A 72089-nucleotide genomic window follows, 5' to 3' on the forward strand; every position below is an offset into this window, starting at 1 on the left:
TTCCCTCTCGCTGCTCTGTCTCTCTGTACACACAAACATATGTTAGCGAGTTAGTTGTAGACATCATGTCACTTTATCTATAATTATGAATTTTTCTAACATATAAACAGAATTTAAAGGTATGCTTTTATGTAATTGCAGACATATAATTTATTCCTCACTCTTTTTTTCTCTCTCTTAGTCTTTTTTACTTTTTTCTCTCCTTGCTAAGTCAGTTCATAATTTTATGTAATTCATAATTTCTGTAGTTGTCTCAATAATGCTCTTTATGGCAAATTTTGCCTGATCTAGGATTGAATACAGCATCACAAATTGTACTTAGTTGTATTGTCTCATAATAAATGACAGTAAGAAAAAAATAATAATTGAAAAACTGAAAAAAGAATTTATGAGTACATATAGATAAAAAATAAGCAAGAAGGGGGAGATCTTTATTACATTATAATTCTCACAAATAAATATGAATATAAAACGGAGTTAGAACATCATTTTGCAACTGTGAAAGTAGTAATTGATTCAGGGAAGAATTTTCAATGGTTACTAAACATACTGGGTAAAAATTTGAAGAACATGATATTTAAACAGTCTATATTCCCTATATTTACATATTATTTACAAAGAGAAAAATGGTAATATTAGAGTGTAAAACTAGGTGAACATATTTAACAAAATTGAAACAAAATTAACACCACCAATAAAGGGGCAAACTGACAAGATGTGCATTTTGAATGTGAGGAAGCTAAGAACACGTCACCATGGTTTATTCCTATCAAATATACATAAAATCAGACTCCATTAATGAGAAAATACACGTACGTATTGAGCTAGGGGGTAAAAAAAAATCCAAACAACACAGTCAAAATCTTAGCTCTAATGGAGCCCACATTCTGGTGACTGCGGGGAAAATGGAGAGAAGTTGCTTGAGGAAAATAAAAATGGAATTAAAAATTTAAAAATCAAAGTATGGTATTACAGAGTCAAGTCCAGAAGGTTGAATACGATACTAACAACAACCACAACAAACAACAACAGCAAAACAGAAATGAGAGTTACGCTTTATTGGAGTACAAGTGACTGCTGATGATAATGAACTTGACAGACCCAAAGTGAAGAGCAGTCTTCAAAATCATGGCATACAATCTTAAAAAATGTCAGTGTCATGGAGAAGGACAAAGGCTGAGGGCTTCCCTCCTTGAAATATCAAATTTAGTTATAACCACAATGCTCAAAAAGTTAAAGTAGAAATAAATTCGTAATGAGTAAAACTTTCTTAAATAACCATTTAATAGCAAATTTTGATTGAAGTAGATGTACCCTGAGTATACAATTCAGTATTAAGGTTTTGATATCGTTATAAATATGTTCACAGTCTGTTCTGTTTTGTAATAATATTTTATGAACCCTTTAGTGGATTATAATACTGGTGATCTTAGCTTGCCTAATAAAATTTTCAGTAAAAATGTATTAATTTTCAGATTCTATTTATAAAAATATCCTAATAGTAAATTGTAATAGGTGAGAAAAGATGGGATGTTTATTAGAGTTTATTTATGTTTAAGATCTGAAATACAAATATTTGCATCTGTTAGGAATATAGCTATATTTGTAAAAATTAGATTAATACCCACATAATAAAATGGGGTTTTAATTCAGAATGCTAGTCAATAACATAAAGTAATATATATGTTTACAAATTTGTACAATTGCCAAGCACCACATAAGTCAAACTTAAAGGACTATGTGAGTCAAAGTGTTTTATAAGCCCTTTTTTCTAGTGTTAAAATTTTTAAATATTACAAACTAATTTTCAGCTCAAAGAATGGATAAATAGTCCATATATTTTATGTTACCAAAGCATAATAACAAAATACTATTTACATTTTGATACAAAGTTTCCACTTCCAAGAATTTAACCAAAAATAATGTTACATGGAGGTGGTATCAGTATTGAGGAAGCCTTTTGGAAATTTTTAGAATCAATTTTGCTTGACACGTAACTGGTATGACTATAGAAATTTCAAATAATCTTACCAAATATTCATGTGAGTGTAAAAGAAATCTATACAATTTGGACTTCAGAAATTTATTCAGTGTCATTTACAATTTTGGAAAATCATGTCACCAACAACATTGCTGCTCATAGTGCTAACATATTCACCCGAACACGCCTACAGATTTCTATCATTTTTTTCACTTAAAGTTATTGAATACACAATCATTTCACATATTCAGGCAAACATCTGATGATTCAATAACGTATTTAGCTCAGGGATTGGCAAACTGAGACTCTGGACAAACTCATGCCTGTCGTTTGAATTTGTAAATTAAGTTTTATTGGAACAAAGCTATGCCCATTTATTGCCTATTGTCTATGACTTTCTTTTGTACTCTAATGCTAGAGGTGGGTACCTGCAACAGAGTCTATTACTGGCAAAGCCAAAAATATTTAATATCTGGAACTTTACATAAAAAGTTGTATACCCATCTTTCAGTGCATCATTCTCAAGCATATATTACACTTAGGTAAATTTAAGTAAAGCTTGTATTCACTTTATTTTTTCATTACAGTGTGATATTATATTAACTTGTTAAAAACTATAATTTGCTTACAGTATGTGTGATTTTTTATTTTAGGATGAGAAGGAAGGCATTACAAAATACATGCTACATAAGGAAGTTTGAGGACTTGCTAAAACTGGAAGCAAGTACCCTAAAAAAGTATCAGAGATAAGCCTTTCACTCAGTTGATTGTTTCCTTTGCTACACAGAAGTTTTTACGTTTGTTGTAGTTGGCATTAATTCTTCTTTAAATGTTTAGTAGAATTCTGTAATGAAGCCATCTGTTCCTCAGCTTTTCTTTCTTGAGAGTTTTTTGATTATTGATTCAATATCCTCTCTATAGATCTGCATATATTTTCTATTTTTTCATAATTCTGTCTTGGTAGGTTGAATATTTCTAGGAATTTATCACTTCTAGGTTACCTACTTTGTAAGCATTTAGCACTATAAACTTTCCCATTGGTATAGCTTCTGCTGCATTCCATATGTTTTGATATGTTGTGTTTTCTTTTCATTTATGTCTAGATATTTTTAAATTTATCTTGTAATTTATTATTTAAACTGTTGGACATTTAAGAAGGTCTTGTTATTAAATATCCATGCATTTGTGATCCTTAAGTTTTTCCTGCTACAATCAATTTCTAGTTTCATTCTTTTGTAGTTGGAAAAGATATTTTGTATTCTTTTAATCTTCTTAAATGTGTTAAGACTTTTTTGTGAGCTAATATGAAACTATCCTGGAGAATGTTATGCGCACACTTGAGAATGTATATTCTTATGTCAAGTGTTCTACATATGTCCGTTCAGTCCAATTGGCCTAAAATATTGTTCATATCCTCTGATTCTTTATTGGTATTCTTGTTGTTATGCCCATTATTGAAACTGGGGTATTGAAGTCAGCTACTAAAATTGTATTGCTATCTATTTCTCCCTTCAATTTTGTCAGTATTTGCTTCATATATCTGGTACCTCTGATGTGAGGTGAATACATACACACACACACATATATATATATACACATTTATCCACACTAATGGTCAACTAACTAGGCTGATTTAACCATTTTATATATAAATATAGATAAAGTTGACCATTTCATCATTATATAACATCCTTTTTGTCTCTTTTGATAGTTTTTACTTAAAATCTATATAATGTCCTTTTTGTCTCTTTTGATAGTTTTTACTTAAAATCTATTTTATCTAAGTATAGCTTACCCCTGTTCCCTTTGGTTACCCCCTTTTTTTAAAATTTAACTTTTATTTTAAATTCAGGGGTACATGTGCAGGTTTGTTATACAGGAAAATGTGTGTCATGGAGGTTTGTTGTACAGATTATTTTATCCCCCAGGCATTAAGCCTAGTACCCATTAGTTATTTTTCTTCCTGGTCTGCTCCTTTCTCCCACCCTCCACCCTCTGATAGGCTCCAGTGTGTGTTGCTCCCCTCTATGTGTCCATGTGTTCTCATCATTTAACGCTCACTTTTAAGTGAGAACATGCAGTATTCACTTTCTGTTTCTGCATTAGTTTGCTAAGGATGATGGCCCTCAGCTCTATCGATGTTTCTGTGAAGGACATGATATTGTTCATTTTTATGGCTGCATAGCATTCCATATTGTATATGTGCCACATTTTCTTTATCTAGTCTGCCACTGATTGACATCTAGATTGATTCCATGTCTTTACTATTGCTAATAGTGCTACAATGAGCATATGCATGTATGTGTCTTTATGATAGAGCAATTTATATTCCTTTGGCTGTATACCCAGTAATGAGATAGCTGGGTCGAATGCTATTTCTGTTTTTAGGTCTTTGAGGAATTGCCATGCTGTCTTCCACAATAGTTGAACAAATTTATACTCCCACAACCAGTGTATGTGTTCCTTTTTCTCCACAACCTCACTAGCATCTATTATCTCTTGCCTTTTTCATAATAATCATTCTGACTGGTGTGAAATGATATCTCATTGTCGTTTTGATTTGCATTTCTCTAATGATCCGTGACATTGAGCTTTTTTATAAGATTGTTGCCTGCATATATGTCTTCTTTTGAAGAGTGTATTAGTCTGTTTTCACATTGCTGATAAAGACATACCCCAAACTAGGCAATTTACAAGAGAAAGGGGTTTAGTGGACTTACAGTTCCACATGGCTGGGGAGGCCTCACAATCATGACAGAAGGTGAAGTCATGTTTCACATGGCGGCAGACAAGAGAAGAGAGCTTGTGTGGGGAAACTCCTCTTAATAAGACCATCAGATCTCTGAGACTTATTCACTACCATGAGAACAGCATGGGAAAGACCTGCCCCCATGATTCAGTTGCCTCCCACCACCTACCTCCCACCACCCATGGGAATTCAAGATGAGATTTGGGTAAGGACACAGCCAAACCATATCAAAAAGTGTCTGTTCCTGTCTGATAAACAATTTCAGCAAAGTCTCAGGATGCAAAATCAAGGTGCAAAATCACTAGCACTGCTATGTACCAAAACACTCAAGCAAAAAGCCAAATCAGGAGTGTAATTTCGTTCATAATTGCCACAAATAAATAAAATACCTAGGAATAAAGCTAACCAGGGAGGCAATAGGTCTCTACATGGAGAACTACAAAACACTGCTCAGACAAATCAGAAATGACACAAACAAATGAAAAAAACATTTTATGCTCATGGACAGTAAGAATCAATATTATTAAATACTAAATACTATAATATTAAATACAATACTATAATGCCCAAAGCAATTTATAGATTTGATGCTGTTTCTATTAAGCTACCAATGTCATTCTTCACAGAACTAAAGAAAAAGGACATTTTAAAATTCATATAGAACCAAAAATTGTCCAAATTGCCAAGGCAATCCTAAGCAAAAAGAATAAAGCTGGAAACATGATGCTGCCCAACTTTAAACTATACTACAGTGCTACAGTAACCAAAGCAGCATGATACCGGTAAACAAACAAAAAAACTAGACATGTAGATCAATGACACAGAATAGAGAACTCAGAAACAAGGGCACATACCTACAACTAACTGATCTTCAACAAACCTGACAAAAACAAGCCATGGGGAAAGGACCCCCTGTTCAATAAATGATGCTGAGAGAACTGGCTAGCCATATGCCTAAGACTGAAACTCGACCCCTTCCTTACACCATATATAAAGATAAACTCAAGGTGGATTAAATACATAAATGTGAAACCCAAAACTACAAAAACCCTGGAAGACAACATAGGCAATACAATTCTGGACATAGGAATGGACAAAAATTTCATGACAAAGATGCCAAAAACAACTGCAACAAAACTAAAAATTGACAAATGGGATCTACTTAAACTGAAGAGCTTCTGCACAACAAAGAAACTATCAAGAGAGTAAACAGACAACCTACAGAAAGTAAGAACATTTTTGCAATCTATGCATCTGACAAAGCTCTAATATGTAGTATCTATAAGGAACTTAAACAAATTTATAAGAAAAAAATAACTCCATTAAGAAGTGGGCAAAGGACATGGTTACCATTTTTATGGAATATCTTTTTTCATCCTCTGACTTTCAGTCTATGCATGTCTTGTATCTATGTGTGAGTGTCTTGTTTTTTGTTTTTGTTTTTGTTTTTGTTTTTGTTTTCTTTTCTTGTGATGGAGCCTTGCTCTTGTCACTCAGGCTGGAGTGCAATGGTACAATCTTGGCAACCTCTGCCTCCCAGGTTCAAGCAATTCTCCTGCCTTAGCCTCCCAAGTAGCTGAGATTACAGGCACCAACCACCACAGCTAGATTTTTTTTTTTTTAATTTTTAGTAGAGATAGGGTTTCACCATGTTGGCCAGGCTGGTCTGAAACTGCTGACCTCTGGTGATCCACCTGCTTCAGCCCCCCAAAGTGTTGGCATTACACATGTGAGCCAATCCGCCTGACCTAAGGTGGGTATCTGGTAGATAGCATATAGTTGGAGCTTTTTTTTGTCATCCACTCAGTTACTCTAGTCTTTTGATTGAGAGTTTAATCAATTTACATTTAAAGTAACTACCAATTGAGAAAGACTTACTATTGCCCTTTTGTTAATTATTTCTGTGTGTCATATAAATATTGTGTGCTCTTTTCTCTCTCTCTCAACAGCCCCTTGCATTTTGTTGATTTTTGTTTTGACATATTGATTCTTTTTTCATTTTATCTTGTATATCATATTCCTGTATTTTCTTTGTTGTTACTATGGAGCTTACATAAAACATCTTATAGTTTCACTAATCTTATGTAATCTGATAACTTGAAACACATACAAAAAACTACTCCTTTATACTCCCCGCTTTGCCATTAGCATCACAAATTACAACTTTCTATGTTGTTTATCCGCTGTTACAGTTATTTTTAATGCTTTTTTCTTTTAAATATATGACTGAAATAAAAGTGTTTTATGCACCATTATTAAAGTATTGCAGTATTCTGTATTTATTTACAAACTTACTTTTACAACAAGAGTTTTACATTTTTGTATTGTTTTATGTTGCTATCTAGTGGCATTTTAACTTATAAGATTCTCCTCAGCATTTCATGTAAGTCAGAGCAAGTGAGGATGGATTCCTTCAGTTTTTGTTTATCTGAGAACGTCTTTTATTCCACTTAATTTTTTAGTAACAGTTTTGTCAGATACAGTATTCATGGTAGACTTTTTTTTTTTTATTTCAGCACTTTAAATATATGATAAAAGTCCTTTCTGGCCTATAATGTTTCTAGTGAGAAATCTGCTTATAATCTTATGGAAGCTCTTTTGCATGGAACAAGTTGCTTTTCTCTTCCTACTTTCAATATTTTCTCTTTGCCTTTAACTTTTGAAAGGTTGATTATAACGTGTCTCAGTATGGGTCGTTTTGGGTTTGTCTTGGTTACAATTATTCCAGCTTCTTGAATTTTGATGTCCATTTCCTTTTTCAGAGTTGGGAAAGTTTTGGCTATTATGTCTTCAAATAAGCTCTCTGTTAATTTATCTCTGAGCCTTTGTAATTACCATAGCACCTATAATGCTTGGCTTGATTGTGTCCCATGAGCCTTTTGACTTTCTTCAGTTTTCTTTGTTTTTGCACCTCTGACTCAATAATTTCAAAGTACCTGCCTTTGAGTTCACTAATTCTTTCTTCTGCTTGATCAAGTCTGCTGTTGATCTCTTCCAGTAAAAATTTCCATTTGATTATTATATTCTTCAGTTTTAGAATAGTTCTTTATTTAAAGTTTCTGATATCATCTGAATGTCTGTATATCCTCAAAATTTATGTATTTAAGTCCTGACCCCAATGTGATGGCATTGGAGGTGGGGGTGGTTTGGGAGGTGATCAGATAGCTCATGAAGGTAAAATCCTTGTCATTGGAATCATTGCCTCTATAAAAGAGACTATGGAGAGCTAGCTATCCCCTTTCACCATGTGAGAACACAGCTAGAGCGCATCATCTCTAAGGAAGTGAGCTCTCACCAGACACTACGGATACCTTGATCTAGGAATGTCCAGCCTCTAGAGTTATGAGAAATAAATTTATCTTGTTTATAGGATACTTAGTCAATGATATTTTGTTATAGAAGCCCACACATATTTAATACAGTTTTATCTCCTTGTTGACATTCACATTTTATTTGTGTATTGGTTCTCTGATATCATGTAGTTTTCCATCTGTATTCTCTTTTAGATCACTGAGACATTATTTTAAATATTTTGTCAGTTAATCTATTTCTCTGGGATTGGTTTTGGAATTTTGCTTTTTGCCTGTTTGATCATATTCCTCTGATTTTTATGTGTTGGTTGGTTGGTTGATTGCTGCTTTTTGTTTGTTTGTTTGCCTTGTGATTTTTATTTTTGCTGAATTTTATGCATTTGAAGATAACAGCCATATCTTCCAGTCTTTATGGATTGGCTTCATACAGCATAAAACCTTCAACAAGTATTTGGTTAGAGATTCTGGGGAGTTCTGAAAACTTTTTTGAGCGATGTGACTTCTCTGAGCTTGTACTTATAATTTTCTGCTTACAGAAAGAATCTTTTTCAAGGGCTCATAATCTCTTATTCCATCTGATGTCTGTCCGCAGCACTTTAATTCCTCTGGTGCTATGGTTCCAAGCTGCCCTCCTCTCCTTTGTTTTCAGAGCCCTACAGGTTTCCAAATTATGCTAGAATCTTAGCAGTACCCAAATCAGGTGAGACATACCAGTTCCTTGAGCAGCTCTCTAAAGTACTGGAACACCAAATGCATGTTCCACTCTTCTCTCTCCCTCTTGTGAGAGAGCCCAAGAGTCTCGAGCTTTCTCCCAATCATAACAAGCCATGCGGCCTCGCTCTGTGGAACTGCAGGCTTCCCTACAACTGCTCCCTCTTGCTGTAGCATCTCCCGCGCATCCAAACTATGTAGGTTCTAGTAGCATTCTGAGACAGTTGAGACAGACAGTAGTGCTTTGGGTAGGCTTTCTAAATGTGGGGATGTTGGATACACATTTCACTCTTCGTTTTTTCCAAGGGAAGAGCTGTTTGCTGAGCTGAGCAGTTCTGGCTTGGAAAAGGGGCAATCATCGGTAAAGGGAAAAGACTTTTCTTACCCATTTCAATGTGGCTGTTCTCAGCTTTGCGCTTGCCTGTGGTACTACAGTCTTTTAGGTGGTTTCTGGAGTTGTCATAAGATATTTTTGTCTGTATATGATTGTTAACTCAGTGTCTTTACAGGGAAATGTGTGCTGACACTTCCTAATTTGCCATCTTGGCTGATGTCACTCCTCCTACCTGATATCCTTTTAAACCTGCAAAACCATTGGTGACGCACCAGAGAACACACTTCCTCTCACTCATGATATGCTCTCCATTCTGATTCCTGGGTGATAGAAATATAGGGAAGTTTACTTTCTTCTCTGGTTTGTATTTTCTCTTGAGATTATTTGTTAATTTTGCAAACAAAAAACTATTATTTTCTATATCTAACATTATATCAGATGTCAAACTGAATTTCTGATCTTCCCCTTCCTCCCAACCAAAAAACAACAAACAAAACAAACCTCCTTCACTCACAGCATTCCTTTATCAGTTCACTTATATGTAATTTCATACTTCCAGTTCCACAATTCAGAAAGCTTAAAGCTATTCTTATAACATCTGCTTCATTTACACTCCATATCCTGTCTGTTGAGAAATTCTGCTAACTGTAGATTTAAAATATATCTAGAATACAACTAATTGACATCACCTCCACTGCTACCATCCTGGCCCAAACAGCATCACCTCTAGCTTAGATTTGGGGAATAGACACCAAACAGTATTCTCTGCAGCTATCCTTGCTCTCCTTTAGACAAGGAAGACATACAGAAAAATTTTATAAATGGGAAGAGGGTCTATAGCTTCTTTGCCCAAAATCTTCTATTGATTTGATTTACAGTAATTGTCAAAGTCTTTGCAAAGTTCTGCAAGCCCGACACGATTTAGACATTCTTCCTCTCTTAATTTTTATCTTCCTATACCCTGACCTTCTTCTTCTTCCTGTTCCTTGACCATGCCAGCACATATCCCCTGTCAAAAATTTTGTTCTATCTGTTCTCTCTGCTGAGCTGTTCTTCCATCAGATAACTCATTGGTTAGCTCTCTTACCTCCTTCAAATCTTTATGCACATCTCACCTTCTCAAGGAGTCTGATATATATCGTCCTGTGTCGTATGCAAACTCCTCTCTACTTAGGACTCCTAATCTGTATGAACTTGATCTGCATTTTCTTCATTTCACAGTTAAACATAATCAACTTATAATATTGGCACAAATGAAAAGATGAAGTAGCACATTTTATGTATAATCCTACAGTAAACTTTGGATTTAATTGCATTATTTTAAAATCAGATTGCAATTGTGAATGGTCTTTTCTTTTGATTAACAATACATTTGTTTTCAATAATTTTGTGCATCACACCTAATAATTAGAAGAATCGTACCTGCATCTGCTGCAGAGGAGCATGTGCAGGAGTCAATCAGAAAAGATATCATCTCTAAAAAAATCAAGTAACTGGCAGGGTGCGATGGCTCACACCTGTAATCCCAGCACTTTGGGAGGCCGAGGTGGGTGGATCACAAGACCAGCCTGGCCAATATGGTAAAACCCCATCTCTACTAAAAATACAAAAATTAGCCAGGCGTGATGACACGTGCCTGGAGTCCCAGCTACTCGAGAGGCTGAGGCAGAAGAGTTGCTTGAACCCGGGAGGCGGAGGTTGCAGTGAGCCGAGATTGCACCACTGTACTCCATCCTGGGTGACAGAGTGAGACTCTGTCTCAAGGAAAAAAAAAAAAATCAAGTAACTGACATAGTAGTGGCTACAGCGGAAAAAGGCTCCTGTTATAGAAAAATACCAGTGGATAGTTTACAACATTTTCTCTGTCAATCATTCATATATAAATATTTAAGGTTTTATGTATCTGATAAAATCTTCTAACCAATTATCTATAGCTTGATTAGCTGTACCTCACAGATACTCTCATTCTGATCCCTGTTATAAGGAATTGATGTGTGACATTTTCTAAGAGAAAAAAAGAGGTAGAAAGAAAAGAAAACATCTATAACATTCATTATTCTGATAATTCATCCAACAAATCCATCAAAGTACTTAGTAAGTGACAGATTGTGGGACTGGAACTGGAACTACTGAAACGGATGACATTACCTGTTCAATTAGGGAGCTCATGTGTGAGGAGGGGAGAGGCCTATGCAAAACTGGTCTTAAAGTAGGAAAGCATATTCTATGTCAAGAATATGACTAAAGAGGTAAGGGAGTCAAAAGTGGATAAATGATAGAAAAATGTTGTAGGCTTATAAGCATTTTAAATCTTCTCACAAGATCTCAGGTACAGCAATAATTATCAATATCTGTGTGTGTCCTCTATTATCATCATCTTTCTTTTTCCCCGTAGGTTAGAGTGTTTAAGTATATACTAGTTTATTTTTACTATCTCATAACTATTAAAGAGAATGAATGTCATTTACTCAACAAAAGAGGTATTGATCACAGTAGAAGAGGGTATTAATCCTACCAAGGAAGAAAATGCAGGATGAAATGTCCCGTGTTGTTAACTAAAAAATCAATAGAACTCTCATCTAGAGTTGTGGGACTTTGGCTATTTGTGTGACTGCATGTGGTTTCCATCGCCTGAATACTTTGCTGAACCCTGAGTGCCACACATTTAAGATGACAGCCCTGTGTTTACTCTGTCAAAAATTTCAGGTTCAATATCTGGCTCACTTAGTAGCTTCATATTACTTAGAGTGTGATATGATGGGTAACTCAAAATGGCATATGGTAGAATATTTATGCTTTCTTAGGAGTATCTGTGGAATATGATTTATAAGAGTATATTGTGGAAAGTATGGAAAGGGGGGATTTCATTTGATAGTTTATTTTAAAGAAACCAAATTTATTTATTTTGAACACTAACTATGGTTGATACTTTCTCATAATTGAACTTTCTCGTAACAGCAAAAACAAAAATATATCAAGTTAACTAGTAAAGAAAAAAATGAAACAAAATAATTTCTTTTGAAAGGCAGGCTGCTGTTACTTCAAAAATTTATCCTTGTAAAACAATAGAGGCAATAGTACCCTGTCTGTCCTCCAACTTTCAGAGTCAAATTCTCTAATATCTGATTTGAGTTTTCTCTCTCAAATTATCTGATCTCAAATAAACTTTCACATAGACCCCCCCAAAAAAAAGCTATTCTTCTTTTTCTTTTGTCTTTTTTTCATGACCTTTAAACTAAGAATGCAAATAAGATTTCAGAGGCAACCCATTGCGTGGTAATCAGTATATGGATTCTAATGCAATTGCTAATGTTCCCATAATGTGAATAATTTTTAAAAGAAATATTAAAGTACTAATTATTCAAAAATGTGACACATAAATCACTAATTATGAAACAAAGAGGCCATTGCATGTGTCATGGTCTCTTAGCCTTTTGATTATGGTTTAGAACTAGTATGTTAAATTCTGAAATATCTACATTTTCCAGAGAGGTTTCTAATGGCTTTAAACGATCATTGGAGCTTTATACAAGCTTTTTGTTTTAAGTTAGCAATTAAAACTTCCCAATTATATCATCAGCATGCAGCCCACCTATATATTCAGAATATTTCTATCCTAGATATGACAAGAGACAATAGTTAAAACAAAAAAAAAAAATCAAATCAAAAAGGGTCAGAAGAGCTTTAATGGAGAGTACTCACAGCATATTAATTCCTGTCCTTAACAAAGATTTGTTCTACATTTAAATGGGAATTTTTAAAGCTTGTGTTTAATATTAAAATAACATTGCAATAGTTCTCTGCCAAAAAAGTTAATGCCTTTTAATTTCTAAAAAGTATTATTTAGCAAAATATCTATAGGATTTCAGCACCAAATTTTTTTCTTGGTTTATTTTTGTTGTTATATTTCCCCTCTATGAATAGTGTATCATCTTTAATTCTATTAAACTTTACACTACTAATAACATTGCTATATATTAAAGCAAATAATTTACAATTTATGACTGTTCTATCTGTACAAGCTCCTAACAAAATCTCCTTCTCGTCTACATGATTTAATCATTTATGATCATTTATTTGATCATATATGATAGAATCATACATATGTATATGATTAAAATTAAAAAGTAATGCTTGCTTCTTAAAACACCTTTATATTTGTTACTTATTCATATAGGCTTATGACAATATGAAAGTTTTCTTTTTTTGATAATTTCATAAATAAATGTATTCATATGCATTCAACAATTGTAATCCATTATATATTGAAACTTTTTAAAACATATTTCAACACAAGATAAGTTTGCTTAATAACTGTAAAAGTCTTATTATTTTTGTTAATATAGCGACTAAAATAATGATAGACTCATCTTAGATGTGATTGAGTTTTCAAAGGAGCACAAAAAGTAGATACTGAAACTTTAAAGTAAATATAAGTTTATCATTCTACTTTGTTACATTTATCTAAATGTATATTTCTACGTAGTTCTGCCACCCAAGAATAAAATGTCATGAGTTGTAGGTAAAAGATCATCTTGCTTTCTTCTCCAGACAAAAATTTATTTAAAGAGCCATTTAGCATAAGTTAACTTGCTGTAATTGAGTGAGATGGATATAACAGAAAGAGTTTGCTTGTAATACCTAACAAAATCAATAAAATAAAAATTAAATTCTTGAGACTAATGATCTGGAAAATATTTTTCTTGAATGAGATAACTATTTCAACTTTTTTCCTCCCTATATATTTTATTGTTTTCTAGTTAATGTTTTTCTTACTGAAGACATTTTATTTATGTATGGTAGTATTACCCTAATGGTGGAAAGAGGAGGGTCACAAATGTGATCATCTGTAACAAAAATGCGTGTAGTGTTGTCAAGTGAAGGTTTTCCATTTTGACTAAGTAAGTAAATAGTAAGACATATTAGAAAACCTCATAGTGAAAGACTTCCACAGTAGTTAATTATTATGACAGATTTTTCAGCATGGAACTCAAACATCTGTGCAAGTATTCTGTAGAGGAGGACTCCAAGTCAGCAACTATTGTGGGAAGGGAAGCAAGGCGTAATTCTGTACAACTTCCTATGAAATGTTTAAATAATTCTTTTACTTTATACTTTAGCAGTTTAATTTTACCTCCTTTTACTTTGAAATAGCTTCCTTCTAAATTATTTCTTATCCATATATGCCTTGAACATGAAAAGTATGAATTTACGTACAATTACGAACCTATTACTTTAGTCATACAGCCAACAGCTGTCTAATACGTCCCTAATACTTGAGCTGGAAACTCTCCTAGGCACTAAAGCATGACCTTGCTATAAGATCTGACATTTTTGCATGTGATTGACAACACATAGGGAAATAAAGACAGTGTAGCATATACATTAAAATGTACAGAGACAAAAGAAAGCAAACCAGGAAAAGTGGATAGAGAATAACAACAGCAGTGGGAAGATTTGAACCATTCTAAGATTAAAGAAGACTTCTTTTAGGAAATGACATTGGGTCAGAAATGAAATCAAGTAAGAAATAAAATTGAAGAAAAATATAAAAAATTAAAATAAAACAGAAAAAAATGGGAAAAAAAGAATTCTAAGGAAAACAAAAATCAAAGACAAAAAGCAAAAACTTACCATCTTTGAGAAACAGAAGAAAGAATAGAGATAGGTGAGAGAGGAGTGGGCAAGGGGATAAGAAAGGAGTCTTTAGTTTGGAAATGTTCAGAAGATTGGATTCAGGTAGGGAAATAAGAGCAAATATATTCAGGAATTTGAATAGGAGAATGATGTGTTGTTGTTGTTGTTGTTTTAAGTTCTGGCCAGGTTAAATTTAAATTATCCATTAGTTAGCCAAGTGATATATTAAGAAATCAGAAAATCTCAGTCTTGTAATAGTTTCACAAATCAGAATCTCAGTAGTTTAAATAAAATTAAATGAGTTGCAAAAAAACAAAAGAGCGTTATATTGGATTAGAGCCGAAAGTTTCACAAATTTGAAGTAAACTTATTTTGCTCTACTCCCAAATGACCCTGTAGGTCTTGGGAATTCTGAATATCCTCATTGATATTACAATCACTAATGGATTTTTAACATTGTGATTTCATTATTTTGTTTTGCAGCCTTTTAAAGTAATTAATTTTGTGTCATTTTGTGAAATAATTCTCTTCTTTCTGTATAGCCAACTTAAAGTAGTATTGTATTTATCTGAGTTATCTACTTAGAATATTTTATTTCTCTTCTAAGTGAATGTGAAAGACATCTGTTTTCATAGTCTACATTTCTCATTTTGAAATATGATATGTAATTTTCCCCAAAGTGAGAATAATGTTTTTCTTTTTTATAAAAAAGAGAATTCTGTAAACAATATCACAGTGTTTTGTAATATAATTTATTAGTATATTGCTAGCCATTTCCACTCTTCTTTTGAAAATGAAGGTCAAGTCAAATTTTATTAAAATTGAGTAGTATAAAATGCTGTTCTTTATTATAGATCACACAGTAAAAGTGCTATATAAGTGTAATGTGCCATTGTATTCACAAAGAAAATGTGGTGATCCAGAAAAACTGTGTTCCCTTTTTAGCCAATCTCTATTTACATCTTTACACTGTATGTTAATACACACACAAACACACACACATTTTTTTTTTCAAAATAAGAACATTGGCGAGAAAACTCTAAAAATCAAATCTAGGATGATTTTTTGTTTTGTATTTTATAAGATATATGACCTTGGGCAAGTGACATAACCTCTGTGAGGTTTATTTGCATAATGGAATGATGAAACACAATGTATGCCTGTACTATTGCAACAAAATTGACAATTAAATGACTCAAAAGAATAAAATATTGATGAGATTATGCACAGTGTGAGATGTAACTCATTAAGTTATTCAGTATATAATGTCGAGTATTTCTCATATTCCAATGCATAGTTTAGGCATCTAATTCTAGCAAAGAACAAATGAGACAAAGGATCTGCCTCATGGTCTTTGTATTCTAGTGGGAGGAAACAAACAAAAGAAGAAATAAGCAATATGTCAGATGGTGATGAATGTCAGGAGAGAAAATAAAATATGAGAAGGGAGAAGGGCAACATGGGACAGTTGGTTGATATTTCAAGTTTAACAGTGCAGTCTGGAAAGCCTCACAGGTAAGACAACATGTGAGCAGAGACCTGATGGAAGTGAGGGAATAAACCATGCAAAGCCTACTGAGGAGGAGCACATTTACAATTCAAAGGAACACAGCAGAAACCAGGGAAGCTAGGAGAAAGCCAGTGAGAATACAGGGGTGGGAGATGAAGCCTGGGCTACAGAAAATGCAAGGCACTGATAAGTTTATTGTGATGACTTGTGCTTTAACTGTGAATGAATTGGTAATCAATATGAGGGTTAGAGAAGGTGTGACCTGGTCTCTCTTTCATTTTTAAAGAATCTCTCTGGCATCTGTATGGAAAATGGATTCCACAGGGTCAAGTGCAAAGGCAGGAGAGCAGATTATCCAAGGCATTGCTAGTTGACTCATACGACTTAGAAAATGATTTTAAACAATAAAAGTCAATTATGTTATGCAACAACTACTGTATGAAAATCATGGTTTTTTTCCTACAATAATTCAGTAAACATTGATACTGGTGTAAGAATAGGCAAATTCAGTATAGAGAGTATAAAAATAGACATATATATATAAATTGATTTTAGGAAAAGGCATCAATTCCATAGGGATGGGAAAGAATTTTTGAAAACATTTTTGGAACAATTGAATATCCGTATGTTAAGAAACAGAAAAAAACAAAACAAAGCCATGGTGATTATCTCACCTCATGTGTAAGTTGAGATGGGGCATAAACCTAAAAGCACAAGACAAAATCTTAAAGCTTTGAGAAAGAATTGTAACACAGCTATCCACCAGTCTCTCCTGTTCTTGCATGTTTTAGGATCAGAGACTCTGAAAAATCTGTTGTTTCAAATCATCTTTTAAAAAATATTTGTATAATAGGCCAGGCATGGTGGTTCATATCTGTAATCCCAGGACTTTGGAATGCCAAGGCGGGCGGATCACTTGAGGTCAGGAGTTTGAGGCTAGCCTGGCCAACATGGTGAAACCCCGTCTCCAGTAAAAATACAAGAATTAGCTGGGCCTGGTGACACGCACCTGTAATCCCAGCTACTCAAGAGGCTGAGGCAGAAGAATCACTTGGACCCAGGAGGTGGAGTTTGCAGTGAGCCGAGATGGCACCACCACAGTCCAGTCCGGGTGACAGAGTAACACTCTGTCTCAAAAAAAAAATAAAAAATAGATAAAAATTTATACATGTAGATGTATAAATTAGAGTAGGAACATTTAAGTACAAAACTGAGAAGGGTTGAAGGGTCTTTGATATTATATATATATACATATAAAATAATTAGTTTTGGAAGATAGAGTTAATGTTGCTCCCCAGAAAGGGTGAGTTTGCTTAAAGTCTTGGAAGATGAAGATAGTGCCTAGCACAGTAAAAAGAATGTATTTCTCCAGATCAAAGGGCTGGCAAGCTTAGTGCCTATTATAAAAGATTCAAATGTTCTATGCTCAATGTTTTTCTTCAGTAACTCAACCTACTGAACATGAGACACTAATCTTGGTCCATCCATATGAATCACACGGGACTTGAGGTGAAAGAACTTTGAGAAAAATACATGGATGGTCATGCTGTTTGTTATTCCTTGACTATAAAGTCCTTTTAGTTTGACATCCTAATACTGGGTATTCTATTAGCATTCATGAAACTGTAATGATCAAATATTATTTTGTAAGTAGAGTAAAACCTCAGACCCTTCACAATTCTTGAAACAGAATACTTTTGTGGGCTCAGAGTAGGCAAAAATAAATAAATACATCAATAAATAAAATTTTTAAAAAATCCCCAGTCAGGGTAAACACACACACACACACCACACACACACACACAAACAATAAGGACAAAAGTGATTGATGAAGTGGGCTTCTTTAATATTAAAAATGTCTTCTCATCAAAAAATACCATTAAAAATTAAATAAAGCACAGATAAAAAATATTCACAGAATATATATCTCACAAAGAACTATTATTCAAAATAGATCAGGAAATGATAAAAAATCATCAATAAATTACCTAATTTTTTAAAGGAAAAAGTTGAACACATGTACACAGAATAAAATATACAAATGGCCAGAAAGCACATGAAAACCTGCTATTATTAACCAGTGGGAAATGCTAGTTAAAGTACAGTCATATTACATTTCAGCCACTTTAATGGGAAACAAAACAAAACCTAAGGACAGTAAATGTTGGAGCAGATTTGGAACCACCAGGACCCAATCCATCATCCACTGCAGATGAGAATGTAGAACAGTAGAACCAATTTGGAGAATTGCCTTGGGAGTTTCCCATATACAGCCAATTATTCCAACCCTATTTGTTCAATAAAAATACAAGTGTATATTCACAAAAATATTTGTATCATAATGTTTATAATATCTTTATTCATAGATGAAAACTGAAAACAAACCAAATGTTCATCAGTGGGAAATGGACAAACGTATTATGGCAGGCGCATATGATGGAATACTGATGGTCAAGCTGAGTAGTTACAATATGTGTAGTTTCAATTATGTTAACTGTACTTTAATAAAAATTCCCAATTATTAAAACATGAGATGACAAAAGAATATTTCTATGAAATAAATATAAGCACATCAGATAACCTTACTGAGCCTCAGTTTCTCCAAGTGCAAAATAAAGAATATAATAAAATAATATCTAAAATGCAAGTCTCATTTTACTGTATATTTTGATAAGGAATTATTTGTTTTTAAGAAAGAGGAATATATTCAAACTAATTTTGGAATGAAACTAAGTATGAAATGTACAAAGCAAGGAATGCTCTATGAGTTCACAAAAAACTAACACAGGAAATGAAACTTAAATAGTGTCAAAAAAATTCTCTCACTCTCCTTCTACTTTCCTTTTTACTATCTCTGCTTAATTTTCTTTTTCCCTCTGTGATCTGACTTGCACAATCTATGTTCCCATAGACCACAAGAGCTGCCCCAAATTGGTGCCATTGGGTACTAAGTTGACAAAATGTAACAAATTCTATGTTTACATTTGATTGCCCCAGTCTCATCATGAGCCAGTATGCAGCAAAAAGAAAATTATTAGACCAGTTCATACTTTCGAAATCATATGTTCACCTCTGGCCCAATCAATTGAATTCACAAAAAGCAAGGCTGTATGTATAGAGAGAGACATGGACAGTAATTCCACCTCTCAAGCAACAGAGAGAAAGGAAAGCTTTTCAGAGACCCCAAATTTGTAAATAAAAGCAACAACAATACTTAGGAAATAACAATAATGCAGAATTTATTTTTAATTATACAAATATTCATTTTAATTACATGTAAATTAATTGTATACATATTTTGTTGCTTTTATATTTACCTGTTTGGTGCTAATGATACCCCAAAGTTATAATAAAAATAATAATGATACAATAGAAACAGATAATTACATTTTACTTATATGTGAAACTAGTTCTTGAGTCTGAGCGCTGGGCTCCATTTGTTTATTTGATTGCTTATACAAACAGATGTTCATTAGCTGCTAAAGAGTACAGATTCATGGGAAATATTCTTTGTTATCCAAAATGTAATTTCTAGTAGCAAACTTCTAGCTTATTGGTTATCAAATTATTAAAAATTAATAATAGCTAAACCCAATATTTTCCTTATGGCACCCAAGAAAGTCGTTAAGTAAAAATAAAAATCATGGCACTCTTTACCTAAGCCCAAACTTAATCATTCAAGAGATAGGGAATGGAGGATTCTCACATTATACTTTAGTTTTTAGTCGTTTTAAACTCCTGGAAGAGCTTTCTCTATTGTCCCTAAAGCAAATGATGTCTAAAATAAGATCTAAAACTATTGATATTTTTTTACAGAGTTTATAATTTATCCTCAAGAATAAAAAACACAATTTCTATTCTTCTTGAAACCAAATATACTTATTTAAGCCATCACTCCAAATGAAATGAAGTCTATTTATCTTTGTGTGTGCATATGAAACAACTGTTTCTACTAAAAATGAGATTGCATATCAAATAATAATAGAATACAGATAAAAATCATTTCTCCTGTGTTCAAATGATAAAGATGTGCCTCGCTTTGTACCCTCTACTAATAATCTTCAGAAGCAATTTGTGAATAATGCCATATCAACTCCATGACAGTTGCAATGAGGTTAATGCAAAACTGAAAAAGTGACTTACAACTTTCAGTTAGGAAAAATCTTAGTTAAATATAGAAGCTAACATATATTAACCTAATTTATCTCCGTTTTATTTGATCTGAAAGTTTCTATGTATTAGATTCAATTTATATGAGAATATGAACTCATAGAAATGAAATTATTATTTAGAGACAAAAATAGTACTGCCTGATTCAGAAGAAATTTTTGCAGTCCTCTGGTTCAAATACGTTTTGAATATTTAAATACTGAACACGTTATCTCCATCATTCAAATGTTTCCAGTATTTGAAAAGTGACCACCTCCTGAAAAGCCGTATTTCTAGAATGCTCTGGAGTCATGCTTAGGTCACCAACAGAAGAATGTCACAAAATTTGGTAATGAAAAAAGTTTTTGATAATGTTTTCTGAAATAATTTAAAGTGTTGATGTGTCAAAAACAGTATAAACAATAATAGGAAACACATAACTTTTCTAGAGTTCTTAATACATCTTTGATGTTTCATTGATGTTATATTTTAAATTAATTATGAGAGACGTGACTCCATACAGTGCTTTGAGCCCCTGAGTTCAGTGCATGGCTTTATTTGCTGCCCCATAATTTTCCATTCTTCATATTAAATATTTCTGCCTCCTTTAATATTCAGCATACAGCACTACCAAAAGCCCATACAAGGCACTAGCCTCTCTTCTCTGACTATACACCAGTTGATGTATTTGCCTCCTAAGCTGTCATACAACAAAACTGAACATAATTCTACTTGGGGTCTAACAACAGATTGTGTGAACAGAGTGGAATTATCACTCTCCACCTATTATCACTAATAATGAAGTCTAAGATTATATCATTTTGACAACCAGATCTCACTGCTGGCTCATGTTTATTTCAGTCAGAAAGCCTCTAAATGTGCTTATATGTATATATGCTGGTCTCTCACATATTCTGTTGTGCAGATGGAGTTTTTGGACACAAGTTCAACATTAAATTTATTTCTATTAAACTTATGTTGTTTCAATCAATCCTCCAGCACATCTCTTACATATTTTTGATTACTGATTCTGCTATTAAACCTACCTTCTATGACTTGGAACCAAAAATCCACTTTATAAATGACCTTTACATAAAATTATCCGCTATTTAATCAATGCGTGTTGGGAACAAGCCCCCCAAAATCTGACCATAAACTGGCCCCCAAACTGGCCATAAACAAAATCTCTGCAGCACTGTGACATGTCCATAATGGCCCTTACGCCCAAGCTGGAAGGTTGTGGGTTTACGGAATGAGGGCAAGGAACACCTGGCCCACCCAGGGCGGAAAACCGCTTAAAAGCATTCTTAAGCCACAAACAATTAACATGCGCGATCTGTGTGTTAAGGGCTTGTCCCTGCCGCAGTAAATTCGGCCCATCCCTTCGCTTCCTATAAGGGATACTTTTAGATAATTTTAATAACTACAGAAACAATGCTAATGACTGGTTTGCTGTTAATAAATATGTGGATAAATCTCTGTTTGGGGCTCTCAGCTCTGAAGGCTGTGAGACCCCCGATTTCCCACTTCACACCTCTGTATTTCTGTGTGTGTGTCTTGAATTCCTCCATCACCGCTGGGTTAGTGTCTCCCCGACCAAGCTGGTCTCGGCAAATGCGCATTTGGAAATGAATTCCCATAGTTCTAAAATTTGAAGTTCTCTCTCAATGGTTTTTTCCTTATTACTTAGAACCAAAAGTTTCCATCTCCATAAGGTAGGGGAGAAGTTAAAAGAGAAGATACATTGCCAATCCTACGGCCATGCCTTTTTGGTAAATAATTTAAGAGGTCACAAAAGTCTTTTTAACTGGAAAATAAAAACACTGGAAGAAGAAACAAATGAATCAGGTGGAAAATATTGTCTTTATAATACAATGAAAATAAGCTAGAACAAAAATATAAATTAACTACTTTTAGCTATATTTTGGGTCAAATAGCTCTTTGTGTATTACCTTACAGATAAAATACCACTTAATGCATTTTTTTAAAAAGCATATATGTTAGTTTTTAAATCACTTTTGGGTTATAACATTTTTAATGTGAGGATTATAGTCAAGTATACACTAAGGTAGTATATTTAGGTATCACTACTACTTTTTTTTTTTTTTTTTTTTTTTGAGACAGAGTCTCACTCTGTAGCCCAGACTGGAGGGCAGTGGCATGATCTCCACTCACTGCAACCTTCGCCTCCCAGGTTCCAGTGGTTCTCCTGCCTCAACCTCCCAAGTAGCTGGGACTACAGGCATGTACCACCATGAATGGCTAATTTTTGTATTTTTCGTAGTGACGGGATTTCACCATGTTGGCCAGGCTGGTCTCAAACTCCTGACCTCAAGTAATCTGCCAGCCTCAGCCTCCCGAGACTACTTTTTAATTACAAAACTATGGCAGGACTTAGTAGTAGCTTTTCTTTATGTAACTTCTTTGCATCCAGATTATTTGCCTGATCTTACATTCTCTTCCCATACCTATAGTTTCACGTCTGTTTTTTGAAAATTCTGTCTCCAGAATTTGGACCTCCTTGCAAAATAATGTTGAATTTTCTTTGCATTAATATCACTTGGATGTTTAATGTGAACTTCTACTATTAGAGTAGGTTTTGTATTCAACAGAAATCATTGTGATCGTTTCAGTTTCTAGAAATATCCCTTTTCTTTTTCTTTTTTTTTTGTTTCCTTTTTTTCTTTTTTTTTTTTAACAACTAGGTTCCATTTGTTGCTTTAAAAAAGAAAAATGCTTTTAATGAATCTAATTTTCCTCCAGGGAAAGAAAATTTTTTCTTAGTACCATTCGTTTTGTACAACCAAGGAAGAGTCGCTGTTTTAAGTGACCTCCTGGCATGTTTGCTCAAGGGTCCAGGAAGTGCCTGCTCTCTGTGGACCACTGGGGCAAGATGTTCTCTTCTGTGTAGAGTTGCCTGAATTGACTGATACTAAAGTCAAGCTCTGCTAAATAGAGCATTTCCTTTCTATGAAAAGATTTCTCTGTCAGATCTCCTGCTTCCTCTTCTGGGGAAGCTCATTCTCTGATCTGCACTTGAATGTGTGTTGACCTACAGGTCTCTTAGGTGGATCTACCTCCATTCTCTGTTAGTTTTCTTCCGGTGTGATGTTGCTTTTATCACATTTTCAGAAAAAGGCCAGTTTTTCATCTTCCTTTTCTCTGCTGAATGTGTCAGATCCTAAAAATATTTCCCTGAAGCGTTGTTACTGAGACCTCTGGTGCTACCATCTCATCCTGAATGACCACAGAAAGAAAATGTTTCTTTTTGTCTACAAGAGTTGAATTAAGTTATTTTAAAAGCAACACAAGAACTTGCTGGAAAATATTATGTCAACTGAGGTAGAAGTAAAACAGAGAGCATGTCATAAATTTCTGTGATCAAGGAGAGTAGCATATGGTCCTATAATTTCAGAGAAACAGTCAGAAATAACATCCTCAAGGCATTTAGAAATATAGCAGCAAGAGGGTGTACAGCAATGTCACCAGAGATTAAAAATACTGATGATACCTGAAGATACCTGGCAACAAAATCATCTCTTCCCTTTAGAGCTATTTCCATAAATCATTGGGGAAAAGCCATTGACTGCGTTGTATTGTATGAAAGATGTACTTTTGTTTTATGCTTGTTCAAAGTAAAATATTTTCTTTATGCTATGAAAGTCAATACCAACAGGTTGACCAAAATTAAATAAAACAACAAAAACCTGTTTGTTCTTTTATTTTCTAACTCATTCCTCAATTCTGTTGATTAAAGAAGCCTTCTCTCTCTGATGAATCTCTGCCCCTTACTTCCTTCATCCAACCATTGCCAATTTAATCTTGAAAATGCTTCTGTTCTGTTCCCACTGGCATTCTTTTAGCAAATTACCAATGAACCTGAAAAGGAGAATAAAGAAGATGCATTTCAATGTATCAATAAGAATATTATCAGAAAAAAATGAGAAAATATGGTACAATCTGCTATTGAAATTATTTTTTTAAAGTGAGTATAGGAGTAAGAAAAGGATTTACCCAAAGTTTATATTATAGAGAGTTAAGATGCCAGATGACAAGAATAGTAGCTAGAGTAAGCCTTCTTTTTTTCTTTTCACTTCTGTCAGGAAGAAGTGTATTCAGTTGAGAATATTCTTTTAAAAGAGAAGTAACAGCTAACCTGTGTGAAAGAGAGTGAGCGTACCTAGCTTTTTGAAGGTAACGTTTTTAGTCAAAACACATGTTAATGTATGGAATTCATACATAAGTGATTATTTCTCATTAACTTCTGAGGACACTTAGAAAAAAGCAAAAAGATACTCTCCCTGAATAGCCGATCTCAATCAGTAATACTACCTTCCCACCCAGCCTAAGTCAACAACCCTAGCACCATCTTCTACTCATCTAGTTTCCTCTCCAGACTTAGCCAAAAATGATTTGATAAACTTGTCCTGATGATTCTACTTCCCAAACACCATTTACGTAAGTTATTTTGTTTTCTTTCAATAGCAACAAGCTTATTACTTAAAGACTACAACAGCGTGATACATTTTTTATTCAATAGGTATTTATTGTATGCCTACTAATATGCCAGTCACAGTTATAGTGCTGTACATACAGTAGAGAATAAAATATTACAAAGTTGTGCAGTCTTATGGAACTTTTAAATAGTTTCTTCAGCCTTGTACCTTCCAGTATAGCCTCTAAACTGCGGTCAAAGTGGTCAATGCCTGAATTAGAGCACTGTAGTAGGTTACCCAAGACCATCTAGGAAAACGAATACTGGAGATGAAGATTCAAAATCACACTTAAAACTCTACACTCAAAAAAATACAAACACGCAATAAAAACAACTCTAAGTACAAATTTCAGCTCATTTATATCCAATACAGTAAAAATTATGATGATCTTGGTGGAAACCATAATATGTCCCTTGCTAATATCTCCACATTCATATTCTGCAAGGATTCTACGAACACCTTATGCTTACATTTTTTTTGAAATATCACAATAAATTGTTCTGACTTTTTATAATCTGCCATATAATTGTCTCTCCTATTATTTCTTGTTAATTCCCAAGACTCAACATAAATGTTATTATCTCTTGGTAATTTTTCCCAGCCTACAGCAATTGTTCACTGAGTTAGAATCTCTCAGTATTTGTATAGCTCCCTAGACATACATTAATACAAAATATAGTATACCCTATTATAATTTTTATTTGTATAAGTCTGGTCTACAAATGTATAAAGTCTGAATGTAGGAATAATGTCCTGTTCACCTGCATATGCTCATTACCTAAGCCAGCGCATAGCATATATTAAGTAGATGTATAATAAATTTTGACTAAATAAATGAGTCAGGGGGTATGTTCAACCAGAAAACTCTTACTTCATCGTTCTTTTATCCTAAAAATTTGACACCTCTTATTAAATCTTCCAAGTTTACTGGGGCCAATTTACTATGATACATCATTTAAAAATACACTATTTCTCAGTGCTTAATTTTAATTTCTAAGCACAAAATATCATGTTGATTAAATACTTCTTTAATTCATTTGGTGGTAATAGACATGTAAAGTGAAATTATTCAGGTTAGGAATTAGCAAGATTCTTTAAACCTCTCCCATCTCCAAGAAGTGATGGAATCTCACAGCCAAAACTTTCTTGTTGCAAATATTAAAGTTAGTTCTTTTGTCCTTAGATGTCACAATTGTAGCATTTACACAATATCTGCCTCAAATTAAAAACTGAAATATATTTTCTTTAAAGTACATGACTGAATCTTGAAGAAACTAAAGAAAATCACAAGATACAATTTATTTTTATTCATTGTATCTAGAATAAAGAACTCAACTTTTTGAAGTCTCTCATACATTTATTCCAGGTTTGACTATTCAGATTTTTGCCTTACATTTTCCAAATTTTATTTAAAAGTTCCAGATAAAAATGCATTTTAAGACTTCCCAGTAAAGCATTATACATCTCATTTGAAAATATCTTCATCAAATATTGTAAATATTGTACTGTTAAGAAAGTAGTTCCTGCTTTAACAATTTCGGTTCCAAAGTGTTTCCAGGGAAGTTTATCTAAAAACTAACACTTATATAACTAATCAGTATTAAATCTTTACTTGTTCTGTATCTAGATTGAAAGAGGAGATATGCAAATTAAAGCACTTTTCTTTGGGGAAAAATATCTATGGAAAATAAAACAAATATAATCTTAAAAGAAAACTAAGCACCAGCGCCAGCATAAATGGATATGGTTATCTTGCTTTTAAGAAGTGAAAGAATGAATGAAAGGAAACATTCATACTGGAGGGGCCTGAATTTGGTAGATAATTTATTATAATAAAATTTAGTACACACACACACACACACACACACACACACACACAAAGTTCCTGATGCCATTTGTAAATTCAGGTTGTTTTTAAAACATGAGTAAACTAAACATACAGTGAGGCATATTGCTACCTGATATTTAGGTTCAGTAATATTCAGGGGATTTGCCTGAGTTATAGATAATCATAGAGAGAATTAATTTCCAGTTATTAAGTTATGAAGTGACAGCATACAATGCAGAAACTAACTCCACTCTTTGAGAAGGCGAGGCTGTTCCATTTTAGAAGCATATTAATTCATACAATCCACAAGGGGCCCGTGTCACCACCGTGAAACATAATCAGTACAGTTAAAATAGGATAGCATGATCCGTTGTAACCTCCCTTCCCTTCACCCTAATAATTACCTGAGGTATTTTGGGGTTGGTATTACATATGGAACTATTTCCTTACCAATTTTTTGTTCTATGTTATATGCTACAAAGCCAGTTGAAATCACAGCAGAAATTTAAATATAACAACTATGGAGGGAGAAGCATTTCTTAATTCATAAATAAAAGTGTGTGTTTGTGAGTGTGGGTGAGAGAGGGACAGAGAGAGAGAGACAGAGAGAGAGACCTGGTAATATTACGACCATATCCAGAACAGTGAATATCTTCCTTCCCAAGAGTGAGACTGATAGAAGCAGCTAGCAAACAATATTTCATCTTAAGAAACATATAATTTATGTTTTCACTCCCTCAGTTGACTTCTATTTTCTCAGGTCAGGAAAATTTTTTCTGATTTTTTTTTTAAGTTGGAGGAATATCGTAATGTTGAGGGTAAAAAGCCTCTAAAGTTTCAGAGTCAAGCTTTACATTCCGAAGATTGAAATATATTATGTTTATCTTATAACACAGAGAAAAATAGGATTCTTCAGTCACAATAATAGCTTTCATTGCTACGGTTAAATATTAGGCTTTGCACCTGCCATTTTTCTGATTCCCAGCTTTGTCTTTGTTGTTTTATTTGTAAAATCATTTCATTGCCTTTCACGACACAATTAAAAGAGAAAATCCAGCAACCAAAATCAAGTTTTTACTTTTGGAAGTTTCAATTTCAAGTTAATGAAACTGTCTTTGCCCAAATTTTTCTGTAAAAAAATTCATAATTGCCCTTCTTTACATTTTGAGGTCCAAATATATTTGTGTTAATAAATGACACAATTGTCCAGGCATGGTGGCTCATGTCTATAATCCCAACATTTTGAGAGGCCAAGGCCGAGGGTCACTTGAGTCCAGATGTTTGAGACCACCATGGGCAACATAGCAAGACCCCATTTCAACAGAAAATAAAACAATTTTTAAAAATATAGCAGAGTATGGTGGTGCATGGCTGAGTCCCAGCTACTCTGGAGGCTGAGATGATAGAATCACTTGAGCCTGGAAATTCGAAGCTTTAGTAAGTTGTGATGGCACCACTGCTCTCTAGCCTGGGTGACCAAGTGAGTAAAAACAAAAACAAATGACACGTAATTGAGAATTTTACAGATTCATATGGACTCAGAATAAACTGAGTAAATTAAACAAATATTGTAGTAAAATTTGGTAAATTTGGTAAATGATGGCAAATATAACCCATAGATCTCTCATTATTGAGTTGAATGGTCGTGTGTGTGTGTGTGTGTGTGTTTGTGTGTGTGTGTTTCTTATTGTGTTATTTAACAATTATGCCCTATTATTTTGAGACAGCGTTGTTTGATATTAGCAAAGAAGATCTGTGTTTTATATCAATGTTTAGCTTGGTAGTTTCATTTCTCAAAATGAGAGGGGGGAAAAAAGAGAATATACAGAAATTGATTTCCAGCCTGGATGCTACATTTCTCTTTGCTATCTGATTGTATATTAAAGGTTCTGCAGAAAGGGAAAAAGAGAATAAAGACAGGAAAATATTCAAAAGAAGAAATCATAAAAAGGATGATACTTGAGACCTTGAGAAAATTTTCAATGTCAAAACCAAAAAATTTTCATTCAGCAAATGGGAAAATCAAGTTTAACTTATTAAAAGATTATGTTACAGACTTAAGTAATTAGTAGAAAACACACAAAAAATAAAACAGCAAATATCCTTTCTCTCTGACGTCATAACTTTAGTACAGTTAATTTTTTCTGGAAGCCAAAGTAATAATGATATGACATTTACCAGATTAGTATTAGACTGGCAAAATTTTATGAAAAAAATCTATAAAGTTTGCCAAAAAAGCCACCAATATTTTAGATTTTAAAGCATACGTTTTCTTCTTACTATCTCACTACTCCTCTGTGTCTCTTTTGAACGCCTTTTCCTCCATTATTTTTCCTTTGAACTTCTCCAATGTTATCCTGATGGCTTACTTCACTCGCATAATCTCCTCTTAACCTTTTATACTGCACATCCCAAATGAAATCAACAACAGTCAATTTGTCCAAGAGAACAAAGGGAAGATGGAGTAGAAAACATGCCAAGGAAATGTGTGTTAAGAATATGGTAATTGAACAGATGTTAAACTACATCAGAAAAGATCAAAATGTATTAATAAATCAACCAAACAGAAATCATACAGACAGAAAGCAAGAAGGTGTTGTTTCAACTGGGTAAACACGCCTTTTTTCTTTCTTTATCATTCCTATTATTAAACAAATGCAGCTCCTTAAAATGTTTTATGAATTTCCTAATTGATATATTTAAACTACAACCTGAGTCTCTGCTAACACCTAAAGTGCTAATTAAATGCTACAGAAAAAATTATCTCCCAAGCCTATACAGTCAGTGATTTTGATCAACAGACATTGTGCCAGTTGTTAATATATTCAATTTTTTTCCATACTGGTTGATTTGCATATTATTGGCCACAATGTGCAGTTAACAGGCCCTTGCAGAGACGCTTCCAGTGGTTGGTAAGTGAGTTAGGGTGACAGGGGCATGAGTGAATACTTGTTTTATGTTCCCCACTAACCCAAAAAAGCTCAAATCCACCGGGGGCAGTGGAGCAGGTGACAAAACATACAGCTTTTTCAGAGGCATTAGCAATAGTGGCCCAGGTCTCTCTGGGACTAGTCATTGCAGGAGGTTCTGACACAAAGTATGTACCATCCAGGACAGGTGGCAGGGCACCTGGTCGCCCTCTGGCTCCAACAATGTGCCAGGTGCTGGGAAAATCAGAAGGTAAATGTTCTGGAATTGCTTTTATCAGATTATATATCAAATAAGGGTAGCTTTTACCTAGTGATGTTCCTTCAAACAATATTGAAAAATCAACAAATGATTTGAAAATTATTAGAAGGATTTGATTAACAATTTGCACTGCAATATATACTTTTAGTAATCGAATTTATGATATATGAAGTCCAGTTTTTAAAGAGTGCTGTAAAATATGGAAGCCGAGAATCACATGTGGCTATTTAAATATTAATCTAAATGAAATAAGGTTAAATAAAATTAAAATTCAGTCCTCAGCCACACTAGCTACATTTCAAGTGTTCAATAGCCCACGTGTGGTTCTTGGCTACTGTATTGTTCTGTGAAGAAACATCTCCATCATTGTAAGCAGCTTTTTTAGCACAGATTTAAGGATTACAATGGAATATATTATTTGTATGTCATAAATTATATATTAATTTATATATTAGCCCGATTGTGAATATTTTAATATATATTTGGCATATAATTAGCAAATCATTGCTAGGCAAGGGTGCCATTTCATTGTGAAGAAATTGCTTGATTTTTTAAAGAAAAACACTAAGAAAGCATTTTCAGAAGCTATTTTGTTATGCCATATAAATATATCTATAGAATATCTATACTCATTAACAGTGCTCAGTGTCTATTTTGATACACATGGGAAATATACCACCTTTCTCTCTTTGAAAAAAAATCCTCAGCACCACTTCTTTCACTATTCATATTATGGCCTCTGCGTTTAAAAAGCTTCTTGGCCTTTGCAGTGGTCTGAATTATTAAAAAATGAAAAAAAACTTTTTAGTTTTTTCACTTGATCAAAGCCAGTTAAAGTAGAATATTTCAGCCCAAATTAAAAGGCTCCATAGCTATATTAGAGAAAATTACAGTATCTGAGATTTTTTGTTCTAATTTATTGCTACAGATTTGTTTTCTGGTTTCCATTTACATGAATAGCAATATACAAGTATCACTATTTGAAAATTATGATTGTCTTGCATAGACGTTAACAAGTGACATTATTTCCTAAAGAGTAGACATTATTTTTTTCTGATGTTTTCACAATAATCTGTTATATCTCAGAGTACGCACAATTATTATCCAGATATTCAGACTTCTATATCCGTGACAATTGTTTAAAAAGACAGGCCTTAAGGAGATGACTTAGAGAGTTTAGTATTTCCCCATTCAGTTCCAGGAAGTGGAGAGGACACACAGAAGCCTGCTTTTCTGTTTGTTTGTTTGCTTTTTCTGTTTTTGTTTTGTTTTGTGTTGTGTTGTTTTACTTCTGCCAAGGAAAGTGAAGGACGTGAAGTTGTGCTGCTAGCTCCATGCTGAGGACTAAGTCCTGGAGAGGCAGCACATGGGGATAGGTCTGCACCCCATGACTTCATGTGTCAATCAGGTCATGAGTGTTCACCAATTGGAGGCGAGCTACACACAATGCCCAGCCGTGGGTTCATCTTGGGAACTGTATAATAGGACCAGGCATAGCAATTATTCAACAATCAAAAGCTCAAATCATTGTCAACATTTCTAGGCATCGATGAAGAAGTAAAGCTACCAGTTAATTTAGAAGAATACTTTGTAGCTGTAATTAAGAAATCTTCAGTAGGGATGTAGCTATGAAGAATGGCCCTTACCCCTACAAACACAAAAAAAGTGTCACTTAGGATAAATTCAGTTTTAAATATTACCAGACCCAGCAATTATGAAGCCATCTGGTAAAGTAAACAAATATGCCATTTTTCTTACTTTTCTTCTGATTCTTAGCTCCTACTCTAAAGAAATAGGAAAGTGTTTATATAAATTTCAGAAAAGGTGAGGAGCATAGAAAGAAGCAGGCAACTGTTTTCCTTCCTGGACACCACGGGGCTGTGCATAGCCTTTTCTACATGAGAGGAGAAGGAATAGCTATAACTCTAAGTAAAGCAAGAAACATTACAAGGCACTGAATATTCTAAGAGGGCAGTTGAAATTGTCACTTATAACTTCAAGTTTCTTTCCATTTTTATTAAACGATATGTTTTTTGCTTAAAGATAATAGGGGAAAAACATACAAAATTCATGAGTTTTTACCCAGGGATAATGGGTAAATATCCCACAGTAAATACATTTTAAAGAAACATTGGAAAACAAAGTAGAATTGCTTTTTGATTGAATTTTATGAGACATATTTGTTCCAAATATAAGTTACAATAGGGTTGAATAAAAGATAGAAGGTGGGCTTTCTGATGTGTAGTATTCTCTAGTTCAATATTATTAACACCTAAAACAATCCTAGGGTATAACAATGATAATAAAGAAAACATAGAAATCATTCCCATCCTGTAAGAGCTTATTATCTGTTTTGTTTTGGTTTCACTGGCATGTGAACCAACCCCTTTCACATTCTACTGCCAAGCAAATTCTCATTGTTTGGAAACAATCCTACTCTCCATGAATATTTTGATGTTTCGGCATGATCAGGAATGAATGATTAAATGGAAAGCAGAATTTGTAAGTTAAGAGATTGTGCATTACTCTGGAGACATTTGCTATTTGCTTATGTTTGTAGGAGGACCTACCCTGTCATCCTTAGAGATAATTTGTTTACATTCCAGAGCAAAATTTCTCTCTCTCACTCCCTGTCTCTGGGTGGGAGGTGGGGTAGATGTTCCAGCCACCCAATGCAGGTTTTGAGTCTATTTATTTTGTGGTTCTTCCCCTGGGGTGTAATTCCTACAACATATCCAGGTAACCTCTGGCTCTTACTGTCTTGTCCCACAAGGAATTGGAGCATGGAGATCTACTGCTGCTAAGATTGCTCTGTGAGTAAACAAAAGGTTGATTCTTTGATCCAGAGATCTAAGGTTCTTGTGGGGCAGGGGTGTCAGGAGGTGAGAGAGAGAAATAGTAGCAAGCTTACTTGTTTGTTTAAAAGTAGGATAACATCAAAGACCCTTCAACCCTTCTCAGTTTTGTACTTAATGTTTCTACTCTTACATATATATAAAATTTTTTTTGACACCTAGTCTCACTCTGTGGCCAAGGCTGGAGTGCAGTGGTGCAATCTCAGTTCACTGCAACCTCAGCCTCCTGGGTTCAAGCTATTCTCCTGCCTCAGTCTCCCAAGTAGCTGGGATTCCAGGCCTGCCCCACTACACCCAGTTAATTTTTGTATTTTTAGTAGGGAAGGGGTTTTGCTATGTTGCCTGGGCTGATCTTGAACTTCTGGGCTCAAGTGATTCACCCACCTTGACCTCCCAAGGTGCTGGGATTATAAGTATGAGCCACCACACCAGGCCTCTAAATAATATTTGTAATAATGTCTTTGTCTGTTTTCTAGATAAACTCAAAGAAGAGCTAAGTACTTATTTTGATTCTATTATATACCTGAAACCATTATATCCACTCCCTCAATCCTTAAACTACATTTCACTTTCCTGTACTTTCCATCAATCTGCCTCCAAGCCATACTAGTCTCAACACATCATTTTTGTTCCCCGTACTTACTGCTCATAAGAGGTGAAATCAGCTCAAAACAATGGTTGACATTTTTGAGCAGTCAGAATATAGCCTTGAGAGTTGCATGAGAAAAGAGGAAAGTTAGACATGATTTTGACCCAACAGAGGAGAAGGGTTTAAGGGTTGATTACATATATTACAATTTAAGTATTATTTTAAAGACTACTTACGCACCATCTAGATCCCTTCTGGATGGTTATCCTAAACCTACTTGGGATTCACAGATCAGAAAATACTGCACGGCATTTGTTGTGCACAGACATCAGTGCTTCAGTTTTTACATATTCATGGATTAGGTTAGGTGGTCTTGCTCTTCTTTTCTGAAAACATTTGAGCATTATTGAATGAGAGAGTCTCCGGCACTGCCTTTGATATTTTGCTTCCCTTTGCAAAAACTAGAACATAATGAGAATAAATCCATTTTCCCCTCCTCTATTCTGCCTTTGCTTTCATGTTTTCCCCAGTTGTATATCTCTTGCTATGCAGTATAGCTCATAAAACCAGTCAGAGCCAGGGCTCATAAATGTCACTTTGGTTAGGACTTACTTTGGGCTCTTGCTTTGCCACTGATTATGTAAGAGAATTCTAACATACTCTTATAACACAAAAGAGTTTTCATGGGAATCTCTTTTTAAAGCAAACTAGAATCATAGTAATATTTTAAAAATTACTTCATGTTTACCTTGAAACACCTAACATCTCTAGAGTTGGTGAATTACATAGGTTGCCATCTAGTCTTAAGTTTACTTCCAATAGCTCACAATATGACCTCTGTTAGCAACTTACCTACACTGTGCCACTGTTTGCTCAGGTATCAATGGAGGGCATTGGATATGATGAGGTTGCTCGCTAGCTTCAGTAAATACAACCGTATTTTCAACTTTTCTTATTAGCCCTTTTAAGAAAAAAAAAATGTATCCAAGACTCCCAAGATTATATACTCACAACGTAATTATTATTTTGGTGTTTTTTTCTTTCTCTGAGATTACTCAAGCCATTTCTTCAAAAAGACCTGTGGGGTCTTGGTTGGCTGCTAATGTTCTTACAGAATTTTTTTTTTTAAATCATGCCATAGGGCATAATTTCTTATTTGCTATTTGATATAGTTGGGCTGTGTCCCCACCCACATCTTACCTTGAATTGTAGTTCTTATAATCCCCATGTGTCATGGGATGGATGGAGTGGGAGGTAATTGAATCATGGGGGCAGTTACCTCCATGCTATTGTAGTGATAGTGAGTGTTCTATCACAAGATCTGATGGTTCTACAAAGGACCTCTCCCCTGCTTGGATCTGTACTTCTCCTTGCTGCTGCCATGTGAAGAAGGACATGTTTGCTTCCCCTTCCACAATGATTGTAAGTTTCTTGAGGCCTCCCAAGTCATGCTGAACTGTGAGTCAATTAAACCTCTTTCCTTTACAAATTACCCAGTCTCAGGCATTTCATCATAGCAGCATGAGAATGGATCAATACACTGGTCTATTCAAAGGAACTCAGCAGTGAAAAATGTAATCTGGATCTAGGAACACTAAGCATAATTCCCTCAGGGAGAAACTGTACAGCAGTCCTCCGTCTTGGTCTTGAATTTTAGTGTTATTCTGTTATTATTGTTTTAATTCTACATTCTCTGAACTATTTTCCTACAATTGCAAAGATTATAGTGTCCAGTGAATGGATACTATCCCACATTATTTGTGGAGCAAAATATTGCTTTGTATACTTCTCATTTAGGGAGATCAGAAGCTACAAAATAATTTGACAAGGAGTAAACGCCAGATGTGATCTTTCCTACTCGATTAATAGACACACACCTGCTTCTCTTAAGCCACAAGAAGTATTAATGTAGACTTACCAGATGCTTACAGTGGATGAAGGTTAGTGAAGCAGCAAAGCAAAAGGTTCCATAAGCTGATTCCTCCCTAGGCAATAGCTAAAGATATTTTTTGCCTCAGGACTTTCATAGGAAGAAAAAATGCCATGAAGGAAAAAGAATTTGAGAAATTAGAAGAAAAAAATAGAAAAAAAGGAAAAAAGGTAGAAATTTGTTTGTGATGAACATGAGCTGTACATATAGAGTTGTTCTTTTTTAAATAATTATATTTTCCTCTCTAAATAGAAAAGATCTTTCCATAATTCCTAGGCATTAATGGTATAGTCCAGAATATGCCTACTCCCACGACCTTCCTTATGACCTTGGGCAATTAGGATGGTTCTAACACAGTCTTGTGTGCATATGGCTTTTTCACACTTAAAATACGTCAGGTCACATCTGTGATGCCTGGCTCCTTCCACCTTGTAAGTCTGAATTACAGTACAAGTTTCAGTCTAGGGCCAAGGTGAGAAGCTACGACAGGCAATCTGTGTTGTTCCAGGAAAATAAGTAATTAAAAAATATTGTTCTCTTATGAGAATACAGTTCTGCCTTTAGCATCTTTCATTATATTACTATGATTCTCAATAAAGAGGCTGATGTCTTGAAAATCACTGCTCTCTACAGTGAAGGAGCCTCAGAGCCGTCACCATTATCTCTGCACTATGATAAGCATTAACTTTTCTTTGAATAAGTTTTTGGGCAAATAAGGAAGTGGGATAATATTGTATAGGCATTTGAATATTTCCAGGTGAACTAACAAGTAAGTGATTCCCTTACATTTCTTTTAAGTTCAAAATAATGTAAACATGGGTCATTAAGCAATACAAACCTAATGTCAGCTTTTACACTTTAGTTACAAATATATAGCTTAGGAAATTTTACAGAATATTGATAAATAACTGATATGTAAAAATCAATAAATGCAAAACTGTTTATTTGGTAACAATTAATACAAGTGAGTTTGAAATATTTTTTCTGTATAAGTATGGTGAAGATATTTACCCAGCATTGTCAATAGAAAAATTCATATGGCTTAATATTTTGCCATTCAATGCCCTACTTACATAATTTCTACATAATATATTTTTAAATTATATTTTTAAGATAAGTATGGCCTACAAATTATACTTTTAAAAACATATTTATGCTGCCTTTTGCTATTCAGTTCCTGTCTGTTCTCTAACTTTATATCAGGTAATTATATTGGAGAAATTTTCCAGTTGAATTCTTTAATGAATACACTATACATGGCATATTACCTACCTGTATTATTTTGTTTTCATACTGCTATAAAGAACTTCCTTGAGACTGGGTAATTTATAAAGGAATGAGGTTTAACTGATGCACAGTTCTGTGTGGCTGGGGGGACCTCAAGGAGTTCCAATCATGATGGAAGGGGAAGCAGGCACCTTCTTCACAAAGCAGCAGGAGAGAGAGCCAGCAATGGTGGAACTACCAAACACTTAAAAACCATCAGATCTCATGAGAACTCACTCACTCTCACAAGAACAGCATGGGGGAATCCGACACCATAATCCAAGCGCCTTCCACTAGGTCCCCCCTTAAAACTTCGGGATTACAATTCGAGATGAGATTTGCATGGAGATGCAGAGCTAAACCATGTCAGTACCTCACTTATATTTGAATATGTAAATGAAATGGGTAGTATCTATGCAAACTGGCAAAACAATGCAAATTGTCCAAACCCAGCTTATACATTTTATCTCAGACATATTGTTAATTGAATGGTAAAATATACAAATAAAACAGAAATCTTATCTGCCAGAAAATTTATAAAATAATATTTAAGAAGATGTAATTATGCTAAAATTCTAATGTTTATGCCTATTAAAATATTAACGATCAGTTTTAAAGTGTGGATCAGTTTTAAAACTTTTGCATATGCTGTGGTTTGAATGTGTCCCCCAAAGTTCACGTCTGAGAAACTCGGTCCATAATGCAACAGTGTTGGGAAATGGGGCCTAATAAGTGATTGAGTCATGAGGGTTCTACCTTCTGGAATCAGTTAATATTATTTCAGGAGTGGGTTAGTTATCTGGTGAGTGGGTTTGTTATAAAAGTGAGTTTGGCCCCCTCTTACTTTTACTCTTGTTCTCTCTCACTGTCTCGTGCGTCCACCTTCTGCCATGGCATCATGCAGAAATGTCAAATGCCAGCACCCTTGACACCTAAGACACCCTCTTAGACTTCCAAGCCTCCAGAACTGTGAGCCAAATAAATTTCTTTTGTTTATGAATTACCTACCCTGTGGTATGCTGTTGTAGCAAAACAAAATGAACTAAGACAGCACATTAAAAAAATAAATGAAAGGGCTAGTATTACTGGTGGAAACTGAAGTGGGATTAGAATTTTCTTCCCTCTCTGTGAGACAGTTTCTGTTTCTATAAAATGCACATTATATTGGTTGAATGTTAAAATTTTTCAACATGTAGATATCTAGGAATACCTATGCTTAGCATATGCTCACTTGTACTTGATTAAATTATCATTTTAAAGCATATATAGAATATTTTCCGAACTAGTTAACAAATTTTAAGTTATCTTTATTATAATTTGTCCTCAGCATAAACAAGTTATTCAAGGATATTTTCTAACATAATGACGAGGGTGCAATTTAACTTAAGAAGCAATATAGAAAAATATCACACCCCAGAATTCCCACACTTTTTGGAGTCTCACAGAACCAAGTTTAAATCCTAGCTTCAAGCCTCAGCTCTCAGTAACAAGTAGTTGAAAAGAAAGTGCAAAAGCAAAATGCTAAGCATGACAACTACTACTTAAGTTCTAAAAATTTAAAAAGGGAGATTTCCTCTCCCTCTTTTCTCGTTTCTCTTTCACTTTACATTTTTCCCCAGTTTCCACCATCAGCGCACTTTTAGCATTCACCTACATTGGTCACCTACAGTGGTCATCTACAGCTGTATTTCCTGAAGTAAGAGTTTTGGTTCTGTTTCCTTATTCCTTAAAGTCTCCCCTTTAAATCTATTCAAAGAAAATTTCGGACCCTATGATATATTCTTCAGTCTGGTCACTATTTCCACATTATCAGCCTGAAATATAGTAAAATACTTACTAAATAGTAGACACTGAATATCTTTGAAATATTGGGGGGATAAATGAAAGAGAGAGAGAAATGTGTGTGTATATGTGTGTTAGAGAGAGGTAAATGAGAGACAGAGACAGAGAGAGATCACACAGGTGGAGATCTCTGTAAATTCTTACCTAATGATTTAAGAAAGATTTTCTCGAAAATATCCAGACTATGCTGTATATTATATTTTTTATCCTAGAAGTTCATTTAGCATTTTATCACAGTTTTGTTATGTTTTTGAAAGTATATTTATTGGCCTCAAATTAGTGATAGTATTTAATTAAGTGCCATAATCAACAAATATTCTTTGTGCAATAATTTAATCAACAGACATCTCTTGTGGAATTTAAGCTTTGTGTGCTGGTGCGTGTGTGCACATATGTGCACATGTGTGTGTTTTGACTATTGAAAATAATGTTTCCACAAATATTTTTGCAAATGATGTTTGATTACTTCTCTAGGAAGTAAAATAAAATTTGAAATAAAATTTCAAGCTGAAAGTCATGGATATTTCTTTTTTTTTTTTTTTTTTTTTTTTTGAGACGGAGTCTCGCTCTGTCGCCCAGGCTGGAGTGCAGTGGCGCGATCTCGGCTCACTGCAAGCTCCGCCTCCCAGGTTCACGCCATTCTCCTGCCTCAGCCTCCCGAGTAGCTGGGACTACAGGCGCCCACAACCGCGCCCAGCTAATTTTTTTTTTGTATTTTTAGTAGAGACGGGGTTTCACCGTGGTCTCGATCTCCTGACCTTGTGATCCGCCCGCCTCGGCCTCCCAAAGTGCTGGGATTACAGGCGTGAGCCACCGCGCCCGGCCAAGTCATGGATATTTCTAAGCTTCTTTATAAATATTGTCAAATTGCTGTCTGTAATTTTTATGCCAATATAAAATAATTCATAGATTAGGAAAAACAGATTTACCATGCCTTCTTCTGCTACATGAATTGTTTTCATTTCTTAATTCAAAGGGAGCATAAAACTTAAGTAGCTCTCCTAGATTTTTGTATTTCTGCTGTTGCCAAGTGATGTGTTAAAAATATTTTGCCTTTATTTCCATCAGAGAATTTTCCCTTCTTTACTGATAAATGAGAAGATTTTATTAAAGATAGAACGTCTTTGTTCATATATGTTTCAAATATTTATTTCTAATATTTTATTTTCTTTTTAATTTGAGGCATGTAATATTTGGGCATGTAATATTGAAAAATGTACTTACGCAGATACTTTTCAAGCCTCTATGTGCCTTTTTTTGTGCTTTTGCATTATATTTACTCTTAAACTTGACATTCTCTAGTAATCTACAGCTAAACAGAGACTCCAAATCACTAACAGCAAATTAAACATGAATGTAGCTCAATCAACAAAAATTTAGCAGACTTATCTTCACTATTAGAATTAAAACATGAGATTAAAATAATTTTATTACAACTTGAAAACTTTTGCTCCCTACAAAGATGTTTTGTCAAAGTACAAAGTTCTTCTTTAGATAATATAGAGATAATTTCTTAAGCTTTCTCTTGCTCCCCTACCTCCAAGCAAGTTCTTCCTGGCTTCTTGTCCTAAAGTGCAACTTATTCTCTCTTTGTAAAAACAGGGTTAGTAAAAATCTTCTTCTCCTAGAAGACATGGGATCTAGATAAAGTACACAGCTGGATGCATCTTGGGCCTACTTGCTAATACATTACTTTGAAAAAAATCAAGTGATATGTTTTTCTGCTATGCAAGTGGGTGCTCATTGTATTTAGATATACACAAATAAAAAGAAATACAGGAATATTTTTGGGAAATGTGTGTTTAATAATACAAAAAGAGCACATATACCACTTAATACATTTAGACTACTACACAAATATTAAAAAGAAATATGTAGTTATTTTGGGGAAAATGTATTTTTAGTAATATAAAAAGAACACCCATGCAGCTACATATACTTAGACAATCACTTCCCAAATCCATGTCAGTAATCGCTCTGAGTTTTTCCTCCTTTTACTTTTCCTTTCTTTCTCCTCCTCTTCCTTCTATTTAAAAGTTGACTTTTATTTATTTTTGTATATAGTATTGTTAGGGGTTTTGCTTTATTTTTATCCAAATAGTTTAAAATGTACGCCAGCACATTCATGAAAAAACCATATGTCGACCAGGAATGGTGGCTCATGCCTGTAACCCCAGCACTTTGGGAGGCCGAAGTGGGCAGATCATGAGGTCAGGAGCTCAAGACCCGCCTGGCCAACACGGTGAAACCCCATCTTTACAAAAAATATAAAAATTGCCCAGTCATGGTTGCATGCACCTGTAGTCCCAGATACTCAGGAGGCTGAGGCAGGGGAACTGCTTAAACCCAGGAGGCAGAGGTTGCAGTGAGCCAAGACTGCACCATTGCACTCCAGTGCCTGGGTGACGGAGCAAGACTCTGTCTCAAAACCGCAACAACAACAAAAACCCATATATCATGAGTGGTTTAAATTCTCAATTTTATTATATACATAAGGCCCTTCTAAAGTCCTTTTCTGGAGCTTTTTGTCTGTGTAATGGATACTTTCTTACAGAAATTCACTTTTCAAATTAGTCCAGCTTTATCACATATTTATCATGGAGAAAAGCACGTAACTTCATATTTTCAAATTTGATTATTTTAACTATTTTTCCACATTAATTTTACAATTGTTTTCTATTTCTTACCCAAAATACCTTAATATTTATTTAATTGCTCATTTATTTTGTTTAAAAATTCATTATTTATTTATTTCTAAAATTGTTGGATTGTGTTCAGAAATTTATAAACACAATTCTAATTGGGAAAATAACAATTTTTCACTTTACAATACACATACATTATGAGTGTTTCTAAATATTACGTTGATTCCTGATTTTTCTTTGTTAGTTTTACATTAAATTATTCTGTTTTCCAACATCTTTGCTTTTGCTTTGGGTCAAAGCATTAAAAAGTATATGAAGATTATGTTTGACAATGATGTTTCTGTTTCCGCTTTCACTTCTTACAATTATTATTTGTTAGTTTGTTAATGTTATTCACTACCAAATCTTCATAACTTACATGTTTATGAACTTCATATTTTTCAACATACAAAAATTATTTTGGGGGCTATGCAACAACTTTTGTTTTAAATATTTCTAGAATTACTATTTCATATTTTGCTGTCGTCTTCTTCTTTTGTTTACTTGGCTTTTGACTTTTAAATCTTTCTATGCCTCTTTGACTCAAGTGTATGTTTTGGTAGTGTCATACTTTTGACTATTTTGTTTGATCCCTACTTTAAAACCTTTGTCATTGGATATGAGGATATGGACAAATGTGTGGCCAGGTGCAGTGGGTCATGTCTGTATTCCCAGTACTCTGGGAGATTGAGGCACGAGGATAACCTGAGCCTAGGAGTTTGAGGCCAGCTTAGGCAACATAGGCAGCATAGCAATTACTTGTCTTTTCCAAAATTTTTTTTTTAAGTAGCCAGGTGTGGTGGCATGTACCTGCAGTCCCAGCTGCTCAGGAGGCTGAGGCAGGAAGATCCCTTGAGCCATGGCATTTGAGGCTGTAGTGAGCTATGCTTGCACCACTGTACTCCAACCTGGGTGACAAAGTGAGACTTTGTCTCAAAAAAAGAAAGAGAGAAGGAAAGAAACAAATAAAGGGAGAAAGGAAGGAAGGAAGGGAGGGAGGGAGGGAAGGAGGGAAAGAGAGAAAGAAAGAAAGAAAGAAAGAAAGAAAGAAAGAAAGAAAGAAAGAAAGAAAGAAAGAAAGAAAGAAAGAAAGAAAGAAAGAAAGAAAGAGAAAAGAAAGAAGAAAGAGAGAAAAAGAAATAAAAGAAAAGGAAAGAAAGAAAGAGGGAGTGAAAGAAAGAAAGAGAAAAAGAAAAAGAAGAAAAAGGGAGAAAAAGAAAGAAAAAAGGAAGAAAGAAAGGGAGAAAAAGAAAGAAAAGAAAAGAAAAGAAGAGAAAGAGGGAGGGAAAGAAAGAGAAAAACAAAAAGGAGAAAAAGGGAGAAAAAAGGAAAGAAAGAAAGAAAAAGAAAGAAAGAAGAAAAAGAAATAAAAGAAAAGAAAGAGGGGGGTGAAAGAAAGAGAAAAAGAAAAAGGAGAAAAAGAAGGAAAAAAAGAAAGAGAGAGAAAGAAAGAAAAAGAAAGAAGAAGAAGGAAGGAAGGAAGGAAGGAAGGAAGGAAGGAAGGAAGGAAGGAAGGAAGGAAGGAAGGAAGGAAGGAAGGAAGGAAGGAAGGAAAGGAGAGAGAGAGAAAGAAAGACAAGAAGGAAGGAAGCAAGGAAAGAAGGGAGGGAGGGAGGGAGGGAGGGGAGGGAGGGGAAGGAACTAAGGAAGGGAAGGGAACTAGGGAAAGAAAGGGAACTAGGGAAGGGAAGGGAACTGGGGATGGAAAGGCAACTAGGGAAGGAAAGGGAACTAGGGAAGGGAAGGGAACTAGGGAATGGAAGGGGAAGGAAGGGGAGGGAAAGGAAGGGAAGGAGAGGGGAGGGAAGGGGAGAGGAGGGAAGGGGGAGGGGACGGAACTAGGGAAAAGAACTAGTGAAGGGAAAGGAAGGGAAAGGAAGGGAAGGGAAGGGAAAGGACCTAGGGAAGGGAACTAAGGAGGGGAACTAGGGAAGGCAACTAGGAAAGGGAACTAGGGAAGGGAAGGGAACTAGAGAAGGGAGGGGAACTAGGGAAGAGTTAGGGAATTCTGGGAATCCAGATATTTTTCAAGACCAACCAGACACAGAATCTGGTCCCTCCTCTAGGATGATAATGTGGCCTTGCTATGGCTGAAATTCTTTCATGAAACAGGACAGGACAATATTTAACATGACAGGATGATATTTATAGATTCCCTTAAAAGGAAACACTTAGCTGTTTAGAGTAAGTTCTGCTAGGATCATCGTTTCAGTACCAAGAGGTATTGAAAGAATTGAGATTTCCGGATGTGTCTAAACTCTATGTATCTTGCACAGTGTCCCTAACAACTTCACACCCTCGGCCTTTCTCAGGAATTCTAAAACCAAAGGAAACTGCCATGGATCTGTTACCTTTGATTTTATCCTATGTTACCAACCGATATCTCAAATTATTACTAATATATTGCATTATTATTAAATTAGAAACTATTAAACACACAGTGGTTGGATGAAAATGGTTACAGCCTGCAGAAATTTGTATTTATTTTTATTTACCAAAATCACTTAAATATTTGGCTTTTTGTCATTTTACCTTTTATTGATATTTTATGGGATTTATACCTAGTCTCTTTAAAGTATTTTTATTTTACATTTTTCTGGGTTCATAGTGAAAGTACATATTTATGATGCATATGTGATGTTTTAATGCAGGCATACAATGTGTGATAATCACATCAGAGTAACTGAGGTATACATTGCCTCAAACATTTATCATTTTGTTGTGTTAGAAACTTTCCAATCTCACTGTATATACCTATTCTTATTCAATTCTATTCCTCATCTTCTCTTCGTTCTCTTCCTCCTCCTGCTACTTCTGCTTCCTCTAATCTGGTAGGATTTTTTACCCATTTTTAATTCTAATCATGGCCATTTATAATAACTTTCATTAGCTTCATGAATGAAATAACACTTATTGATGCCATTAGATCATTCCATTGACTAGAAGTGGCAAAAGTATGAATTTAATGCAGACATCAGTAAGATCAGGATGAATATAAAACTACTACTGTAACAAATTAAAGAATAATAATGATACAACTCAACAATAACATACACAACTTAATTTAAAAATGGGCAAAGGTTTTGAATAGATATTTCTCCAAAGAAGATATACAAATGGACAATGAGCACATGGTAACATGCTCAACATAATATTATTAAGGAAATGCAATTAAAATAATAATAATATACCAATTCACACACGTTAAGATGGTGATGATATACAGGCATACGTACATACATAAAGTCAAACAGAAAATAACAAATTTCAACAAAAATATGGAGAAATTGGAGCTCTCCTGAATTGCTGGTGAGAATATAAAATGATGCAGCTGCTATGGAAAATCATATGGTGGTGACTCAAAAAATTAAACATAGAATTACCATTTGATCCAGCAATTCCACTTCTGGGTATATCCTCCCAAAATTGAAGACAGTGACTCCAACAGATATTTGTACATCTCTGTTCATGGCAGCATTATTTTCAATAGCCAAAAGGCAGAAGTAATCCTAGTGTCCATGGAGAGATGAATAGGGAACCAAAATGTGGTATATTCATACAATGAAATATTATTTGGCCCTAAAAGGGAAGGGCGATCCAGTGCATGCTACAACATGGATAAACCTTGAAGACATTGTATTAAGTGAAATTATCCAGTCAAAGAAGAAAAAATACTGTATGATTCCACTTATTTGACATACCTCACTAAAGTAGTCAAATTCATAAAGAAAGTAGAATGGAAGTTGCCAAGGGCTGGGAAGAGAGCCAATGAGGACTTACTGTTTAATGGGCATGGAGCTTCAGGCTGGGAGATTAAACAATTCTCTAGATGGTTGGTTTTAATTGTTGCCCAACAATGGACTTAATGTCAGTGAAATGTAAACTTAAAAAATGTTAAATAGTAAATTTTATGATATTTATATTTAACCACAATAAACACAATTCTGATATTCAGCTAGAGTTAAATAGAGGGACATAGGCTTTAGTCAAATTTCTGGTATTTGGTATTAATCTGTTTCGACTTCTGGATTGAAGGAAAAATTCATGGTACTTCACCTTCTTTTAATAAAGTGTGGTGAAGAAATTAGTCTTTACTGTAGTCTTTAGTTGATTCCTTATTGAAAAATCATGGATGCAATACGGCCACCATGCAGTGCTCACTCCGGTGGCTTTTCCGGATCCAGCCACTTTCCTATTCCAAACTTCATATGCTGGTTGCATCATGCTTCAGTCTTCCTCTTCTACGAAAAGGGCATGCCTCATTTATGTTAATTATGGTGACAAATGAATATTTAAAAGAAATGAAGAAGCATTTGACGGTCAAAATGTGCTTAGCCAACTTAAAAAGCAGTTTGCAGTTTTCTAGCTGATTCAGACTATGAATCAGAAGCAAGTTGTAGGTAAGATTACATTGTCCCTTGAGCATCCTTCCAGTCATAGCTCTTGCTCTCCATCACAGGTTGAAACTTGTATCTATGTCAGCTACATTGGATTTCGAGGATAATAGTTTAGTTTGGGATGTTACACATTATTGCATTTTTTGATATGTGGTATATTTCACAGTGGGAAGTTGTCATGAGTTGAGTCACAAAATTTTTATCAATTTATTTCCTGTCTCGATTTATTTGAATCAATGTTTATTTTACAGTTAAGCTAGAAGGAACTGGTTGCCTAATGTGATTTTTAAAGTAGCTATTATATAATGAATAATACTTTGTTATAATAACAATTTATTCTCAGAACTTTTGATGTGTACATTTTCTTCTCTTTAGTCTTGTCTTCAGAATGCATGTTGCATGTCAGTATATTGGGAGGAACAGCAGAAAGTGAGTAAATTCCTGGGCTTAGGAAAAGATGAACACTTCCTATCTGCATACAGGTGCACTGCATTTAAAGGATGATCTGTAAAACTCTACTTTGCAAATTATGCCTGAAAAAAGTCTGACGGAGCTGAGATTTCCTGTATAAATACCCTCACATTCTAATTTTTCAATCTATTACTAAAACTTTATAGTCTTATAAAAATAAAGAGCGCTCTATATACCTAGGTGATCTAGATGGAACAGACACATGTATTCCTTTTTCCATGAAAATATGAATTCCACACCATTGCTTCTCCCACTAGTATTCTTTGATGTGCCATATTCAGGAAATATTTGAATATTTTTCTCTGTTTACATGTGTTTATTTGGGTTTCCTTCCTTTTTAAGAAAAGATTGTAACAAATTAATTCATGACTAGATTGGAAAAACAAAAAACAAAAAAAACACTATTAGATTAATTGCTGTCCTTTACTGACAACATTTTCATTCTGTGGCAGGATATTTTGTCCCTTTGCTTTTCTGGATTTGTAACGCTTTCATGCCAAGGAGTTCATTTTCTAACAGTAAACGAAGGAAAACCACTTGTCTGTTGAACTAAGAGAACAGGCTCCCCTCAGCTCAAAGCATATGGGTAGCTGCCACGGTTTTGCTTCCCACTCTGAAGCTTCCTTTTGAAGACTAGCATTAATATTGTTTTGGAAGAATAATTATCATCCTCCACTGATACAACAAATAAATGTGCCATCTTTACTATTCTGAGTCTGTAACAATACCTTGGGCATCTGTAATACAGCTCACCTTCCCGCACTAAGGAATAAATCAGATTTCATGTGTAGAGGTGATTATCCCTTTCTATCTTTTGCTCGGCTATCATTTAAGTCTAAGGCCATCACATATCGTCCCTGTCATTTTTATGTGGGATATTCTCAGTGATAAGGTGACAGAGTCTGACAACCCATTTACCTCCCTGGTTACTATCACTCATTCTACTGAATGCTCTATCTTTATTGTGGAGATATATAGGTAATTGTTTCTTTCTAGAAGATTTTGCAGGACAGTCATGTAGCTATTAGAGAAAACATTCACAAATGAGGCCCCTAGTACTAACCACCTGCTCTGTCCATGTTCCTTCAGTTACCCCATATATAAATATGATTCTCATTTTTTAAAATTGTTGGTATTATACATGAGGATCCAGACTAATATGTAAGATCTTCACAAAATTTGAAGACATGACATCCAACATATTTGCAGTTCTAGATTTTAAAGAAACCAAAATAATCCGTATGTTAGAAAAATAACAGAAAAATTAATATTCACTTCATCATTATCACCATCATTTCCTACTAAGTTTATTTACACGTTAATAAAGCATGCAATTTCCAAAGCTTTACTGGTTTCTCTTTTATTGTAAAGGCTTCACCTTTACAGTATATAATATACTATATATATATAGTATCTACAATATAGATTTAAAATGTAATCACTCTTAATACCACATTATTTCAAATATATCTAGATATTTATCCAAGTAACTTACTTAATGATAAGGTAGCTTCAAAGTATAAAACCTTGGAATGTCTGGGTTTGTTTTTTTTGTTTGTTTGTTTTTTGAGATGGAGTCTCACTCTGTCGTCCAGGATGGAGAGCAGTGGCAAGATGGCAAGATGGCAAGATCTCAGCTCACTGCAAACTCTGCCTCCCAGATTCAAGCTATTCTCATGCCTCAGCCTCCAAAGTAGCTGGAATTTCAGGCACCTGCCACCACGCCTGGCTAATTTTTGTATTTTTAGTAGAGTTGGGTTTTCACCTTGTTGGCCAGGCTGGTCTTGAACTCCTGACCTCAGGTGATCCACCCACCTTGGCATCCCAAAGTGCTGGGATTACAGGCGTGAGCCACCATGCCCTGCCCAGAATGTCTGTATTTTATAGATCTTTATTACACGTCACATATTATGGATCACTTGCAACATTTATGTTAATCCATGGACTCTCAGATTCAGCTGCATATTTTAAACCCAGATTAATATTTTTATCTTACGTTATCAAAATAATTGTACCAAAACTTCTTTTGCCTGAATTAACTGGTGATGTGGTATCATTGAATGTTAAAATAAATCAAGTCAGGTGTGTAATTGCTAATGTATTTTTGATGTATTAAAAATACATTAATGTATTTATTTTTAATGTAACTTTAAATAACTTGAAGGAAAAATTTTTACTTATCATTAGAGATTGAGTTCATAAGATTTGTTTTGGAGATTAGGGCCTTTAATAAAGTTTCACCATAATGAGAAAGAAAGAGTGCGTGTTTCTGCTATAAATACGATTTAAAATGCTATTTATAATATTTATGTCTTCTATTATGTTTAAATGTTTATTCAATTTCTTAAATAGAATGTTATCATAAAATTGCAAATGCTTTATCTTAGATTATTCATCTAACTATTGTCTCCTTCTGTTAGAATTTCTCATCACCTGATAAAACTGGTCCTAGTCTCCATATTTATAATGTATGACTCACATGTCTTTTGTTATACAATTCCAGCCACCCAACCACAGTTGATTAGTTAGAAGCAGGAATCAAGATCGACCAACCAATGGTTCTCTAAGTAAGTTAGAATTGGAATCCGTCACATGGTTCTAGGTCCCATGCGTGAGAAATCCGATGGTAAATAATAGTCTGGGACATATCGTATTTAAAGGAGAGTTAAAAAATAACTAGAAATAAAGGGTAAACTATCATTATGAGAAAAGTGGAGAGATGGAAAAAGTAAGCACAGATTCAAACTTGCTAGTTCATAGTTCCTGGATGCCTTTCCTTCCGGAAATTGATGCCCATTTTGTGGTTAGCAACTGTTAAATTTATATTCTAACTACTGTGCAAAAATATGTTTATTTATTGTTTTATAATAATTTAACTGTACATGAATTCTATTTCTAATGATGACATCTATCGCAGTCTTGGCAATTCATGATTGATCACTTCTTGCTTAAATTTCCATGGCTGTTAAGTAGCCATTTGTTCAACTCAGAATTTTCCTTTTCCCATTTCTCCCAACCTTCTACCTGTTGGTAATCTTAAATCGACAGATACTGAAATTTTGCTCTAGTACTGAACAGAAGGCCTATGATCCATAGTTATTCTAGTTCTCTGAAGTTTTTGACCGGTGGGATTTTCATCTAATCTGATTAGATAATTCTTTTTATACAATTCTGCATTCTTTACAGCTTTGTAGTTTCTGGGTCAAGTTTTTTCAGGCTTTTGCTGCTCATCACCATTACATATTTTGGATTTTTCTTTCACAGGGTCCATCCTTTAAAAATCTAAAGTAGTTTGGTTTTCAAGACTATTGACTCTGCTATGATTTTTCAAGAGGATATTTGACACTTGGTTCTTAACAACATTAATTTTCTCCTGAAAACGGTGCTTACGAAATTCAAAGGTTGCTGCATAAATCATTACTGTATATTAGTATTATGAGAAGACTAAGGGGGTGGAGAATAAACTTCAAATAATATCTCAAAAACTATTTTCTCAATATTGCCACCAAAAATGAAATGTGCTTAGAAGGCACAGAGCCTTGTACACAATAGTAACCATTAAATGTTTCCTGGTGTGCTAGAGGGATAGACAACTTGATACATAAAGAATACACAAACATCTAAAAAGCACATGTTTAAAAGTTCAAGAAAAGGTCAACAATTTTGGTAGTAAGATAATAGGGAATAAATATTTTGTAAACAATTAATAGACCACAAGGGAACAAGTGGTCTGGAGTAAGATGACTCATATAGCATCTTTCCTGATAAAGAAGCTTCAAATTAGTTTCCAAAAGTTGGACAAGAATAGGTGATGTATATTCATGTGTGTGTGTGTGTGTGTGTGTATATACATACACATGATTCTTATATGTATATACTTGGTTCTTAACAATATTAATTTTCTCCTGAAAACAGTGCTTATGAAATTCAAAGGTTGCTGCATATATCATTGCTGTATATTAGTATTGTGAGAAGACTAAGGGGGTGGAGAATAAACTTCAAATAATATCTCGAAAACTATTTTCTCAATATTGCCACCAAAAATGAAATAAAACTGGTCCTCGTCTCCAGTATAGCCTAGTCTCCAGTATAGTCCTAGTCTCATATATATATATATACACCTTTCAAATGTTTTATATCAGTAAATCTGATTTCTAAGGGCTCAGAGATTTTCATTTTCTCTTTAATGCAAATAAAGTAGAACCTTGTGAACACATACACTCACAAAAGAGTAAATGGATGAAAGAGAATGAGTGCTCACAATAATTTTCAAAACATAATTGCACTTAAAAATGAGTTATTTGGACTAAATGGTTTCCCAGACCCCTTTCTACTTTATGAGTTCATTGTTGAACGATAGAACATTAACCTTGGGCAAACAGCAGAAAATTGTAAATTACGTGTAAATCTTATTCCCTTGAGTTTTAATCTTTTTAAATGTTCTGACTTTGTGATACATTCAGTGTTACCGTATGAAGGAATAGTGGTAGAGAACAGGTGAGAATGATTATGGAGAGGAATAGTATTGGCAGTTTAGATGAGAGCAGGAACCAAGAGTTATATTTGTGTTTTCTTTTGACAATCCTAGTAACTTTAACATGTCACCTGCTATGAAAGAACGAATACACCATTGCCTCCTTTTTTTCATAAATTCACTACTTAGGAAGCTCCTTTCAGGCCACAATGCTTGTTCTCAGTTATTTTAGCAGCATGATGCATTACAGAACTAGAACAGGAATTACGTCACCCTGGGAAGTGTCTCAAGATACTTGCATATTAAAAGCGGAGGATGAACATATTGTGAAACCATGATTAGGTGTCTGAGGGCCATTACCATTGAAACAGCTGGGAGACCACTGTGAACAGCAAGCACTGAACATAGCAAAACCTGTTGTTTTAGATATATACGCTAGTACTGACTTCAAGTTGTTTAATTTTTAAAAAACGTTCATATTTAAAAACACATTTTCTTGCACTGGCAAACAATTAGATAAGAAAGCCTATAACTGCAACATCTAAGTATAGAAAAAAAAAACTATATACTTTAGGGAATTTTCCAGTTTCCAATTACAAAATAATTTTTCTTTTGAGTTTTTAAACAGCTTTAATTTCTTCTTACCATCTGCTAGTATTTTCCGTGCATTTTGGGAAAAGCAAAATTAAGTTTATGGGATGTGGATCACAATAAAATGAATCACTATATCTTCTAGTTCAGGATAACACACGTCTCTAGTCAATTATTTTTCAAAAATATTTAGTTCCTGAAAAATCTTTACCCATACAGTCAGCCCTTGTATCTGGGATTTAACCAACTGTGGATCAAAAATGTACCTAGGCCAACGATGGTTGTGTCTGTATTGAACATGCACAGACATTTTTTTCTTATCATTATTCCTTAAACAATATGGTATAACAAATATTTACATAGCATTTACATTGTATTAGGTACTATAATAATCTAGAGATCATTTAAACTGTATGAGAAAATGTGCCTAGGTAATATGCAAATATTACACCATTTTACGTAAGACTTCAGTATCTTAGGATTTAGGGCTGCTCTGTGAGGACAGTGAGAGTTGGAATTAATCCCTTGCAGAAACCAGGGGACAAATACTATATATTAATACACACCAAAATCATACTCTGTAATGAATCAGAAAGTGGTCTTGTAAGTGGTGTAATTTTTATGTCCCATCATTAAACAAGAAATTGGTGTCCTCCTTCTTTCACCTATTATTATACTTCTCTGAACTAACCTTCCTTGAACTCAGTTTATCTTTGAGTTGTTCTCATTTTCCTTAGAAATTTTCTTATATTTCCATTATTAAATTCTGTTAATGTTTTTAGAACAGTGGTATTAATTACACAAAAACTTAAGGGAGTACAGAAATTTAAGCAATTCTCTTCTATTAAATATTTATAACTTGAAAACACATAAACATTAAAAATATACTTCTGCTGTTCTATAAAGGCATTATATAAAAATATATATTTAATATATGATAAATATAACAATATATAATAAATAATATATATTTTTCTTAGTATAAATATGTAACTTTATAATTATATGTAAATACAAAATTTATTACAAATAAACACAACAGCTGATGTTCTATATAAATTTACATATATTACATGTATATTTAACATATAAATAGATATTATTTAACATATATAAATATTACATGTAATGTATATTTAATATATTATAAATATCTAACTTTATATATAAATATACAATTTATTATATATATTAAGTGATGTTTTATAAAAATTTTTCATGTAAATATACATTCATACATAATATGTACTCATATATATTTAATATACATTATAATCATACACTATATATTATTAGTATACATTACACATATTTATAATGCATATTAAATGTATACATGTGGTAAATCATGCACATATTATATATACATGTAAATACATAGCATACATACATACTAAAATATATATCAATGATATATGCAAAATATCTATATATAAAACTTTTATAGAATGACATCAGTGTGCATTATTCAACCTTTATAGGTATATCAATCAGAATATTTAATATAAATGTATATATGGTATCTATATACAAGTATATATTAATAAAATCATCAATAAAATTAACTCAACCTTAAAAAATTATCTACATTATTCAACTTCTTTCAGTGCTTGGCTTTTTCAAGTGACAGACAAATCTTTTGTAATGCTTTGTAAATTATGCTTTTCACATTTAATAAAACCAAATGGCATTAGGCCATTAAGCATATGAAGAAGTTAGTAACAATGTAAGATCATAAATGCTATAAAATTAAAGGAAGCTAATGTATCTTTCACAGGGTACATAGACGGTAACTATGCATATTTATTTAAATAGGGAATCTATGATTACTTCAAATTCTGCATCTTGATTTTTGTAAGAAAAAAACAAATAGAAAATTGCATATAAAATGTAGTAAGTTCAAGCATTATGTAGCCAGATTCCTATCAAGTAGCATCTATATGAAAAACAGTCATTTATAGGAGATAAGATTTTACTATGCACTTTTACTTTTTTTTCCTAATAGCATCGTAATAAAACTAGATTTTTTTCACCCCACTGACAGTAGCTATATCTGTGCATATAAATAGAACACCCACTTAAATGATTTTTTAAGTCATAAAGCATTAAATCGGCTTCTTGTAAAAAGAAGTTACAGTGCTCAAAACTGCTAAAATTGTCTCAAACCGCCCACATGCTCCTCCTATGTGAAAGCTAATAAATGATACTGCTCTTTTTTAAGTTGGTTCGAGCTACTGCTGTGACTTTCAGAATGTGCTATATCATTTTAAAGGCAATATGCATGATTTTTTTATTATTTTTAATTAAAAGCATTTATAAAGAACATCAATCTGTCCCTCTGCCAAAGTTATTTGTTACTTTCTTGCTATTATTAGAGAACAATAGTTGTACACTTTTACATTTATTTTGATCGCACTGAGCTACCTGTTTGAACAATAACAACACTTTCTTGAATTTCATTATTTGAGATGTGATTGTGATATTGGATTTCACTGAGATAATCAACATAAACAAGACTGGAATTTATGCATACTCTATATGCCTGCTGTTTTTAAAATGTCATAAAAATAAAAAATGTCCCTAAAGTACAATGTTTCATTTAAAAGCAAACCAATATCTGGCACTTTTGAAACTTTTATTATAAGATCTTAAAACTCTTCATTTTACTCACAATCACAATCTATCGTAAGCTCGCTAGATTTATTAGATTACATGAGAGATATTGGGGTCTGTTCTACAGTTGATTAAATTTGTTCATGTCACGACAGCAAAACACAGTCAAAAATTAACTAGATTTGCCATCTTATTTTGCTCAATAAGTGTCAAGGTAGAAGTTTATACATTTAGGCACAGATACGCAATAAACTTCTGTTTCCCTCATATCACCTATTCTCACAGAACAGTACAAAGATGAACGGGTTATAAAGAACTTCAGTGTCTGGCCAATACATTTAACATGTTTGCTTATGTGAATTTCCCTCTGTCTTAATGAGGAATGTCAGATGAACAATCAAAGGTATATATTTACGAAAATGTGTTTAGATATCTGCAAGTATTTCCCAGAATTTTTAATATGAAAGCCCTTTGCCCCTCCCTCCTACCAGTAAATTTGGTGGAACACAGGTGGTAGGTCTAGGTTTATTTCCATGCCGCTGCTTTTTCCTTGAAGTATATGGTCCAATTTTAGAGCAAAGGCCGTGGGGAACTTTCCTCCCACTGGTTTGCAGAGTTTCTTCCCTGTCTAAGAGACAGGGAAGGAGAAGAAGAGTGAAGAAGTGGTGAGCGCTGAAGAAACTGTGTCAGAAAGGCTAGAAAATCACAGCGTCTAGTTATACCTGCCTACTTAAAAAATGTATATTTTTATGGTATTAACCATAGAACCACTAGAGCAGGTTTCTCTATGGGATTTGTATGGGATTTTGTGGTTAGAAGTCTGACAAAGTGACTAATGAACTCAGTTCAATAAGTGTTCCTTAAATTTCAGATAACCCCGGGTCTGCCGGAGGCCTCCCCACTGCGTGGTCCCTGATGCTGTCTCTCCTTCATCTCCATGTCAGCCTAGTTTTGAAACAGCTGCCACTCCACAAGAAATTCAGTCACCTCAAGGATGCAGGAACATCGAAGATCTGAGAAACAGCGGGGAGGAATCCCTGGTGTACCAGTCTGCATTCTGTCATCTGGCTCCCCATCGCCAAGGCCCTGTTTTTTTCTTAAACCCCTATCCGTCCCATACCCCAGGGATGAATTCTTCTCACTTGATTGTGCAGTTTCTTCTTTCTTGCCTGGAATCCTGGCAGTCAGGATTCCACTCGAGCTCTATTTCAATCTACAGGCCACGAAAATGTGGTAAGGCTTCGTCCCAACAGAGGCAGGTGGCTCTCCAAGAGTAATGATCAGGGCAGCTGACTAGGAATAATAATTTTGTTTAACTGTTTATACAAATGAACATTTGATTTAAAGTATGTTTAGAACGTGGTTTCTTCTCACAATTTCCACATCACCACAGTGATCCAAGCTACCTTCTTTGATCTGTCCCCAAAAATGATAAACATGTCCTAACTGCTTTACTAGTTTCTACTCTTGCCCTCGAACCACAGACCTAAGGGACCCTTAGGAGATGGGAGACAGATTACGCTTAAGACGTTACTGGTGTTCCATCCACCAAGAGTAAAGAAAATGTCTCATCTTTCATCCCACCCCAGCTGAAGCCTCTGTCGCCCACTTATGTTCTCACTGACACATCCAGACTGTTCCCACCTCTGTCGCCCACTTATGTTCTCACTGACACATCCAGACTGTTCCCACCTCTGTCGCCCACTTATGTTCTCACTGACACATCCAGACTATTCCCACCTCTGCGCCACTTATGTTCTCACTGACACATCCAGACTGTTCCCACCGCTGTCGCCCACTTATGTTCTCACTGACACATCCAGACTGTTCCCACCTCTGTCGCCCACTTATGTTCTCACTGACACATCCAGACTGTTCCCACCGCTGTCGCCCACTTATGTTCTCACTGACACATCCAGACTGTTCCCACCTCTGTCGCCCACTTATGTTCTCACTGACACATCCAGACTGTTCCCACCTCTGCGCCACTTATGTTCTCACTGACACATCCAGACTGTTCCCACCTCTGCGCCACTTATGTTCTCACTGACACATCCAGACTGTTCCCACCTCTGTCGCCCACTTATGTTCTCACTGACACATCCAGACTGTTCCCACCTCTGTCGCCCACTTATGTTCTCACTGACACATCCAGACTATTCCCACCTCTGCACCACTTATGTTCTCACTGACACATCCAGACTGTTCCCACCTCTGCCGCCCACTTATGTTCTCACTGACACATCCAGACTGTTCCCACCTCTGTCGCCCACTTATGTTCTCACTGACACATCCAGACTGTTCCCACCTCTGTCGCCCACTTATGTTCTCACTGACACATCCAGACTGTTCCCACCTCTGTCGCCCACTTATGTTCTCACTGACACATCCAGACTGTTCCCACCTCTGTCGCCACTTATGTTCTCACTGACACATCCAGACTGTTCCCACCTCTGTCGCCCACTTATGTTCTCACTGACACATCCAGACTGTTCCCACCTCTGCGCCACTTATGTTCTCACTGACACATCCAGGCTGTTCCCACCTCTGTGCCACTTATGTTCTCACTGACACATCCAGACTGTTCCCACCTCTGTCGCCCACTAGTGTTCTCACTGACACATCCAGACTATTCCCACCTCTGCCGCCCACTTATGCTCTCACCGACACATCCATACTGTTCCCACCTCTGTGCCACTTATGTTCTCACTGACACATCCAGACTGTTCCCACCTCTGTCGCCCACTTATGTTCTCACTGACACATCCAGGCTGTTCCCACCTCTGTGCCACTTATGTTCTCACTGACACATCCAGACTGTTCCCACCTCTGCGCCACTTATGTTCTCACTGACACATCCAGACTATTCCCACCTCTGTCGCCCACTTATGTTCTCACTGACACATCCAGACTGTTCCCACCTCTGTCGCCCACTTATGTTCTCACTGACACATCCAGGCTGTTCCCACCTCTGCACCACTTATGTTCTCACTGACACATCCAGACTGTTCCCACCTCTGTTGCCCACTTATGTTCTCACTGACACATCCAGACTATTCCCACCTCTGTCGCCCACTTATGTTCTCACTGACACATCCAGACTATTCCCACCTCTGCACCACTTATGTTCTCACTGACACATCCAGACTATTCCCACCTCTGTCGCCCACTTATGTTCTCACTGACACATCCAGACTATTCCCACCTCTGTCGCCCACTTATGTTCTCACTGACAGATCTAGACTGTTCCCACCTCTGCGCCACTTATGTTCTCACTGACACATCCAGACTATTCCCACCTCTGCGCCTTTGAACTTGCTGTTCCATTGCCTGGAATGCTTTGCTTCACCATTTCTGCACATGTCACTCCCTCTCTAACTTGTTTCATGCCTCAGCTCCCCTTAGCAGTGAGGACTGCAAAAAATAGCAAGAAATTCCTACCCCACCAGCCACTAGTAAAGACAGATAAATACACACACACACACACACACACACACACACACACACACACACACACAGAAGTATCCCAATCTCCCTTAATCCATTTTGTTTTCCTCTGTAATGATTACTACCTACCCTCTCATCGTAACTGGTATATTAATAAAAGTCAGTAATGTACTGGTTGAAGTCTCAGATTTATTTCTTTGTATGTAAAACATGAGATATATTCTTGTAATGTATGCCATGTAGCACGTATTTTATTTCTTTGTTCATTTATTCTGCAAATTACCTAGTTTCTGTTTACCTCAGTTTATTAATCTGTGAAATAGAAAAAAAAGGTTTTAGCAACTACCACTTATAGTGTTTTAGGAGTTATAAACTCAAATGATATATTTAAACAATTTGCTTAATGCCTAGCAGAGAGAAAATTACTATTAAACACTGGATAGTGTCGTTTTTCTTAAGGACAAGTGATATTAATACAAAATAAATAGTAATATTCCTGTTTCTATTCACAGGTACTTTTAGGTCTTAGGTGTGATTTTCAACAAGTGGAACCTTAGATGAGGATTCTTGTTAAAGAGATTGACTGGTGGCTTATATCTGTAATCCCAGCACTTTGGGAGGTTGAGGCAGGCAGATCATGAGGTCAGGAGGTCAAGACCATCCTGGCTAACATGGTGAAACCCCGTCTCTAATGAAAATACAAAAAATTAGCCAGGCATGGTGGCGGGAGCCTGTAGTCCCAGCTACTCAGGAGGCTGAGAATGGCGTGAACCTGGGAGGTGGAGCTTGCAGTAAGCTGAGATTGCATCACTGCACTCCAGCCTGGGCGACAGAGCCAGACTCCATCTCAAAAAAAAAAAAAAAAAAAAAAGAGAGATAGAGATTAAATTGAGGGATGCTTTCAGGTAAAGAGAGTGAGGAAAGCAGGATAAAGCCAGGAAAAACAGCAAGGATGTGGTTTCTGCTAAATAATAGCTTAAGCCTGATCTCACTGGAAGCTCTGAGGCACAAACTGCAACACTGAGTACCTCTACATGCAAGGGGGTAAAACTTTCATGCCCTTGTGACAGTTAGGCATGGCCATGAGGACTTGGGATGCTCTCAGTTGTGAGTACCTGACAGCGTCATCACCATTCGTCTAAAGGTGATTCTTTTGAGAAGCAGACAACTATGAAGAGTTGGCAGCCAATATTCACACCTGCTGAAGGACGGGCACACCTTTGGAAATGCAATCTGGGCAGGGCACAAATAGCATCCGCCACAACTTCAAAAATTTTATCATAATTTCAGAAATTAAAGATACTAGTCACAGAGTTTAAAATTCATTCATGAATGGTTCAATATATATTAAAATAGTGATAACTCATATTCTTTCTATTCTCTTTTTACCTTGTAATTGGACTCCAGTTTTAGAGTGGTGATGACACTCAATTTTGTAGCCTGGTAGGAATCCTAAAACTTGTAGAGCATGCTGTGGAATGGTGATTGACTTCTTTCAGTTTGTTTATCTAAAATTTCAAGGAGATTAGCAAATGCAATGTCTGATTCAAATGAAACTTTATTGCTTCAAGTGAAGAAGTCACAATTAGATTATTGCGCAAGTAGATTAACACTCTGAACCCCCAACTTCTCCAAAATACTTACGAGTAGGACATGACTAGTAACTATTGATACTAGGCAGCCAGAAGAGCAGACACAATATTTGAGGCTATTGATAAAACTTTTTATTGCTGAATTATACTTTCTGTTTATAATCCATCTGCCAATAATAATAGGTATTCTGGTATTTATTACCCAAATGTATGCTGAATAAAATACATTTTAAAGATTTCAATTCCCCATGTTAAAATATGATAAACTAAGAAGGATTTAATGATTAAAGTGTCAACATAAGCAAAACAAATCAAAAAACACCTGATGTGGCAAATAAATAGTAGGATTAGTCTCTGGATTATTGAGAATTCAGGACTACCTGTTTTTTGTTTTTTGTTTTTAAGTCCATTTTAAATAATTACAAACATACTCAGACTTAGCACCTCAACTTCTTCGTGACTCAATCTTAACTCTTCAGTCTTACAGAAATGGATATGGTGAAAAGGGATTTAATAGCCCAACATATAATAGTTTGTATTACTGTATATTTTAAATCAATTCCACATAGAAGGTAATTCCTTAGCTGATTTACTGGTCAGCAATTTATACCCAAGAAATCTACAAAACTCCTCTCTCAAAATGTACACACAACCAGTCATGGAGGGGATAACATAAGAAAATACATAGGACTGTTAAAATGAACTAAATACGGCCTAAGAAGGACTCTGTACTTCTATATTTGAGTCCTTGTGGGCAAACTGCAACCTAGCTTAATAGGTAGACAAGATTAAAGATCTAACTTAGGAGTACATGCCTGTAAGAATAGCTGAGTCTTGGCCCATCACTACCGCCATACTTCAACCATTTGTACACTCCTGAGTGTTCAAATTGTGTTCAAATAAGGCAAACACCAACTTGAAACCAATCCAGCCATTCTTTACCTTACTTCCATCTTCCGTATATCATTTCCATTTTTGTCTATAAATCTTCTTCCACCACATGGCTGTGCTGAAATCTCTGTGTATCTGCTGTGATTCTGATAGCTGCCCAATTTGAAAATCGTTCATTACCCAAACTCCTTTAAATTTAATTCAGCCGAAGTGTTTCTTTTATCAGATGGTGTCAGAAGCAGGATCTGTAGTAGAGCTTCTAGAGACCCCCAGGAGTGCTGAGTGAACAAACAAGGTACCTGTGGGACCTTCTTGAGTCCACTGATCTCTCAGAGTGATGGGAATCATGGTAAGATTTCTCTCTCGAATGGATTTCAGAGAGAGCTGAGCTCTCTGGATTTGTGTTTTGACCTTCGAGTTTCTTTGAGCAAATTTCTAATCCAAACTTGGTTTGGAAGTCACTACAGAAACTGGGCTGGGTCCAGGAATGGATTTGAGCTGGGAGTTAACTGGTTTGGATCCAGTTAGAGGGCTCCTAAATCAGACTGGGTCAGAAAGGAACTTGTCATAAGCTGTAGTATTGCAGGAGTTATAAAATTTGGCTTTTGGAAATTCATAGGGATTTTTGTGTTCTACCTCTTTGTTTCATTTTTCTTGTTCACTTAGATAGGAAAAATCATTGGCTAAGTTAATCAAGAGAACCTGAGAGTAATGCCAATATTTTAGGTAAAAATGGGATCCTTAATTTCTAGAAAACTGAGCTCCTTCTGGCTTATACGTTAACCCTGGAAGACAGCGCAGTCTTACAACAACGGTGAAATATTACTAAAGATAACTTACAGTAAAATGTTTCAAATGAACAACAACACATTGAAGTACATTTAAAAATGAGGGCTCTTGGTAAAATTCCCTTCAGCTAAGAATGGGTTCATCACTATGAGATGTTAGCTGCTATTCTCTTTAGAATAATCTGCCTCACACTCTTTGATGATGGCTGTGGGTGACAGGATTTTGCACGTACAAGATCATGCGGCATGGAGGGCTTTTTCCTCTCCAAAAGGGGAAGATTGAGAGCTGAAGAGACTATTGGAAAAGATCCCTTCACTACTGACAAGCAGCTGCCTGAACTTTTCATTCAGTGTCAGCTGTAATGGGTGGGTCTTTCTCTGGCCCCCCTAAGCTCTTCACCTTCCCCACTCTACCACAGGCAGTACTTTTCTTTCTCTACTTTTCCTTTCATACCCTTTCTGTTGCTCAGGGCAACCATCTGGCCCAGAGACTATGTGTTGAAACTCATAGTCTGAGGTCAGATTAAAGATGACGGGGCCCACCTAGGGGCAAATTTAAGCCCTGGCAGTTTGATATTGAGTTCTAAGCAGAGTGGCTTACGTCTATGTTTTATCACATGTATTTTGCCCTGACCAGACCAAAAAAGAAAGATAATTTTCCTTTGTGTTGCAGCTTGGACCCCAGGGCTAATGTGCAGCAAGCCAAGTCACTAGGACCGCTTAGCAAAAGGGAACTCAGAAGCTTGGCATGCTGGCAAAAGGATAAGAATTCCTTATCAGTCAGATTTCTGGTCTCTGTGTGTGTGTGTGTGCATGTTTGTGTGTGTGCAAATCAATTGAATGAATGTATAAAAATCACTGGTTATCTCCTCTGTAAAGTTTTGATTAATGGAAAAAAGGATTTGTGACACTAGTCTTAAGCTGTAGTGAATCTAGTGTGCTTTGTGTGTCTTTCTGTATTGTTCTGTCATAAAGAAAGAGGCATTCCTTAGAATAGAACACTGTCTTAGGACACCTGGAAGCCCACTTTTCAAGTTGGCCCAGCAAACTGGCCAGTTACAAACTTTGCTGAAGATCCCTAAAAAATAAAGCAAAACAAAACAAAACCAAAACTGGATGAGGTTGCCCTCTGGTCTTGTATGTCCCTGGGAGCTTAACCTTGCAACCAAATGGCAGTACTTCCTCATTTTACAGTGGTGGCCTGGGTTCAGAGTTCAATTCCCAGCTTAGGGGATGAGTTCTTTATCTTCTGTTGTCTGTGTATTTATATGTGTTTCATGTATGTGATAGTAAAAAAGCTTTAATTGCCTTAAAAACAAGTGAAAATCAAATATTTTGTCAGAAAAGTAAAAAGTGTAATGCCTTTTACTTCATGTGACTTAAGTAATCTTTGAGAAATAAAGACAGTTTTAAAGATTATTGGTAAAATAAAAATATCTCCAAAAATGTAAACATTTGGTCTAAACAGTGCAGGTCAGATACTAAGTTTGCTAAATGCTTTCAATTCATAAACTGCTTCTTTAACTTTTGCAGATTGTTCAATATATTTTGGAGACACTAGATTCTAAATAAGTCCTGTACATACATGGAATTAGCCTTGTCCCCTAGCTATGCAAAGAAGATCATAAAGAAAAGAGGGTTTACATAAGAAAGGATCTTGTATAGTAAATTCTTGTCCTAAGGAAAAAATGACTAGTTGTTTAAAAAGAGGGATGTTTAGAACAAGTCAGAAAAGTCTAAGCATGTCATAGATGGTCTTTGTAAATCGTGAAAGGATTTGTCAAAGAAAATGTATGTACCAAAAGTGAAAGTTTCTAAGAATTACCATTATAACATGTATTTGGGACTACTGAAAAAAATAGGTTTCCATGTAAGGCATGTGAGGAGAATGAAATGTTTTTTTAGTAAGAGATTATAGGAAGGCATGGGAATGTAAACTTTTGCCTTCTTTAGAGGGTTAAAGGATGGATTTAAATTAAATACTGTAATGCTAAAGGTTTAAACAAGTTGTGAAAGGTTTGAAAAAAATTAACCTTGTAAGAGAAAATTAACCTTGTAAGAGAAATTTGTTCTGTGAAAATTTTGACTAAATTCAAAGGAGTATTATTTGTTTTTTTCCTGTAAACTGAACACAGAAATAAAAGCACAATGGGGTTTTCTTAAAGCACTAATCTGCTCTTTAACAAAAATTTGTAAAGGGTTATAAATGGTTTATGAAAATCTCACCTTGTGGCCAAACAGGTTAAGACTGGATAAATTGTCTATAAGGTTTTATTCAAACTTGGGGTCAGCATTACTAGTCTACTAATGCAAGGGAGAAATCTGCCTTTCTCTCTTGAATAAGATTTTCATGTAATATTAAAAGATAACAAAAGATTTTTGTTTCCTTTTTAAATACATACTGAAAAGGAAGGAAAAGACAAAAGACAGATTTTTTGAAAAGCTAAATCTTTCCTCAAGTAATGAGTAAAGGTTTTTTACCTTTTAAAAAATGTTTTAGTCTAATGACTTATGGTGACCTAGAATTCTAGTTAATAATATCAAATGTTTTAAACTTTTAACATATTTAAAAGGCTTCCTAAAATCAAATTTCAGCTTCAAAATGGTCTTTTCAGAACTCTAACTTTGGAATGCTACAGACTGCCCCTGAATCATCCTAAAGAGAGGTAAACAGAATTATTTAACATGTTAAGTTACATGGGAACCATTGTCAAAATAAAAATAATGTTTAATCTTTAGGTTATATTTTAGTGAATGATATTAATATATGTTCCAAAATTGCATGGGACTCCTAAAATTCTAATATGCCTTAGTATATGCTATCAATCATAATTATGGTTATTATATTATTTTATACCACAGAAATAACCAAATTTCCTTGTTAACCCAAGTAGAACAAAAAAATTAATTAAATACCAAGAAAACACCTTGCCAGATTTTTGTGTTAAACTAGCATATACTGAAATTGCTTAGATATACAATTTGAACTCTATAGTCTAAGTCAAATTACCGATGATAACCCATTAGTTATCAGTGCTATGCCCCTAAATTGGAAAAACAACTGGTATTCAAGAGGACATAAGTCCAATGTTAAGCATGGATTCATGGAGAACCAGGACAGCTGCCTTGTCCTTCCTGAGTCCTTAAAGCTTTTGTTATTAAAGGTTCTTCATTCCATAACTCATCATGGAAAAGATAAAATATCCAAAGTGAATATATTGATGTAGTGACTTAATAAATTGCAAAAATAGTTTAAAACCAATGTTTGATTCCACACTTCTGGGAAGACAATAAAACCTTCAGGTACATTTTGCTAACTGATGGGCCATTTAAACACTTACAGAAAGATTCCTTGTCACTTTTAAAGTATGTTTGATATTATAATAATTAATTATTATGCCACACTATATTTTCACCAGGTATGGAAAGCTTTTTTATGCTTCACTGAGGACAATCAACCTCTTCACAGTCTAGAAACTGAAGTTGGATGTTCTGAGAACATCAGAGAAAGACTGACCTTGCCATCCACACTGCAACAAAACTTTGGAAGCTTGAACCTTGGGTTTATAATCTCACAACTGAGAAGGGTACCCCAATACTCTTGGAACTGTACACCCATTGGAACCCTTAAGGTAAAATTAACTAGGAAAGTTTCTCTCCAGAAGAAGATGGCATCCTTGATGTGAACAGATTTTCCCAAGATCACAAATCAAAACTTCTACTATCATGAGACTCTTATCTTTGAATATTTTTCCCTGTTTATGCCTCTATGAACAACGGAAATGGAAAGGGGGCCTATTATATGCACTTATAGGGTGTACTTTTATTTGTGAAGAATTTTGCATCCAGACTTACACATAAATACATTTATACTCTGATAGATAAAAGATGAAGCCCCAGTGTAGGTGAGAAACTTTAGTGGTACATACATTGCCTCATAATCAGTCAAAACTCCTCTTAACCTACATCATAGATTAAAGAGAACATTGTCAGGAGATGCTCACTATTCTACAAGGACATCACTTGTTAGGTCCTTTTTCCATGGTTTAGAATAAAAGAGGCAATAATTAGAAATGTATCCTTTTTGATAGGCTCTATAGCAGATTCTACTGTAAAGGCTATCATTAAACAACAGACTTTAAGTTCTTTCATGAAAGTCATTCTAAATAATGTAATTGGCTAAACAGAAAAGTACTTGTGCAGCTGCTGGTACTTATGGCCTATGAAGAAATTTATCAAATGTAGATTATAGAAATTTGGTTGTAGGGCATTAATAAAAAGACCACTTAATCAAGTGAGTAGATTCTTTATCTAGCTTATTATTTATTTAATTTTCAGTGGTTTGGTTTATGGGGACCCTGGGTAAGGAGCATACTCCAAACTCTTGGTATTATCCTCCCACTAGTCATAGTAATAGTCCTGCTGATGCACTGTATTCTCTCAAAAGTTTTAAATATTTGCATGCAGGCATCTCTAGAACATCAAATGGTCTCTTTTCAACTGGAATAACAAGAGCTGAAAGAAATGTGTGACCATGAAGATACCATAACCTGTGAATGATGTGCTGAGACAGGAAACCCACAATGATGGTAACAGAGAGTGGAGCTAAGGCCCTAGTTTTGGTCGCATGCTCACCTAAGGGAGAAGCTGACCAAGAGTGGGGATTTCTTTTTAAAACAAAATTATGGAAGACCATTGTTTTGGACTAAGCTCACACACTAGGCCCCAACAGGCCAAACCAAACTAAAATGGAGTCAATCCTGCTAAATAATCATACCAAGACTTTAAGGATACATAGATCTTAGCACATAATCAAACTAAGACTTTAAGGAAACACATAGATCTTAAAACAGACTGGGTTTTGTTTTTCTCCTTTAAACAGTATGTTCCAGCATAAAGAGGTACCCTCTACTCAGTCCTTGTTCTTACCTTTGCAAAACTCACCGTTCTACTGTTTCCCAGTGGGTTTTAAGACCAAATAAGTACATTTACAATGGTGATAGTGACATTAATAACTAAAATTTTAGTCAATTTCTCAAAATTAAGAAAATGACCAAAAGAGGGGAATTGTTAAAGTGAATGAAATATGGCCTGAGAAGGACTCCATACTTCTTTATTTGAGTCCTTGTGGACAAAATGCAACCCAGCTTAAGAGGTAGACAAGATTAAAAACCTAACTTAGGAGTATGCACCTGTAACAAGAGCTGAGACTTGGCCAATCACAGTCACCATACATCAACAATTCATACACCACTGAGTGTTCAAACTGTTTAAATAAGGCAAACACTAACTTGTAACCAATCCAGTCATTCTGTACCTCACTTCCAATTTCTGTAAATCATTTCCATTTTTTTGCCTATAAACTTTCGTCCACCCTGTGGCTGCGCCGAAGTCTCTGTGAATCTGCTGTGATTCTGGGGGCTGCCTGATTCGTGAATTATTCATTGCTCGATTAAACTCCTTTAAATTAATTCTAGCTAAAGTTTTTTTTTTTTTAATCAGGAGTAATTATTCACATACACTAGTTAGAGTTATAATAAATACTTGCTAATACTGAATTTAAAGTGGCTAAATGTATACAGAGCTTTATAGGAGTATTTCTCAACAGTATAACATTGGTACTATTGACATTTTGGCTAGATAGTTCTTTATTGTGGGAAGCTGTACTGTGTCCTGCCATGTGTTTTTCAGTATTTCTCACCTCTACCCTCAAGGTATGGAAATATTATCAAATATCTCAGGGAAGGGTGAAAAATCCCCCTGATTGAGGACCACTGCCTTATTACATGTTGTGTCTGATGATAGTGGGAATTCATCGGTGTTCAGCAATGTTGCTATTTATTACAAGGCTATGTGAGATTTTTTGGGTAGCTGCAGATACATTCTTAGGGATGTTGAACAGTCAAAAAAGGTTGAGTGGTGAAGAAGGCACATGACCAGAAAGAGAGTGTCAAGTCTACACTCTCTTGGGACACACATTGTTTGACCCAATGTGTGGCCCAACTTCTGGAAGTACCTCTGAAACAAAGAAAATAGAAAGCCCACCTACAGTCACAGGTTGTGCTATCATGTTATAAGTAATATGCAGAAAACACTGGAAGCATTGATGTCCTCCAACTACTCCTGATGTTGTGAATCTCAGACCAAATGGACAATGATCTGTAAACAATGCTTCCTATCTGGCCTTTTAAAAACTCTTTTTCTCCTCAATCAAACACCCTCTTCTAATATACTCATGTTAGTTATTTATATATGACCAAAGGCAGTTTCACTTTTTTAGAATCCTTTCCTGACTCCCAGTATAGCTGTTCTTTATGCACAAGTTTCGCAAAACATATGTGTAAAATAATTAGGTTATAGCCGAGAGAATATCAACTTTTCCTTCCCAATATCCAATTCAAATGCTAAAATGCATCTCATAACAGTTTTAGAAATAAAAATTGTTGGGAGATAATTCTCCGTGGGTCTAGCCCAATTCTGCATGTCTTGTCAATTGAGATAATGACTATTTTTATTCTGGATTATCTTTTCACAGATGTTTCTATAGTGAAAAGTCTGGAAATATAACAAAAATGTCCCCAACCAAAGACAATGATAGGCACACTTCCTGTTCAGTATAATAAAGATTCCTCCAGTATAATAAAGACAATGTTTCCCTCTGGAGCAAAAATCAGGCAAGCTTACAGCCTACTTAAAAGATCTTGGTTCCCTAAGCCCAGAGATCCTTCACTGTAACACAACTCACTGTGTGTGCAGGTGCACCTCTACATCCTTTCACATCACCCTGTCGGGACTGGGCCTGGGGGAATAAGCACAGAAAACATCAGTGCTTTACTTCCATTGCTGTCAGTAACAGTCTTTTGTCTCATTCAAGAATATTATGTCTTCTTTCACCACACATGTAGCAGTGGCAGGCAAATTTGTATTTTCTCCTCCATGGTGCTGATGCTGTGTATATACTGTTTCTTCATCAAGGCCGTGTAAAGTATAGTGACTATCCGTCCCAGTTTACCGAGTCTTTCCTGGTTTTAGCAGTAAAAGTTTCACATCTAAGGAAACACTTTGGTCCTGGAGAAAGAAGGATACATACAAAAATATTCCTTCTCTTCTTTGTTTTTCTTGCCTTTTTCTATGTTTTCTCCTTCCTTCTTTTCTTCCCTCATTCCTTTTCTTTCCTTCCTTCCTTCTTTCTTTCTTTCTTCCTTCCTTTTACCCTTCCTTCCTGCCTTCTTTCCTTCCACCATTTTTCAATTAGAATTTTTTTAAAGGTATCAATGAATTAGCTTCAAGTGTCAGATATCAATATTTAGAACATTAACTGTTGTCTGTGTAATTAATTAGGAAATTGGTAGAAAGCAATTCATGGTGTTTGAGTAGTTTTAATCTTTATTACCTACTATTCATAGATAACTTTTTCATATGTAATAATTCTATGTCCTAAAATTGATTGTATAATTGTTTTTAAATATTTGTTGCTAATCCTTGTGGTAGGGTTTGATCCCTCACCCCATTCATAAAGCCTGATCATGTGATTTGCAGTTCCTCTTTCTGCAGGGGAGATTTTACCTGCCCATACCATTAAAATCAGGATTGTCTCTGTGGTTTGCTTTAGCCAAGGAAATATAAGCAAGATAACACATAAGTTTTTGAAAGAGAACTTTCAAGAGCCAGCATGTAATTCCACCATTGTCCTTTGTCATTTGCTGCAATATTAGCAATGTTCCATGTAGACAGATCTAAAACTGGAATCAGGTTATCTGTCTCTTCTGTACATTGATGAATCACACAAAACAATACAAGAATCATCTCATTTTGCTAATACTTTTCTCATTCTCTATCCATTTTACTTTGGGAAGGGAACATCATTCACCACACAGAATAGTTAGCAGTATTGCTGAATACTTAGTTACAAAAGATTGGTGACATCAGAGCAAGAAACACTCTGATATAAAGTTTATTTCTAGATTATGATTCATATTTTTCTCCACGACAACTCCATGTGTTCATGGAAGACTAGGCTCTCAGCCATCCAAACATTCAGAAAACAAAAATAGTTAATATTAAGTGGTGAAGTTTTGAATAAAAACACATTTAAGAGAATCTTGCCAGGACTAATTTATCTAACTAATTGGCTGTTTGATCATGTATAGGTCACAATAGCTTTTGATATTTATTTCCTCATTGAAAAGTGAAGTGATTAAGGTCTTGAAGGTTCCTGCAATTCTAACATTTGATCTCTCTCCTGAGTGTTACTGACTATTATGACAGTAATTTTCCACTTTTATGGAATAAATACGTTTTTTGTAATATCATGTTCTGATAAATTGGGGTTATTCCTTCATTCTCTAAAATCCTTGAATGTTCTGGTTTACATAGTCCATATGTGCAAGTGTTCCTTGCAATTTTTTATGCAAAATATATAATTTAGGGCTTTTTTCAATGACATTATTATTGAGCCAGTATAGAAAGACAAAGTAGCTGAAATGGTGCATGCCGAATATTGTTCTTGAAGATAATTGTGGACACACTTCTATGTAGGGTTCAAACTCTACTATCACCAATGTTTAGGATTGAACGAAGGTAGGTAAGCATTCAGTAGAATTCATTGTATGCCATTTCTAAAGGAACACAGTTGTCATGAGAATCCATTTGAATCAATACTAATTAAGGCTTAAATTACCACCTTCTAAATGCCATGCTGGCTCTCCATGGAGAGTAACAATAGGCTGTATAAATGTAGGGTCCATTTGACTTGTTCTTCACATAATGCAAATCATTCTCATTGTAAAGGAAATTTGCATACAAATGAGAGTACATTTACTTATTTCTCCAGATCATCGAAATCTGAAGACTCCAAGTAAAGTGTTCCTCTAAAGATTGGGAACTAGTAGGAAAATTTCACTCTGATACTGATGTTGGAAAGATTCAACATAAATTAATGAGATTAGCCATCTGCAGAAGTGACCCATTCTAGCAGATGGTTTCTAAATGTGAAAATGATTACACAAGGGTGCTTCTCAAATCTCATTAAAGAGACTGAAATAAAGCCAATATAAGATAAACTGACCTAATTAATTGTTACTTCTTTTATGTAGTGTCAGAAGAAGGTGAAGGCCTGCTTGAAGTCTGGTGAGGGAGAAAAAAAAAGCCAAAGGGCCAGAATTTGACACTGGCATTCATTCATGCAACATTTATTGAGCACCTACTTAGAGGCCAAGCATTACGCAATACCAGGCTGATACTTAGAGAATAAGGAAGGCAAATATTTGTATTTGCTTGGCAGATATTTTTCTTTCTGTTGTAGAGGGTTGGATCAAAGTACCAGATTTTGTTAACCTTCCAAATTTCTCCAGTCAAACATTTTCATAGATTTGAAAACTGATGAATTAGTATAAATATTTACCTTATTTCTTTTTTAAAATTTGAGCACATTTAATTAAATTATTATTTTATTGAGAAAATAGTAAGTGAAAGACATTTTGCATAAAGGAATGTAGCAGGAATGGAAGGAAGTAATAGCAAGTGAAAGTAGAAAAATATTTGGAATAAAGTCAGCGTGAATTACATGCCAAGATAAATATATTAGACTTTATTCTGTAGAATACAGGAAAAAACAGTGAAATTTTGAGTTATAATATAAATAGTGATTATGGTTAAACATTTGAATGTCTCCATGCAAAGTTCTAAATTGCTTTCTAGCTTCTAAATTAATCCATTGTTATTTGGATGAATATACTAGCACATGAATATCCCTAGTTAGATTGATACAATCAATATCCAGATTTTAAAATACTGAGAACCAGGCTCAGGTCCCATGACATAAATGTATCATGGAGTCATAAGATAGCAAAAAGTTGTTGATAGACATTTTATCCATCCTTTTTCTCCGCTAAACTATGATAAGGACCACATTTTTAAAGTTAAATTATCACTGCATTAAAAACTGAATTTCGCCAAACTATGATACATTTAGTGAAATAATAATTCTTCATTAAAAGAAAAAAGCCTTTTTTCCTCCTCAAAGCTACTAATGGTAGATAATTACTTTATTGTACATGTATTCTCCTTAGAATTTGCAATTTCATATACTTTGAGACTGGAACATTGTTTCAGCAATCTTCTTCCTAATGAAAAACCTATCTTCTGAGAGTAAGTTTTTAAAAATATATTTCAATTTGTGCATCAAGTCAGAGATTAGAGTTTTAAAGTCCTTCTCTATTTGTTTCCTTCAAGGAGGAATTTTTAACATCAGTGATGTTAATAATTCAACACAGCTGTTTTCCTTAGTCATATGCATCCCTGATTCGATTAGGGACCAAGGTGTCAAGTTGTATACCCTTAAAGACTGTTTTGGAGAGGCCTATACTAGACATCCAAAAAAGAAAAATGACCACCTTATTTACTAACTTTGATGTTAATGGAATTATTTTTCCTTTCTTATGATTACTTGATTGAACTTTTAAAAGAAATTTCTACTTTCTATCAGCTATTTCAATACATAGTAACACTAAGAACTCATTTTGTATTTATGTGTCACTGGATTGTACATCATATCATTAATAGCAGGTATATAGGTATACTTTTTACTTATTAATTTTCTAATGAGATAATATAGATGTATTGTGCCTTTCTTCTAGATAAACTAGTGTCTATCACCACAGATATTTTGGTGAAAATAATCACTAACACAAAAAAATAGAAAACTAAAAATGGAAAAGTACTTCCATATTAAAAAAAAATAATCCAGGAGAAACAGCATTTTCTCATAGGATCAAATACTACTAGGCTGCCCAAATGGTGCTAATGCTATGATTTGGGGTAAGTCATACATCAGACATGGGATTAGCTCAAAACTCATGCCCTCCATCAGCCCATTACCAACCCTTGGGCTCAAACTTCATATGTGGGCTTACATGGCTCTCTGCTATCCAATTCCAACCATGTTGCCTCAAACCCCAAAGACAGTGGGGGCTGTCATAGGTTTTTTTACCCTATATGTTCCACATCATTCATACCAAGGGCACTTACCCCACTACTTCCACAAGCCCCATGCCCGAGACCAGGCAGTCTTCCAAGGATAGGGTTATGGGTTGAATTCTGTCCCGCAAATGTTGAAGACTTAACCTCCAATATTTGTAATTGTGACCTTATTTGGGATTAAGGACTTTGCAGAAAATCAAGTTAAGATGAAGTTATTAGGTTGGGCATTATTCCAATATGACTATGTCCTTATAAAAAACATAAATCATAAATTTGGACACAGAGACAAATATACAGGAAGAATACTATATGAATATTGGAATTGTGTTGCCACAAACCAAGGAACACCAAATATTGCCAGCAAACCATCAGAAGCTAGAAGACAGGCTTACGGTCCTCAGAAAGAAGCAATGTTAGCCTTCGGATCTGTAAGACAATAACTTTCTCTTGTATAAGCCACCTACTTTTGGTATCTTGTTATGGCAGCCCTAGGAAATTAATATAAGTGGCCAAGACTATCTCCTCTGAGAACATTTATGACAATTGCTTCATAATACTAACCAGCCCTTCCAGGCAATGTGGTAACTTTCAACCTCTCCTAGGCTGCTCTTCAGTCCTGCTGGACAAAGGAAAAACATTCTTGCCTTTTCTCCCTTCTAATAGTGTTTGTGAAATACATGGATGCAGTCAAAATTTCAAAACGATTACAATCTAGGAATGCATTGGTTATGGTCTAAAGTATATTAGAGAAGATTTTTTTGAGATGTATACTACATTAATGGTA

The sequence above is a fragment of the Macaca mulatta genome, chromosome 2 (assembly GCF_049350105.2).
Source record: "Macaca mulatta isolate MMU2019108-1 chromosome 2, T2T-MMU8v2.0, whole genome shotgun sequence".
NCBI lineage: Eukaryota > Metazoa > Chordata > Mammalia > Primates > Cercopithecidae > Macaca > Macaca mulatta.